This window comes from Pinus tabuliformis, chromosome 1_1, assembly GCF_031772625.1.
Source record: "Pinus tabuliformis cultivar Carrire ecotype Pingquan chromosome 1_1, CPIR1, whole genome shotgun sequence".
Lineage (NCBI taxonomy): Eukaryota > Viridiplantae > Streptophyta > Pinopsida > Pinales > Pinaceae > Pinus > Pinus tabuliformis.
This window is the reverse complement of record NC_142297.1, coordinates 899,506,566-899,578,654: the sequence shown is the minus strand read 5'-3', so window position 1 is coordinate 899,578,654 and position 72,089 is coordinate 899,506,566. Positions and strand designations below refer to the sequence as shown.

The 72,089-nt window shown below is 37.5% G+C and overlaps 1 protein-coding gene and 1 pseudogene across 1 annotated transcript; one reads left to right on the top strand and one right to left on the bottom strand.

Annotated features, from left to right (window-relative positions):
• Positions 1 to 21,102: 21,102 nt before the first annotated feature.
• LOC149217309 (protein ALTERED PHOSPHATE STARVATION RESPONSE 1-like) lies at positions 21,103 to 27,243 on the bottom strand. The gene is made up of 4 exons (XM_089392971.1): positions 25,000 to 27,243; positions 23,826 to 24,013; positions 23,106 to 23,329; positions 21,103 to 22,094 (listed from the first exon to the last, which is right to left on the bottom strand). The coding sequence occupies exons 1-4, from the start codon at positions 25,913 to 25,915 to the stop codon at positions 21,323 to 21,325; spliced, it is 2,100 nt and encodes a 699-aa protein (XP_089249097.1). The 5' UTR covers positions 25,916 to 27,243; the 3' UTR covers positions 21,103 to 21,322.
• A 4,179-nt stretch (positions 27,244 to 31,422) lies between these two features.
• On the top strand, positions 31,423 to 61,483 carry LOC149217308 (ATP-dependent zinc metalloprotease FTSH 2, chloroplastic-like; annotated as a pseudogene).
• The last annotated feature ends 10,606 nt before the right edge of the window (positions 61,484 to 72,089 follow it).

Here is a 72,089-nt window from a genome sequence, read left to right as displayed (position 1 = left end):
TATATAAGAGCTCGACCTCATTTGAAGTGACAATAAAATCAAGTTTGATACAACTCAAGAAAGACAAGTATAGCCAACGAAGAAGATAAAAAAACAAAAGAAAACTAAATCGAAATTTTGGAGCATTGTTTTAGGGCTAAATCTCTCACACGTGCGAAAGGAATTAGGGCATATCTGAGTTGTAGCAAGACCAAATTGCAGTTTCATCAAGGAGTCGAACATAGTGTCAAGAAACATCAATATTGAAGGCTGAATCATTAAGGAAAGGGAAGCTCACCAAGCGAAGGAGAAAAGAGACCTATTCCACCATATTCCGACCACACTTGCCAGCCAGGGTTTTTGCAGGAAGGTCGATAATTACAGTCAGAAATTGCAAGTCCGAAATTATGGTCAAAGGAGAAGTCACAGTTGTTGTGAAGCAAGTTTGACCTGGGTTGACTTTTTGAGAAGCAAGCACATCAAGGTTAAGTTTGACTTGGTCTTGGAGGGGTCTTTGACAAGGGTCTTAGGTCTTGGAATTTGTCATTTGAAGATTCTATAAGAAGAGAATAATTCTTGTGGGTTTTCCTCTCAACAGGAGAGGTTTTGGCTCTGACTAGCAACCTATACTTTGTGTCCTCTTGTTTCATTGATATTCATAGTTTGGTAGTTGTTTAATGATAAGAACATAATAATAATCAAGTAAAAGAAGAAGATAACTAAAAGCACATCAAGTTAAGTAAAAGAACATCACAAGCAATTATCATAGTAAGAGAAATCACTCTAATCTAATTGCCCTAGATTTCTCAACATGGTATCAAAGCTAATGTGGCAAGACAAAGAAGAGGCAACTTGATGATCACTCAAATAAAGAAGGATACATAAGGGCCAAGCATTAGAAGAGCATCGAGGAGGACTAGTCAACACATCACAAAAACTTAATCAAGGAAGAACTCTTGGAAGAAGAAGAAGACCTCAAGGACCCTACCATCACTCAAAGAAAGGACTCTACACACTTGAAGCACTCTCGGAAGTCTCCACATTCTACAATCTTCAAAGAAATCACAAAGATCACTTCGTCATCAAAATGACATAGATCTCCCTCTTATTGAAGAAAGGGTCTCATCTCAAACATCATTGAAGAAGTTTATCTTCTCTTATCTTGAATAAGGAGCATTGTCATCTTTGAAGGAGGACAACATCATCAAAGAATAATCTAGTTGAAGATGCCATCAAGGAGGTATCTTCAATTGACAAGTAAGTACTTTATATTATATGTCTCAACCTACATACCAAATGACTTCTTTCTGTACGGAAAACAATAAACTTGCCGGGACATCGAATTACCTTACATGGAAGAAGAAAATATATTTAATTCTTATGGAGAATGAAGTTATCAAATATGTCAAGGGCTCATTAATCAAACCTCTAGAAGAGAAATCTCAAGCACTATTAAAGTACATGAAAGGATAAATAAGGCTCAAGGATGCTCATAGAGTCAATCAATGATTCTCTCATCCCTTATGTAGCAAAATTGAAGACATCTAAAGAGATCTATGACAAATTGGTGGAGTTGTTTTCTGTAAGCATTGCAGGAGAAATCATATCTTTAAGAACCAAACTATACAAAATGAAAGTCTCATGGGAAGAAGGGGTAGCTTCATATCTCATGAATGTATCTCAAATTAAAGACTAACTACAAGAACTCGGAGAAACAATGTCTGATCTAGAGATGACCACCCTAGTACTAAATGCATTACCAAATGAATGGGGGAACTTTGTATCAAGCATATATGGGAAAAATGAAGCCACTCCATTTAGCGATCTATGGTCATTATGCAAGATTCAAGAAACTAGATTGAAGGCAAATAATGATGTGGGATTAAGTAAACACGCTCAAGAATTTGCAGCTATGGCAAGGAAGAAAGGGAAGTCTTGAAAAATATTTCAAAAGAAAATTGTCATATCTAAGATTCAATGTTATGAATGTAATGAATATGTGCATTTCAAAAGGAATTGTCCTAAACTCAAAAAGGACAACAGAAAGAGAAAGGAAAGAAATGAAGCCCATGTCACCAAAGAAGTAAAAGAACCAAAGAAGGAAGAAGTGATAGACCACCATTATTAGAAGGTCTTTCACACACTTAACTTATTTTTCAAGTGCAAGTAGGAAGCATCACAAGTATGATATAATGCATTATAGTAGAGATTGAGATGACATCATCATAGAGTCATGGAAGGATAATCAAAGTATAATTTTATATGGTTGAAGCAGTCATAGTACATGATAGAAAGGAAGTAGCTCATGGCACCTTCATTGATCCAAGGGATTAGTAAAGTGCTAAAAAATGAAAGTGTTCAAAAGTGCTCGAAACTAGTGCCAAAATGTAGATCTTGCTGTCCTGAATCCAACGCAACTTGAATCGCTCAAAACCGATATTGTATGCTCTAGATATCACGTTTTGATCGTTTTCCTAAAGAGGGAAAATTTTTGCAAGTTGAAGTGCAAGACTGCTAACTGGGCAGTCTGTATGATGACTCAACAGGCTGACTGTGTAGGTTGACTATGTACTTTGGGCCAATGGCAGGCTTCCAAGTGGTTATACGTGATTGGTTGAGAATTGTTGAAATTTGATTGGTTGTGGTATATTTTATGTGGACCTATGAAATGGCGCCACGTGGCACCCCAGGATTGACTAAAATTTTGTTAAAGGTTGAACTGGCCTCCACGAGGTTTGAACACGAGACCTCTTTCCAATCAACGCAGCACTCTACCAACGCGCTGCCAGTGGGACTTAACCACTATAGTCCTCAATTGTTATTTGAAGTTTCAATGTTGATCCATTGGGGAATGGGGTCGGGGCTAAGCCCCTGGCCCCCGTCACGTCGCACCCACAGAACTGTAGGCGGAGGAGCTGAGGGCTCGGGGATTAGCCCTGGCATAAGGTCATAACACCGGGCACATAACCAAGGCGGAGTCAGAGATTAACACTCAGAGTAAGTCAGGGGTGGGATTCAGGCTCCAGCCCCAGGTTTTGTGACAGTGGAATCGTGGCTCGGTATTCGGGAGCTATGCAAAAGGGGGTAGGCGATTAGCCCCAACCCCCTGGCGCATGGTCCCATGTGGCCTTGATTTTCCGCCAAAGGGGTCATTGCACATTTAAACAGATTGACAATTTGCACCCGAAACGACGGGAATCTCATCGACACCGGGCGAAAATGTCGCTCGACTGTTCTTGGAAAGGCAGAATTATTAGAACAGTTAGCAAGGGAGTCCAGTTTGTAGAGCAGTTAGCAGCAAAACTTCTCTAGAGCATAACTTTCTCTGTTTTTGGCCAAATTGAGCCCAACAAGAGCCCATCTTAGGGTTTTTGGGTATTCTGGAGCCATTGGAGACATTATTTTTACATTATGAGCATTGTAAATCCATGAAATCACATATTTGAGCACTTAATGAAAGAGGCCCAACATTGGAAGTTGGACCAGGAGATGTAGCCCAAGAGGGGTGAACTCCTTTATCATTTTGTTGTCTTGTGTTGTTGTGTATGGTATATTTGTCTCTATTTTTATGCTGCAAACTGAGTTTAAAAACCATTAATTTATGTACTTTTGCAAATTGATCCATTGCCTAAAAAACATAAAAATTTACTTGCAAATTTTCCATAAACCTTCAAGTTTGTAATACAGATCATTCATTGGAAGCATAAAAGGGCAACCAAATTAAGCAAATTATATGGTTGGAAAAAGTCATCTAAAAAAATAGAAAATAGCAATTTGTCACACCTCATCATTAGGAAAGAAGCATTTGCAGAATAAGGATCATCAAGATCCTCCATTGGAATATTTGTTAAAAGATTCACCTCTACTTAGAAGAGGTAAGTGTCTCACAAATAGTCTACATTACACCTTGAGTGGAATTTCGTAGTTTAGAAGAATGATGGTATGATGACAAAGATGCGCAACAGGTCAAGTTGGTTGAAGTATTTTCATCTTCAAGCTAGGAAAAAGAAGTTGCCAGAAGGAAGTTTAGATGACCAAAATAAAGAAGAGGTATGTGTATATATATATATATATATATATATATATATTTGACGAATAAAGTCATGCCGTCATATAGTTGCAGATATAATGGTTGAGTTCTCTATCTCATGAGCATAATGAAATACGAAGAAACTCTTCCATTAGAATGATACATGAAGCCATTGTAGAATTTCCTGTACATTCACAAGCTCATGCAATTTACCAAAGCACAGGACAAGAATCTACTTCTACTTTCAACCAATGAAAGCGAATAGATCAATGTAAACAATATGAACAAGAAGAAGACAAATCATTGGCACATAACACAATAATTTTTCCCGGGGGAAGCCACTACTCAAAACCCTACCTATCTGTGTTGCATTAAATCATAAATATGAGTGAAGATACAAAACTTGTTCTCACTAGAACAATTCCACACAAGTATGCTCAAATCTCTACTTCGCAAGGCCATTATTAGCCAACACTTAGCCAATTTCCACTGCCTGCCAAGCCTCTATTTCCTTGCGTAATTCATTGGATGAATAGTCCGTATTTAAAGGGAATTCATGCTTCCAAAACTGGGCAATCCAAACATAGGTCCTTCTCTGATTGCATCTATGATATTTACAACTCAGTAAATCATACGACTGATAGTACATTGTCCCTGCACTCTAGTCTCAACTGGGTCTTTCTTTGAACTGACATACATGAATTTCTCATGAGGGAATCATTAGTTAACTGGAGTAACACTTGTGGATGCTCCAGTGCACCAACTCACTGTTAGTCCTCTATTAGTTCCACAAACAATTAGAACTAATTTAACTGACCATAACTCAATAAACTGAGTTAATCTATTTACAACTCAAGTAAACTCATCCTGGACCCCTAAAATTTAGGATAATATATTCATGACTACAGAAAGACTTCCAACTCGAAATCCCTAAGCTAATTAAGTTAATTAAGCTTAATTAACTATTTACAAGTTGCTATGAGAATAAAATTCGATTTTAATTCACAGTTTAATTCAAGGACAAATTAAATTGGAATTTCTTGTTGCCATTTCTCAATGCTCTCTCTCAACAAGAAAGAGATTATTTGCTACCATGATCTTGTCTCTATGAAACTCGAATTTACATCTTGACAGTGCCTTTTGTCAAAATGTCAACATCTTGCTCTTCCATGGGAATATACTCTAACAACATGATCCGCCTCAATACACAATCTCTAAGATGATGATATCAAATATCAATGTGCTTAGACCTATCATGAAAAACTAGATTTTCAGAGAGTTTTATACAACTCTGATTATCACAGTGAATCACTGTCGGATCCATCTACTGACCAAATAGACCAACCAAGGTCTTCCTCATCTAGATGACCTCACATGCTGCCTGACTTGCATCCATGTACTTTGCCTTTACCGAACTAGGTGCAATTAATCTCTGTTTCCTGCTATACCAAGAAACTATGGCTAATCCAATACTGAAAATCCCTCCTGATGTGCTTTTCTAGTCGGATGGACTCCCCGCCCAATCTGCATCCGTGAAGCCTTGAAGCTTCACTCCCTTTGTCCACCTGTACCATAATACGTACTGAGTAGTTCCCTTAAGGTATCTCAATACATGCTTTGCGGCCTTCCAATACCGCTTGGTAGGCCTAACCATCGCTTGACTCAGCTGGTTAACTACATAGCATAAATTTGGTCATGTGTTCACCAAGTACGTGAGTGAACCCACAAGCTACCTGTAAACATTAACTTCCACTAGCTCTCTCGAAGTAGCATCCTCCTTCCAGTTACTAGCTAGAGGAGTGTCCATAGACTTGCAACTCTCCATGTGGAACCTCCTGAGTATCCCATTGGCATACTTGTCTTAAGACACAAACAACTCACCATCACCCTGCCATACTTCCATGCCCATAAAGTAATGCATGAGGCCTAAGTCCTTCATCTCAAACTCTCTTGCAACGCCCTCCTTACAAGATTTGATCAATTAATCATCACCTGTCAGTATGAGATCATCAACACAAAGTACAATGATCAACAATTTACCTTCCACCACTATGTGGTACAAGTTCGCATCTGCTTCACTCTTTGTGAAGCCCAACCCGTGAAGTAGTTGTATATCTTGGTGTACCAAGCATGAGGTGCTTGCTTCAACCCATACAACGCTCTCTTGAGTCGACACACATGCGACTCACAGTCAAAGGTTTCAAAACCTTCAGGCTGCTTTATGTACACCTCTTCCTCAATCGTGCCATTAAGGAAGGTTGTCTTTACATCCATCTGATGTATCTTCCACCCCATCTACACTGATAGTGCCAATATAGATCTGATCGACGAGTACCTTGCAACAAGAGCAAAGGTCTCATCATAGTCAATCCCCTCTACCTGTGAAAATCCACGGGCCACAAATCTAGCCTTATGCTTCTCCACACTACCATCTGCAGCTTTCTTTACCTTATAAAGCCAATGGGAGCTCACCACGAACTTATCCTCCAGTCTCGGGACCACATCCCAAACACTGTTACGAACTATGGAGTCATACTCCTCCACCATGGCATCAACCCAAACTGGCTGTTGCACTATCTCCTCAAATAAAGATGGCTCTATCACAACACATCCACTAATAAGACCCATGTATACAGTGTACCTATCAGGTGACCTCCTATGTTTGCACTGTGATGTGGGTGTTCCCACATTCTCTCTAGCATCCAACAACAATCTATCTGCCTCTTTGGTGTGCTTTCTCATTTATGGAAGACTCTGCTTGAGTGGATGTCTCCACTCCCGGATCCTCTACATGTGGCTGATTCACATCAACCTGAGGCTCCTCAACCTTAGGAGCTAAAAGCTCATCAACTTCATGTAGTTGAAGCTCCCTCTCAAGGGAAACTCGCATGGCCTTCTCCTCATCGAATCTGACATTCTTGCAAACCATTGTCATCCTGTTGGTTGGAAAGTACACCCAATAGTTGTGAGGTGTATCAGTGTACCCCACAAATATCCCCAACTTTGTTGTCGGCTCAAGCTTCTTCCATGCATCTTTGGTCACATGGAAATATACCGATGACCCAAAAATCCTGAAGTGACCAACATCTAGCCTCTTATCAGAATAAGCCTCCTCTGGTGTCTTCATCCCAAGTATCTAATGCAGGCTACGGTTCTGAACATAAACCGATGTGTTGTCTGCCTTAGCCCACAAGTGTAGTGGTAGGCCCTGATCATGCAACATTGCCCTTGTTGCCCCTACTATGCTTATGTTCTTGCTCTCGACAACCCCATTCTACTGAGGGTTATGGGGTGTCGTCAACCCCCGTTTAATCCATTCCGCTGCACAAAAGTTCTTAAACTCGTTGGAGACATACCCACCACCATTATCACTCCGTAGATATCTAACCTTCTTGCCTGACTCTTTCTCCACCACTGCTTTAAATTCATAAAACTTTGTGAAGATTTGATCATTTTTCAGCATGAAAAATATCCATCATTTTCAAGAAAATCATCAACGAATATAACAAAATACCTGTGTTTGGCCGTGGATACTGTTGAGAATGGTCCACACACATCTGAATGGACTCACTCTAGAATAGCATATGCTCAATTGTCTCTGTCATGAAAGGAAGACTTGGTGTATTTACCCAAAGTACACCCCTTGCATGTATCAACTTTCTTTAGTGTACCTTTGGGAAAATCAGTGGAGATCTGTTGCATGATCTTCAAAGCCTCGTGATGAAAGTGGCCCAATCGCCTGTGCCACAACTTGCCAACTTCTCGGATTTGCACCATCTCTGTTTTCATGCTCAACGCAACGCAATCCTCTACCTCCAGCATATAGAGATTCTTCACTCGAATCCCTATCTTCTTTACCTGACGCGTGGCTATGTGTCGAAGAAAAGCCTTTCCTTTCGAGAAGATCACATCATAGACTCTATCCTCAAGCATGGCAACATATACCAAGTTCTTCTTTAGCCTGGGAACATACATAACATTCTTCAAGGTGAGGAGCCCCATGCTCCCTCTAAAAAGTAATCGTGCCCAATCTAGTAGCACTATACCTCCCGTCGTCACCCATCTCGATATGCATCTGGAGATCTTTCTCCTCCAGGTCATTGAATAACTCCTTGTCGCCAGTCATGTGGAATGAAGCTCCACTGTCTAAGTACCATACACTTCCCATCATTGATGACACCATGCATGCAATGAGGGAAAAGTCCAATTCGAATTGAGAGGCCAAAGCCTCACCCACCGCTCCTCCTGAGGACTTCTTCTTGGACTTCTTGAGTGGACAATTTGTAGAAAAATGGCCCAGCTCATGACAATGAAAGCATTTCACTTTCGTCATGTCTTTCTTCTTGCCTCCATGACAAGAATATGATTTGGAATGGGAAGCTTTCCCTTTCCCCTTCTTCACCTTAATCGTTAAGGCATAGTTCTCTTCATCATCAGTCTTTGATGAAGAGCCATCCCTGGTGTTCCTCTTGATCTCCTCCTGCATCAAATCCGACCATAGTCGTTCCCAATCTGATAGCTTCTCCCGACCATTGACAGAGTCCTGATAACTATGCCAACTCTTTGGGAGTCCCAGAAGAGAAAGACTCACCATATCATCCTCGACAATCGTGATTCCAACACTTCCAAGTTCATCACGACATTGAGTGAACTTGGTCAAGTATTTTGGAATAGTCTCGCCTTTCTCCATTTTGATTTTTCGCAGCTTGTCCTTCAGTGCCAATTTCCTTTGGTCATTTTTGTTTTGATATAAGTTTGTCAATGCTTTCCACATAGCATACAGAGTTTCCTTGCCATGGAGACTCGAGACAATGTCATCTCAAACTCCCTCAAGGATTATCCGCCTCACCTTCGCCACACACTTGAATCTTCCATTCTGCCAGATTTTGTGCATCCAATGTTGTTGGCTTAGGAATGTCTTGGTCAACGAATTCCTTCAAGCCATTATCCTCTAACACAACCTCCATTTTGTCCCTCTGGGCTATATAATTCGAGCCGCAAACCGTAGAACGCCATCTGCCGCTCCTGAAGTATGTATTGCAAATTCGAATTTCACCTGTAACCGAGAACTCAAAACTTCAAAATCTCCTCTAGTATATTGTCTTCAACTCCGATACCATGTAGAATTTCCTATAGATTCACAAGCTCATGCAATTTACTAAAGCACAAGACAAGAATCTACTTCTACTTTCAACTAGCGGAAGCCAATAGATTGATGAAAACAATATGAACAAGAAGAAGACAAATCAATGGCACATAACACAATAAGTTTTCTTGGGGAAAGCCACTGCTCAAAACCCTGCCTATTTGTATTGCATTAAATCAGAAATATGAGTGAAGATACAAAGCTTGTTCTCACTAGAACAATTCCGCACAAGTATGCTCAACTCTCTACCTCACAAGCCCACTATTAGCCAACACTTAACCAATTTCCACTGCCTGCCAAGCCCCTATTTCCTTGCACAATTCCTAGGATGAATAGTCCGTATTTAAAGGGAATTCATGCTTCCAAAACTGTGTAATCCAAACATAGGCCATTCTCTGATTGCATACATGATATTTACAACTCAGTAAATCATACATTTGATAGTACATTATCCCTGCATTCGAGTCTCAACTGGGTCTTTTCTGAACTTACACGCATGAGTTTCTCATGTGGGAATCTTCAGTTAACTAGAGTAACAATTGTGGATGCACTAGTGCACCAACTAACTGTTAGTCCTCTATTAGTTCCACAAACAGTTAGAACTAATTTAATTGACCGTAACTCAGTAAACTGAGTTTATCTAATTACAACTCAAATAAACTCATCCTGGGCCCCTAAAATTTAGGAAGAACATATACATGACTACAAAAAGACTTCCAACTCAAAATTCCTAAGCTAATTAAGTTAATTAAACTTAATTAACTATTTACAAGTTGCTATGAGAATAGAATTCGATTTTAATTCACACTTTAATTCAAAGACAAATTAAACTGAAATTTCTTGTTGTCATTTCTCAACAGGCATGTAGACAAAGTGCCTTGAAGTCTTCTACATATTGACAAGATGAAATCGACATGATATCACCTCATGAAGATTATGAGGTGGTTGGCATCTATGGTTCCTATGATGAAGGAACAATGTATAGAAGATATTGACATAGCAATATGTGAAGAAAGTGAAAGATGCATCTATAGTCAGGTAAAATAAGATAAGTAGTCAACATCTGATAACAAGAAAGATTAACTATGCCATCTTCATGGTGAAGGTATGAAGACCTTGATAAAGTATGAGGGAAGAAAAATAATCTTGGTAATGAATGTCTTGGAAATGGATTCATACATGTGCAAGATGTTGATGTTGCAAGAAGCAAATGTCATGACAAAGGGCTACCATAAAAAGGTACTATTGATTTGATGTTCATTTTTTATTTTTGAGAAAGCATCTGGTTGGATTGAAACATGGATATCGAAAGAGGGTTGTAGAAAGTCACCTACAACTAGTACTCATGAGATTAAATGGAAGTTGATGACTTGGAAGAGGTAGTTGTATAAAGGATAGACAAATGTAGACAAGGTCACTTTCTAATGAAGAGAAGGATTACATGACTATTGGTTCAACACTGTTTTTTTGAAGGGAAGTAATGGAGAAGATGGTCGATGCCCTACAAAGAAGTGATGAAGAAGAAGGCTCCATGATAAAGAAGTTGAAGTTCATCCATGACATGATGATGCCCAAAGAAGGAGCCCTACAAGTAGTGGATAGTACTATCATCTCCACAGAATAGCAGATAGCTGTTGTTGGTAACAAGTCCCTAGTTAAGAGGAAGTTTGGGTATATTCCTTTTATAAGAATGAGTAGATCCTCCCTAGTTAAGAGGGAGAGATAGATACATCATTTTTTTCTTCATGTTATGAAGAAAGAATGGAGGATTGGGTAAGCATCTGAGACTGATACAAATACTCTTTGAGGATGAAGTAGGGCATCCAATAGGTAAGAGAAGTGAAAGAGGAAATTCCATGAGGATGTGTAAATCCAAGATGGGAATGATCATAAAAGAACATACCTTGTGAACATCCAGATGGGGTATGTACCTTGATAGATAATGATGAAGGTGTTTATAAATCATTGGTCTCCCCAACATTGTGCTCTAATCTTGTGGAGAGATAGAGTTGTTAGTCAAAGCCTTGTTATACGACAATGTTGGTTGATATGATAAGATGCACTGGTATAAGCTAATAAGATGGCTTACCAATCCGACTTTTATGATAATTCTTCAGTATGAGAATGTCCAAGTACCTTATATGTATTATGAATACCTCTCTAGTTAAGAGGGAGTGTTAAAGTATGTAACTAGGTTCGGTCTTCATAAATATGAAATGTACTCTTAATTCGTGTATATTATAAAAAGAAAGAAAAATTATTATTATTATTTTTATAGCATGGGTTTCATGCTCAGGGTCAATTTATTTACAAGTCAAGCACCCATTGTGTGCTTCCAAGGTTTGTCATGAAGTCAAGAAGTCAATTGAGTCATTGTCATATATGAAAGACCCCATTGGGCACTTTGTATCATGTAAAATAAATTTATTTAGAGTCAAAAGAGTCAAATTTCCTCCAAGACCAAGTCAGCCTAAGCGAAGACAAGTTGACGTCATGGAGGGCTACTCGACTTCCACAATAAGTCTATATATAAGAGCTCGACCTCATTTGAAGTGAGAATAAAATCAAGTTCGATACAACTCAAGAAAGCCTAAGTATAGCCAACGCAGAAGAGGAAAAAAACAAAAAGAAAGCCAAATCGAAATTTTGGAGGACTGTTTTAGGGCTAAATCTCCCACGTGCGAAAGGAATTAGGGCATATCTGAGTTGCAACAAGACCAAATTGCAATCTCATCAAGGAGTCAAATATAATGTCAAGAAGCATCAAGACTGAAGGCCGAATGATCAAGGAAAGGGAAGTTCACCAAGCAAAGGAGAAAAGAGACCTATTCCACCATATTCCTACCACACGTGCGAGCTAGGGTTTCTACAAGAAGACCGAGAATTACAATAAGAAATTGCAGGTCCGAAATTATTGTCAAGGGAGAAGTTGCAACTGTTGTCAAATAAGTTTGACTTGGGTTGACTTTGTGAGAAGCAAGCTCATCAATGAGAAGTTTGACCTGGTATTGGAGGGGTTTTTGACAAGGGTCTTAGGTCTTGGAATTTGTTATTTGAAGATTCTATAAGAAAATAAGAATTCTTATGGGTTTTTCTCACAAGAGGAGAGGTTTTGGCCTTGGCTAGCAGTGTTTTGTGTCATCTTGTCTCATTGATTTTCATTGTTTGATAGTTGTTTGATGATAAGAACATAATTGTTGGGTTGTGTTATATTTTTTCCACGACTAACCTACGTAATGAACCGGGGGGTTAGAGGGGGGGCGGAGCCCCCTTCTACGAGGTCCGGAAAAGCGCCCCGAGAAATTTTTTTTTTGGACCCTATATTAGGTTGGGCGAACCTACCTATGGTTTTCGATCCATGGTTTTGGACGCGATGGTTTTCGGTTCATGGTATTGGATGTTTCGGCATGTATAAATATGTATTGTAACATTGAAAAGAAAATAATGAAAAATCAAGCTGGTAGTCCCGGTTTTGGGATCCAGTGGGAAAATATCTGTGTATATGTGTTTTATGTGTTATGCTTTCGCATTGTTTATTTTCTGTGTTTTAGAATTCGTATGCAGGTAATTTCTGTACGGGGTTAAAACCTACATTTGGTATCAGAGTTGTTTTGGCTTCAAGGGGACGCCTTTGTTGCTGAGGGGTTTCGCTCGGGCCTGTGGTAAACCCTGTTCAGTGGGAGATTTGCGATATCGATTCTAGTGGTAAAAGAACATGGCGAGCAGTGGAAAGATAGAGATCGAGAAATTTAATGGTCAGAGTTTTGAGTTGTGAAACTCAAGATGGAAAATCTGTTGGTGGATAAAGAACAGGGGATCACGGTAGATCCGGGTACTAAACCAACAGGAGTGACCAATGAAGAATGGAAGAAGTTGGATTGGAAGGCAAAGAGCACAATACGATTGTGTATCTCAGATTCAATATTGTTGAATGTATTAGGGGAAGTTACGGCGAAGGCTTTGTGAGACAAGTTAGGGGCTTTGTACCAATCTAAGTCTCTGATGGATAAATTGTTCCTGTGAAAAAAGTTGTATAACCTGAGGATGAAAGATAGAGACTCGGTGACAAAGTATCTGAATGCGTTTAATACTGTGGTAAGTCAGTTATCGTCTGTTGATATCAAAATTTCAGATGAAGATAAGTGCATTAGTTTGTTGTGTTCTCTACCAGATTCGTGGAATAGTCTGCTTATTGCAATAAATAGCAATGCAACTGCCTTGCAGTTTAATGAAATAGTTTTATCCTTGCTGACGGAGGAGATGAGACGGAAAAATATGGAGAGCCAAAATGGCGATGCCTTGTCTGTTCGAGGATGGTCCTAGAACAGAAACAAAAATATGTCATCGAGTGGGAGATCTAAATCTCCAGGAAACCCTGTAAAGGTGGTGTGCTGGAAATGCTGAAAGGAAGGGCACAAAAAAAGGGACTGTAAATCTAAAGTTTCTGACAAAGGAAAGGGATCTGATGATGCTCCTTTTGCAGAGGCGAAAACCACCTCAGAGGAAGGTGGGGATGTGTACTTGTCTTCTTCAAGTACACATGTAGATCATGAAGCATGATTGATTGACTCAGGTGCGTTCTTTCACTTCACTCCCCATAGAGAGTGGTTCTGCGAGTATGAGAAATATGATGGTGGTGATGTCTTCTTAGGGGATGATAGGAAGGCTAGAATCATTGGTCGCGGAAAGTAAAGTTGAAGTTGCAAGGTGGAAGGGTTAGAACACTTCCGGGTGTTCTACATATTCTTGCATTGGACAGAAATCTGATTTCTGTAAGCACGTTGGATGATGCAGGTGTAAAAACAGTGTTTGAGAAGGATACCTGCAAGATGGTTCAAGGAGCACTGGTATTGATGCAGGGAGTTCGGACTGGAACTTTGTACAAGCTGCAAGGTAGCACTATTGTTGAAGGGTGCAACAGTTCTGTGGTTTCTGAAAGTGGAGCAGAAAATCTAGTGGTCTCTGGAGAGAAGACCATGCTGTGGCATCAAAGGCTTAGACATATTGGAGAGAAGGGCCTTTGAATACTTCATGGTAAAGGTATGGTAGAAGGTATGAGTAATAGCTCTCTAAATTTTGATTTCTGTGAAAATTTTGTATGTGGGAAGCAGAATTGGGTGAGTTTCCCCTCTGGTGGTAAGAGGGCGAAACAGATATTAGAGCTTGTGCACAGTGATTTATTTGGACCTGTGAAGGTTCCATCACTAGGTAAGTCTGTGTACTATGTACCATTTATAGATGACTTCTCAAGGAATACATGAATATATTTCCTTAAGAAGAAATCTGAAGTTTTTGACAGGTTTAAAGAGTTTAAGGCTCTGGTGGAAAACTAGACAGAGAAGAAGATAAAGGTGTTGAGGACAGATAACGGTAGAGAGTTTTGCAGTAAGAAATTTGAAGAATTCTGTAAGAAGTGTGGTATAGCACGGCAAAAGACTACTCCATATACACTTTAGCAAAATGGAGTTGCAGAAAGAATGAACAAGACGTTATGGAAAGGGCAAGAAGCATGCTCAGTGGTGCCAGGTTAGGACATGAATTCTGGGCAGAGGCGGTGGAGACAGCATGTTACCTAGTCAATAGATCACCTTCATCAGCGTTGGAGGATAAGACTCCACAAGAGGTATGGACTGGTAAGAAACCCTCTCTTTCACATCTGAGAGTATTTGGATGTGATGCATATGTACATGTTCCAAAGGAGAAACGAACCAAGTTGGATAGTAAATCTGAAAAGTGCATCTTTATTGGGTATAAGGATGGTTTAAAGGGTTATAAGCTTTGGAATCAAGCGACAAGGAAGGTTGTGTACAGTCGAGATGTGGTGTTCAAAGAGGTGAACGATGTTATTAAACATGAAGTCCAACCAAAGGAACCTGAGAAGATAGAGTTTGAGCTAAAGGAGGAAGAATCAGACTTTATAGCAGAGGAGGAATCAAAAAATGAAGAGCCACAAACTCCAGGTGTAAGAAGATCAATTCGAGAAAGAAGACAGCCAGAAATGTATAGTCCATCTGCTTTCTGTTCAAATTTTGCTAAATCTATTACTGATGATGATCCCAGAACTGTGAAGGAAGTAGTAGATTCAGAGGATGGAAAACTCTGGAAAGAGATCATGGTTGATGAAATGGCATCTATGCACAAAAATGAGGCTTGGGATTTGGTCGAGTTGCAGGCTGGAAGAAAACCCATTGACAACAAATCGGTGTTCAAGAAGAAGACAAATGAAGAAAGAAAGGTGGAGAAATACAAAGCTCAGTTGATAGCAAAAGGTTATTCCCAGGTGCCGAGAATTGATTTTGGTGATATTTTTTCCCCTGTTGCCAAGGTAACTTCTATTAGATTACTTTTATTTGTTGTTGCTGCTTTTGATTTTGAGGTAGAACAGATGGATGTGAAGAAAACATTTCTTCACGGGGATCTGGAAGAGGAGATCTACATGAAGCAACCTGAAGGCTTTGCGGTGAAGGGTAAGAAAGAACTGGTATGCAAGTTAAAGAAGTCTCTGCATGGGTTAAAACAATCACCAAGGATGTGGTATCAGAAATTTGATACATTTATACGGAGACTTGGCTTCACCATAAGCAAAGCAGATCACTGTGTGTATTTTAAATTAATTGGTGATCGTGTTATTTATCTGGTCTTGTATGTGGATGATATGTTGCTCGTTGTAAATGACAGAAATTATCCAAGATTTGAAGACCCAATTGTCCTCCAAATTCGACATGAAAGATCTTGGTGCTGCAAACTATATTTTGGGCATGGAAATTAAAAGAGATCGGGTTAAGAGGAAGCTATGGTTAAACCAAAGGAAGTATGTCAAGACAACACTGCAGAGGTTTAATATGCAGGATAGTAAACCGGTGAAGGTTCCTATTCCTGTAGGTGTAAAGCTATCTGCTGAACAATGTCCCAAGACACAAGAAGAGGAAGAGGATATGTCCCGTGTTCCATATGCAAGTGCAGTCGGTAGTTTGATGTATGCAATGGTCTGTATTAAACCAGACATTACACATGCAGTGGGAGTATTGAGCAAGTTTATGTCAAAACCAGAGAAGGAGCATTGGATAGCAATGAAGCGGGTTTTCAGGTATTTGCGTGGCATTAGTGATTATGGTTTGTGCTACCAAGGAAGACTAGCATTGGACAGAGTTTTGAATATCCGTGGCTTTGTTGATGCAGACTGTGTTGGAGATTTGAATCAGAGAAGATTTACATGTGGGTATGTGTTTAACCTATTTGGAGGATCAGTCAGTTGGATGAGTAAAAAACAATCTGTAGTGGCACTATCAACTATAGAGGCAAAATACATGGTAGCCACTCATGCAAGCAAGGAAGCAGTTTGGTTGCAGAGATTGTGTTCAAGTATTAGGTTAGTACAGGGAGCTATAAGGATACACTGTGACAACAAAAGTGCAATTTTCTTAGCAAAGAACCATGCTTATCATTCAAAGACAAAGCACATTGATGTTCAATATCACTTTGTGAGGGATATGATAGAAGAGAAAAAGGTGTTGCTGGTAAAGGTGGACACTTTGAAGAATACTGCAGATGCATTGACAAAATATGTGAGCTCTGAGAAGTTCTCCTGGTGTAGAGAAACAATGGGCGTTTCAGGGCTAGAAAAATGAGTAAGCTCTCTTGTGGCCCCCTGTGGAAAGAAAACAACAAGTGGGAGAATGTTGGGTTGTGTTATAGTCTTTCCACGAGTAACCTACGTAGTGAACCAGAGGGTTAGAGGGGGGGCAAAGCCCCCCTTCGTTGCGCCGATTACGCAGCGGGGGGGTCACAGGGGGGTTTGAGGGGGGCAGGTAGACCCCTCTACGGGATCCCCTGGGAAATTTTTTTTTTTGACCCTATATTAGTTTGGGCAAACCTACCTATGGTTTTCGGTCCATGGTTTTGGACGCGATGGTTTTCGGCCCATGGTATTAGATGCTTCAACATGTACAAATATGTATTGTAACATTGAAAAGAAAATAATGAAAAATCAAACTGGTAGTTCTAGTTTTGGGATCCAGTGGGAAAATCTCTGTGTATATGTGTTTTATGTGTTATGCTCTCGATTTGTTTATTTTCTGTGTTTTAGAATGTGTATGTAGGTAATTTCTGTACGGGGTTAAACCTACAATAATAACAATCAAGTAAAAGAAGAAGATAACTACAAGTACATCAAGTTAAGTGAAAGAACATCACAAGCAATTATCATAATAAGAGAAATCACCTTAATTTAGCTGCTCTAGATTTCTCAACAAACTTTGATAATTAATAATTTGCGAATATCATGTCTCCTTTGAAAAAGACATCCTCATATAAGCATCAAGAAATTTATACTAAATAACCAATAGTACTTACAGTTTTTTCCAAGGGCCCTACATGGTCATAGAGTGAATAAAAAACCAATACACAATACCATGAAATTTGTCATGACTTGCATAGACCATTAGGGAAATTTTGAGGTTTAAAATGGGCCTCCTAAGAAAAATGTACAACCAAAATAAACATTATAAGAACCAATAAGATTCAAGATGATGATGTGACCCATGGGGGATGATTCGCCATTTTTGGAGTAAAATAGTAAAAATATTAAAAAATAGAAAACTATTTTTTCAACTCGTATTTTCAACTTATCTCCCTAAGGTTTTACTCAAATTTCGAGCGGAGTATTCATTGGATACCAAAATTTAATTCGTCATCCAAGGAGTGCTCATGTTGCATACTTTTGATGGACTCTGCTACACGAAATATGAGAAATACACGAAAAAACGTGATTGCTCCCTAAGGTTTTATTCAAATTTCAAGCGAAGTATTCGTTGGATACCAAAATTTAATTCGTCATCCAAGGAGTATTCATGTTGCATACTTTTGATGGACTCTGCTACATGAAATATGAGAAATACACGAAAAAACATAATTGCAATCACGTTTTTTCGTGTAGCAGAGTCCATAAAAAATATGCAACATGGGTGCTCCTTAGATGAAGAATCAAATTCTATATCCAACGAGTGTTGCCACTCGAAATTTGAGTAAACCCATAGAGAGATAAGTTGAAAATACAAATTGAAAAATAACTTTTCCTTTTTTCCCTCTAAAATTTGATGATATAATCTAATCTTATTTTATAATTTCCACTATTATTTTATAATTTCCTTAAAAAGCTCATTTTAGACCTCAAAATTCGCTTAACGCATATATAAAGCATCACATGAACATAATTACAAACAATTTAAACTATTTTATAAAAACTTCAAAATTAATCCCAAAAAACTAATAAACCACCATAAAATTACGGTCTCATAACTTATATAAACATGTATGAAGCATCCCATGAACATGGCTACAACAATTTAGACTATTTTTTAAATCACTACAACCTATAAAAACATCTTCTTTAGCCTTCATGTAAGACATGAACGAATTATTTCATAAACTTCTTCAAGTTACATATGAATTAAATATTTCATAAACACCTTAAGTTAGGAGAGGTTATGTGATAATTTTATAAATTTAATTTATAAGTAGTTGATATAAAGATCGATTTATTTATTTTTTGAATTATAATTATAGTGAATCTTATGGTGGTTCATATTATGAGTTTTTTTTTAATCTTATTTTTTTAATAAATATTTATTATTTAAAAAAAATCAATAATTCTATTTGTTTTTTATTGATAATAAGATTTTATTTAGTTAAGGCGCTCTATAAACAAAGGTCACCGGTTCTAGTCTCGCCGATACTAAAAAATCCAGCATGGTTTCCACTGGTGCGGCTCAGGCCGGGTGTGATCCCGGGTGACTTTGACGGCTTAGATGCCCCTGAGTCGTGGCCTCTCAGCGATAAGGTAAGCGTGATTTTTAAGATTCACCCACTTATCAACCAAAAAAAAAAAATTTAAAAATATAATAAATAAATATTTTTTTAATAATATATATATATATATATCAAAATAATTAATGTTTATCTCATTTCATTATAATTAACCAAATAAATATTAAAAATAAATGTTATTAAATATATATTTACAATCATTTTTTTTAAATACACAAAAATATAAACTCAAAAATAATAAAAAAAAAATATACATAATATAAACTTAAAAGTAGTAATTTGTAATAAAATAAAATGCAAGTTTTTTCTTATCTATTTTGAAAATCCAAATCACTAAAAAAAACATAATAACATCTAAAAGTCCAAATCACTAAAAAGCATAATAACATCTAATTTCTAATCAACAATTTAGTATTAATTATTTGAGTTTTAATTTTAATATTTATATAGAACACTGTGTTAATTTATCAAATTTATAATATTTAAATCAAAGTATTTTTTTTTAAAGTTTGGTAGAACTACATTTTCATTATGACCAATATATCTTTTGAATTGAGATAGCAAATTGAATTAATATTTAGTATTAAAATTTTATAAATTTTAATATTTTAGTAATATTTTATAAATTTATGTATATCTATTAAAAATATAATAATATTTAAATTCTAATAAACAATTTAGTAGAGATTATTTAGTTCTATTTTTAGTATTAAAATTTAATATATTTTAATATTTAAATAATATATTATAGATTTATATATAATAATATAAAAATTTAAGTTTTGAGGGTTAATTTAATTGGTTAAATTTTTCTTATTAAGCATTAATAAGTTATGGGATTAATTTTATTAGAAACTTCCTAATTTGTCACTAAATTTGTTCAAATTCTCAGAAAAATAAGTATATATATATATGTATATAGGTATATAAAATCAATTTGGTAAGATGAAATCCTTTCGGAAATATAAAAATCTATTGATAATCAGATAGTGTGATAAACCATTCTCTAACGTATCATTTTTATATTTAAAAAGTTATATAATAAAACCTATATTTTTTTTTTTTTTTCTATGTTAAGACTAAACTAAGTACCCACGGGGAATTGAACCGGTGACCTATCGCAAGGAGTGCCTTAACAGCGCACCCATTCACCATCAATCCAAAGCCCCATGGGCAATAAAACCTATATTTTTAAGTAATATATTAAAAAAATATTATAATAATATATAAATTTAATAATGATTATATAAAAAGTTTTATAATTTATTTATAATAACAAGAATGGGAGAAGATGATATTGCATCATTCAAGTACTTGTGTGGCAAAACTAATTTCCAAATTGAGAAAACTTATATGGTAGCTGTAGGTTTTGGTAGGAGCTAACCAGCATGCTATAGGGCATTAAATGCTTGGTTATATGTAGAGTGGATAACCGCGCACGGAGACTAGATAAAAAATGGTTCATGTGATTCCATGTGAGTGAATACACTCTTGAATAGTAAATGCAAGCTACAGAAATCTGCAAGCACTGAGGCATGCTATACAGAGATATGCATCAATTACTCATGGGCTATGAAGTAAATCGGATCAGTCAATCATGAACTGGTGTTAAGAAGATTGGTCAATGGACATCGACTGGAGTCGAAAAATTCCTGGGAAACAATCGTATGATGTTTAGGCACTTTTCGAATCTATGGCTTGTGATGGGTTGGCGTCTCTGCCAGCTTTCCTTTTTCAGGTAGTGGTGGCCATGGCAAGAGCGATAGATAGAGGCAGACGAGAGCAACCAACTATGGAGCTACTGTTACAGATATGATCCAATTGTTTTTGTTTATTTATGCTTCTGATGGTTTTGCTTTTTTTTGTGTAATGGCTCGTAACAGGTCTACTAACTGCGAAATTTTAACTTCCTTTTTCATCACAGGAATTCCCAAGATGTCTCAAAATTAACACTCCTAATGACCCCAAAAGTAGATCATACCATGGGACCCCAGGTTACCGTTTGAGAACACTTAAGCAAACTGGGAAACAGAGCAAATTGTAGCTGCAATAGCCATAAGAAAGGAACACATATTTCTTAGAATGTGCAACAGAAGGGTTCAAGGGGAAACTTTCTAACCACTACACCAACACAATTGTTAGATTGAGCAGAATACAATCTGTACATATTTTAAGGCCTCATCATGCCACTGATATATACAAGAAGACCACTAGTGTACTTAGCTTTAGAAAGTAGCCCAAAATCGGCCCTTGACTATGCTCTTTGAAATAAGATCAGATTCCATAACTTGAGTCTCCTGAAATCTTACCATCGTTGTCCTCTCCTGTAGTGAAGCAACCAACTAGGTCAACCTTCTGATAAATGAATTATTGTTGAAAGACTTGGTCTGGTTATGCACAGTTTCAAATGCTTGCATGCAAACACTAGAGAAGCCAGTCATGGCCTGAAATACATTTGGAAGCCCTGTCTGCAAATTGTTCAAGGTCATTGCCCTGCTGACTGCAATGGCTTTCAAATGCTTGGACTTCTCTTCTTCAACTCTCCTTCCCAAAGCCTCTGTTTTAGCCTTTTTCCGCGCCAAAAGGTCTGTTCCTCTGCTGTCTGGTGGAGCATAAGGATCATAGTACTTGGTTTCCATATTGCGCAGTGAAGTCAACTTCTTCTCTAGTTCTTTTGAGAGGCTTTCGCACTTCCTTGCTTGCTTTAACTCTTCTGCTTGCTGTACTACTATGGCATGCATAACTGTCATAAAACTTTTGATGCCGCCACAAGCTGATTGATCTGGCAGCCTGTCTAGAGCTAGCTGCCACTCTTCACACAATGTGTACAGAGGCTGGTGATGTTCCATTATTCCCTCTGCATCATACTTAAACTGATTCAGACTTAACCTTAGCCATCCACTGAGAGCCCGCATATAATCTCTCTGGCTCTTTATCATTCTACAAAAACTGTCATACCAAGTAGTCACCTGAGCTTCCAATTGAATGGTTGCCTGCTGATGATAACTACTTGTGGCCTCTGCGCTTGCCAGATTGTCCAAATGCCTCACCTGTTGGACAATATGATTTTGGACCTGGTGGCATTCATACATGGCCCTCCACATCTGCATTAGCCTGCATTCAACAGAGTTAAATCAGTGTCCGACCCTAGCCTAATATTATCTGTCTGGCTAAGAACAGCTTAGCAGTTGACACCTGCTGGTGATGACAGTTGAATGATAATCCAAAGTCCTAACATAGCTATAAATCTACTGGGAAGATTGCATCTAACAAAACCTACTTATAAATTCAGAGAGAGCACGATCACAAGACAAAACCTACTTATAAATTCAGAGAGAGCACGATCACAAGACAATCGGTATGGTTTTTGTTAAAAATTGGTGTAATTTTTATGACTGAATTCGTCATTGGATCAATCTCCGTGATGAATTTCACCATGGATCAGTTGAAAGTTCAGTCATCTAGTTGGATCAGATCACCAACTTCAAATTAGAGTGGGCTGAATTCCTATTCATCCAAGCTTACAGAGATCAGTATCAATGAACTTATTCTGACTTACAAATGAAACACATGAATTATTCCCTTAAGTTTATGGTACTTATCTGAGAACTTATTTTCTAGAAAGTAATGGAGAGTACAACCAAAATGCAATGCAAGACTGAAAACTTGTATTGTAGCAATGGTTGAAAAGCAAATTTCGGTCTGAACACCCTAATAGAATCTATCATTATAACACTGATTTTGATTAGCAAGGGCACTACTACATGACGGCTAGCAGAAATAACTCCACATATTGAAATTCATGAGTTGGGTGAACAGTTTTCTAATAGGTATTGTAAACATTTCTTTCTTCTTTCTAAGTATTCTGATTGACAAAGTCCCCCGAAACATAGTCAGTGTTCCTGTTGCCGCAAATTTGGTCATTTTTCCCCAAATAGTGTAGTCACTATTCCTCTTGCACAAATCTATATTAGATGTTTACTTTTGTTTGAATTGTGGAGCTATATGAACCCCAATTCCACAATAATAATACAAATTATACAAATTGAACAGCTAGAGATTATATAACGAAAAAAGTAGTTTCACATCACCTTGCAAAAGGCAAAAAAGGTGGCAGTGTTTTACCCTTTAGATAGCTCCACGAGTTGAGGATAGAGTTCATCTTCTCTCAATTTCAGAATTGCTGCAGAAGTTGTATCAACTGCCTGGAATGCAACCATTATCTGAGACTGCAGTCTCTTTATAGCTGCTTTAGTCTTCTCAATCTTCAGTTCATCTTCTCCCTTCAATTCCTGCTTCCTCAACAGTACCACTTTCTTATCATGCTCTCTCTTTGTAGATTCCCTACACTGCACACGACAAGGATAAAAATCAATATGATAGACTGAAAGATCTCCATAGTAGGAAGGCCTATGCTATATGTTCAGCAGTCCTCAAGAATTGATCTTATATGCAAGTTTAAAGGTCGTGTCAACAGTCAACTGGTCATTTTTTTATGGTAAAGAGAGGTGTGGCTAAGACATGGTTGCCCCTCATGCATGGCAAACATTATGCATCGAGCAGTGCAGCAGTAAATGTAAATAATGTGGGGACATATACTGTCTAAAAACCTCTGAAAAAGATGCTTTTTGAGAGGGTAATTAAAAAGTACCCAGCAGTGTTAAAAGAAATATTGGGATATAAATTATGGGAACTTATTCAGATTCAGACAATATATATCCCAACATTTATTGCATTTATTTCTACATGTATCGGTACTTTTCAGTTACCCTCTTCCATAGTCTGTTCTGTTTTATAGATAGTTTTACAAATTTATATCACAAAATAAAAAATGGGAGAACATACCCTGACTTCGTCATAAAGCTTCTTCTCCCATGCATAAAGCCTTTCTAGTGTAGAACAATGGCTTCCGTGTATGCTGCGTTCATTTTTGTTCATAGAAATACCATCCCTGCTTACCACCATAGGTGATTTTGAAGGCCAACCCCAGGAAGATAAAGCACTGAACACCTTTGCAGAATGGTGACCGCCCTCTACACCCACAAATCAAAAAACAAAAACAGATGGTCAACAATATTTTCAAGCATATGCATCTATTGTGCAAGCAAATTTCCAAATCTCTGAACATTTGGATGGAGCCTTAATCAAGAGCATAGGATAAACAGCCAACAATTACCCCCCTTTCCGTCAACAGATTCAGGGGATTTTGGCAAAAATCATGGTTTCGTTCATAGTTCCACCACTCTAAGAGGTTTGCGCAGCTCTAAGTGTACCCAGAAGCGATGAAGAACTTGCATCACACGGATGGTGGAATGAAACCATGAATTCTCATGTTTATAGGGTTTTCCATGTGTTTGAGTAACCCAGAAGGACAAAATGACTTTTAATCGTATTGGATGAATCGATGGAACCATGAATTTGCATGGTTTCAGCAAGCTCAAGGGGTTTCAGTGTGTCTAAGTGAGCACAGAAGTATAGAAAAACTTGGATCGGGCAGGATGATCTGGGGAAATCATGAATTGTCATGGATCCAACCTACCACAAGGACTTTTCCGTGACCCAGAAGCACAGTAAGAATTTGAATCCCGCTGGATGGATCGATGGAACCATGAATGGTTGCACCATGACCGACGGGTTCTCCCGGTCTTTGAATGGAACTGGAAGGTCTGAGTGGACTCAAAATCCATTAAAATCTTGAATCCAGTTGGATGCGTTGGATGGGTCAATGGAATCTTTATTTTTTTCATGGGTCCACCATGGTCAAAGAAGTTTTCTGTTTCTGTGAGACTTGAGTGGACATAGAAGTACAGAAAAACTTGAATCTCCTTGCATGGATGGATGAAATCATAAATTTCTGTCCCGCCAAATTTGACACCAGCTTGCCGGAAAAGGGTTTTTTCTTTTTTCAGCTGCTTATCCAGAATGCAATCCAAATGGGATTCAACCAACCATAATAACTACAATAAAATTAACACTAAAACTACAACGTGTGATTGATTGAGAGAGTTAAATAAATTACTCATGGGTTCGCCAATGGCGGCCTGGAAGTGGGTCTCTAAAAGTCTGGATACCTCATTACCAGCTGCACAAGCCTTCAGAAAGTATTCATCCAGCTCTCGGACCACTGCTCCGAGATCCTTCCGGATCCTTGAAATAACCATCGCCAAATCGGAGTCTTTGGTATACCAGCTACTGACCATAGAGGAGTTATCATCCGTCTGTGGCTCTGGAGACTTGGCATTCTCATGATGAACTCTCTCGCGCTCATATTCAAGATCCGTGGTAGTGGTGACAGTGGTGGTGGTATCTTCCCACTCCTGTGCCTGCGCCTCTGCCTCTGCCTCTGCCTCCCATTCCTGCACGCGCCTACGCTCCTCCTGCGAAACGCTAAACCTCATCGGCGCCGCTGGTGTCGTCATTGCCCTCCTTTGCTGATCAACAGGGGGCGAAGAAGCCCGGAACGGGTCCCAGAACTCCCATGCCGAAGCCTGAGCGGGTGGTGGTGGCGGCGGCGGCGGCGTGTTCGAATGCTGGGTGCTCGTCCAGCCCCCGGCGCCGGCCTCCTCACCGCCTTTTGAAGTCGTGCCGCTGCTATAAGACGAATCGTTGGACCGAACGGTTCGATATGGGCTCATCTCGGGCGGAGGCGGAGGCGGCGGCGGCAGAGTCCGAGGCATACTCGGGTAATGCCGATACTGGTGCTGCTGCTGCTGGCGGCAGGGCGTTGCCAGCGATGACGATGCCGACATTTCCATGGATTCTCCTTCTGCAAATTGACGCAGCGCTGCTCCAGTATTCCGCAATGCCTGTAAATAAAAGCCATGAGCAGCTGCAAACTCATGCCTCGACCTAACCGCATGCTTCATACATTGTCTACGCGACTTGCATCTTGCTACCAGCTCTTCATTCTCCACTCTGGAAGTAGCACAGCCCATCTCGGCTACACTACTTTCTGTCAATCCAATCAAACTTGGGTCTTCAGTTGTGGTAAACTTACAGGTCTAAGCAATGCACTGAAACTGAAACTTGGACTGCTAAATTCACAAGCCTATACACCATTGTCCTGAAACAGAACTTGGAATAGTTATGAGTAGCAGCATTGTCCTGAAAATAGAAATAGTTATGAGTAACTGTGGAATCCATACAAAAGTACTCTGATAACTGAACATGGACTAGCTGTGGCTGTGGATGTTCTTATGCTAGTTGCAACAGACTCCAAAACCTTATACAAGAATGGGTTGAGAATCTAACTTGGGCTAGTTGTGAATAACACTCAAACTCAAGAAAAATCTCTAAAAATCTTAGGCTAGTGGTGCGAAACTCTGAAACCTATACAGAATCCATGCAGAAATGTTCTGAGAATCAAATTTACAAAAGTGCTCTGAGAATTGAACATGGACTAGCTGTGCCTGTGGGTGTTCTTATGCTAGCTGCAACAGACTCCAAAACCTTATACAAGAATGGGTTGAGAATCTAACTTGGGCTAGTTGTGAGGAACACTCAATCTCAAAAAGGGTAATACTCAAACTCAAGAAAAATCTCTGAAAAACTTGGGCTAGTTGTGAGTAACACTCAAACTCAAAAAGAGTAACACTTAAACTCAAGAAAATCTCTGAAAATCCACTAGCCACTCGCAACTCAAAAATGGTTATACTCAAACTCAAGAAAATCTCTGAAAAATCTTGGGCTAGTGGAGGGCAACTCCAAAACCTATACAGAACCCATGCAGAAATGTTCTGAGAATCAAATTTGAGCCAGATAGAACAAACATGGAAACACTAGAATCGCACTTGGGTAAACCAATGGACAAATGCTCTGAGAATGAAAACAGTTCTTGGATTAGTTGCGAGCTGAGAATCGAACTTAGGCTAGTTACAGTGATCTAAATGTTGAACCCAAAACTCTCCCCGATCTACAGCTGGACCACAGTCCAACTGACTATTTCGTCTGTATTCAAGAGCTGGGTCATGATTTTAGGCCCACAGACGAACTATAAGCAGCGATCACATGCTTGCAGAGCCGAGCTGAACGAATGTCACTCCACAGAGCCGTTCTATCCATTCACTGCGCCATTAAAATGAGTCTGTAACGGCCCACAACACAGAACAACAGATCCGTGGAATTCTAAATCCCTGGCAGCCTATCATTAAAACCATGAATCCAGAGACGGGGTCTCCTTCTCGTGTGTGTATAGAAATCCGAGAGCAGCAGGGTGCTACTGCTCGAAGACTGCGCCGTCTCTAATTTGACCGGGAAATAATAATAAAAGGGGCAAAGCGGGGAATATGGTGGCCGTAGTTCTGTTGTGGCTGTGGAACAGATAAAGCGATGTAACGCAAGGCAATCGTAGTTGTCGCATTCAGTGAAAACGCCAGGCCGTCAGATCTGTGCAGGGGGAGGTGGGCCAGGCCGCCGATGCTGTCTGGGGCCGTACCCGTTCCCCCATGTTCATGAGCTTTTGCCGTGAAACAGAACACGTTATGGTTTCTTGCTGTCTGCCGGGGAGGGAAAAAATATTTTATCTCTAGTAATTCCATTTTAGGTTTTAATATAATTTTCCATGTATTATCTGTGTGTCTTATTCTAAATCCCAGAGGAGCCCACATCGCTGGCATAATGCCATTGTACTAAGAGCGAGCAATCAATTTGCAGACCGATTAATGTAAGGGAAATCAATATGCACCGATTTATGGCAGTGTATGCAATGCAGCTTATGACACCTAGCTATTCTGACAGTTACATGTAATTTGCAAGCAATTTGCCATAAAAAGCTATGTCAAGACAAACACTGCACTGCATATATTTATGGCTTTTCACTAGTTTAATTAGTGTTTTTTGGGGTAAAACAAATGGTAAGTTCTTCCCTTGGTCATCGTTTCAAGTAGGGCTCGACTCGAGACGAAGACATCCCAGTGCGATCAACCATCATCTTATTCCTATGAGGCATTAGGTGCAGTTGTCGCATCCCATAGACTGTAGCTATGGGATCGCCCTCCCATCACACCTCTCATGTCTTCTGCCTCTCTCCTCTTGCCTTTTCAATAGCTCCTCTATTTCGGTGGGTCTAGTCCTCTCTCATGGTCGAGCTTGCTTGCGCATCCTTAAGAGAGGGAAAATAACTCAATCTAACCTTTAGGGGGCATGAGAGTCACTGTATTGCCGATCTTAAGGGGAAGGGAGAATAACTCCTTAAAGTCTTGAGAGGGCATGGGAGTCACTATCCCTTCTATCCTTGAGGTAGGGGAAGGATTGGCACTCCAACAAACCTTGATGGGTCTTTGGAGTCAAAAACCTTCCTTCTTCTTATCTAGGGTCCCTCAATTGCTCTTTCAGTTGGCCTGCGTTGTCGGTATGGGTGGCATTTCTTATATTATTATACGTTAACACAACGAAATTAGTCTATTTATTGGCCTCACGATTTATACCTCAATAGCGTGGCGGCCTTTTAGTCGAGCATTCGTTACCTCTCCCATAGGTCGAGAGTTCGACAGGCTCACGATGGCGGCCTTAGCAGTCGAGCCCCTCTTCTTAACAATCGAGCGTGCTTATGCACCCTGTCGGTCCTCACCCTGCCGGGGGCATGATGGCGGCCCGTTGGTCGAGAGTTCGACAGGCTCACGATGGCGGCCTTATCAGTTGAGCGTGCTTTCCTTGATGCTTATTGGGTGGCCCCTCTCAAATAAGTAACTAAAAAGCCTGCTTACGGATCCTCTCCCTATGGTCGAGCACCTAAAGGTCCTTTGTTATATGATTTTTGGGCTAAATGTAGCAGTTTAATGAGTGATTTTTGGGGTTTTAAGGTAAACTTTTGGTTCGATTTTGTTTGAAATTTAGTTAGATCTTTATGGCAGATTTTTGGGTTGCTTTTTTATAAAATTCCATTGGATTTTATGGTATACATATGCAAGGATTTTTATGGTATATATATGTAGGGGTAGATTAGGAGGGATTTTTAGAATTTTTTAAGAGTTAATTTTGTTTAAAATTTAATTGTTTTTTATTATTATTTAAGGGTTTCAGAATTTTTTTAAGAGTGTTAAATTTATTTTGTTTTCAAAAATGTAATTTATATAATTAAATATTATGCTTTCATGAAGAATCATATTGTTGAATTTCAATGAAAAAGATTAAAAAATCATCTAGGTAAATTAAATCTTGTTCAACTCTTGCATGGTAAACTAAACTAATCTTGTTTAACTCTTGCATGGTAAACTAAACCTCGTCTAACTCTTGCATGTTTTGGAGTTTTGGTCTACATCCCACAAAACAATTTTGTGTCAAATCAGATTCTTTTGTTATTTAAAATAGTTATTTAAATGCATGAATGAATTCAACCCCTACACAACCTATGTGACAAGAGTTAACATATCAAATTTGTGTTTCCAACCAATTCCTATAAAATTTGGAACAAATTTGACTAATACAATAAATAAATAAATAAATAAAACTCTAAGACTTAAAATAAATAAAATATAGCTATAAAAATAGTTTTTTTAATGTATGAATGGATTCAACCCCTAAGAAAACCCCTATGGAACAAGATTTAACATATCAAATTTGTGTTTCCAACAAATTCCTACTAAATTTGAAACAAATTTGACTAATACACCTAAAAAAACACCTCTAAAACTTAAAATATAACTATGATAATGTATGCCACATGTATAAAATACAATTTATACTTTGGCAATATGTACATTTCATCTCATATAGTTTCTACATTGTTCCTATGTAAGCTTAATGACAATGTATGCTATGCAATTGCATGTGATGCCCTGCATACACTACATAAATGTCACATGGATCATTGTCCTTCATACAATAACATATTATATCCTATTTTGTATATTTTCATAAAAGTTGCATAGCTCCATGGATGTGGTTTGTCTTATAGTAAAAGATAAAAAAAATACCATAAAGTAGAAGCAAGGAATAAAGAAATAGAGAATATAATGTTAATAATAAAGAAATAGAGAATTGTAAGATGGGAACATAATATAATGTTAATAATAATGAGTTAAATGTATGATTCTAAACATTTCATTTTTTTTGGTAAAGAGTCATTGATTTAATTGACATTTTTCATCTATAATTCTTATTTATTTTATTAGACAAGGTCAAATTTGTAAATTCCATTTTCAAGAGACCAAACATTTTTTTGGCACGTAAAGGTGGCGAAGTTTGTTCACATAACTTTTCATTATGATCTTTTCGTTGAGATTTTTCTAGTAAATTATAGTGTACCTTAAACAAAGTTTATATGTGAGAATTATGCTCTTGACAAGTTGATCAATGCTTTGACCATTGCAATACTAATGGATGCTATGACAATACCCATTACTATAACATGTGGAGCTATTTTTTCAAGGATATTCTACAGGGTTGGAAAACCCTAATTCTAATATGAAGTTAGGGCATGCCATATCCCTAACCCTAACCCCAACAATAGTAAGGACATGTTAAATGTTGCACTGTAATGGAAGACAAGGTTTCCATTCTTATTGTAATGATTATGGTTCCATCATTAAGCAAAGCAAATGAGTGGATATCAAAATAGAATAGTAGAAGAAGATTCCCTTATAGGTTCCACTTGTAGGGTGCAATATTTATTGCAACTCCATAGTGAGTCAATCCTCTTTGTATCTGGAATTGTAAATTTGAGAATATAAGAGAGGCATGATCCTCTTTTCTTGTTAGGTTTCCCACTTTGGGTTTGGAAGGGTACAACTTATGTTCATTAGGTTCACAAAGTACTCATTTCAACGTAATGACTTTTCTCAATGAGTTGTCATATAACATTACATGTTAATAAGGGGTAACTAGTGTGTGGTAAAGCATAATATCACTAATTTTGTAGTGCCATTTTCAAGTTATGTTCTGATGAATGTCTAGTGGACTACACAATGGGGGAAAATGAGGGCATGACATTGAAATAGATAGTAGTAACAAAATAGATGGGTGAACGCCACAAGGCATGAGAGTGAACTCAATGGTGATGCAAAGGATGACAAAAACGAAATAACTAGCTCTAATGTCATAATATTGATGAGTCATGAAGCTTGAGAATGAAATAGATGACGATGCAAATGATGTTGATCACATGGATAATGACCAAGACATAATGATGAGAACAAGGCACGAGAATAGATGAGATGATAATGATGGATGAGAACCATATAAAGGATCGTGATGCATGAGAAAAAAATAGATGACAAGCAAACTTAGTATTGATAAGCCACATATCATGAAAAAAAAAAAGAGAACAATGCATGAAATTGAAACAGAGGGAAACACTAGTAATAATGGGGCACAAGGCATGATAATGATATAGAAGGCAATAGATGATGGCAAGAACAAGATAAATGGTAGGCTATGTTATTGAGGAACCACAAGGCGCAAGAATAAAACAAATGGCAATGCAAATGATGCAATCACATAAGCAATGACCGCAAGGCATAGGAATAAAACAAATGGTGGTGTAGATGATGACAACCACATAGACAATGACCACAAGGTAGGATGGAGATCACATAGTGTTGAAGATAATGGAGAATATCCTAGAATAGGTAGAGTTGGTTCACATAACCTCAGGATAAGAATTAGTTTCTATTTCTTAGGATGTTGTTCTAACTTCCCTAAAACCATGTTTTCTATTTAATGTGTAATGTGCATAAACAATGTAGAGCGTTCTGCAGAGCTAGACTCTCCTGGTTCAGACTCTCTTTCGTAGAGTTGACCAGTGGGTTTTTAATTCTTTAATACAAACATTGCCATTTTTATCATGGTATCAGAGCGTCAGGGCTGAGGAACCTGTACGCTGGCTAGTGGGTGTCACTGAACAGGAATCATCGCTGTTTTGAGGAGCATAACTGCGACGAAACCGAAATCGTCGCAGGTTAAGAGGAGTATCACTGCGACGAGTGCACTGTAGATCCTTTGCGCACATTTTTATTTTTGGCCGTCGCAGATATTCCGTGTACAGCTACGACGACGTCGCAGATAAGTCATGTACATCTGCGATGATCGTGTAAATCATAAAAGCTGCGTGGGGAAGCCAAGAACAAGGCTGTAGCTAACAACAAAAGGTTCTCTAGAGGCTGTGAAGGAAGCCATGGTGATCAGTGGGTGTGTTGCGAGATCAAACAACATTGAAGATCAATGATCTATCTTTGTCACAGATCTGGGGTAAATCTAACATCTTCTTTTACCTATCGAATTCTTTTTTCTAAATCGCCAAGATGAATAACAATATGTTTGAAGCATGCTTGAATGAGCATAACAAGCTCGATGGTTCCAATTATGCAAATTGGAAATTCAAGATGCAGACTCTACTAGACGTGTAGAGTGCTTGGACGATTGCGAATGGGGATGAGCCGAAGCCCGCGGCTGGATCAACATCGATCCTAGATTGGGAGAAGCGAGAAGGTAAAGCAAGGACGTTGTTGAAGATGTCAGTGAAAGACTGCATCATACCACACATTAGAGAATGTAAGACAACTAACGAGATCTGGGGAATTCTGAAGGAGTTGTATGAGATCAGGAATTCAAATCGTCTTCTGTTCCTCAAGAGTAAGATCCTATCCCTGAAGATGGAGGAGAATGAAACAATTGCTTCATTCGTAGCAAGGATCAAAGATCTGAAGAACAAATTGGCAGACATTGGTCATACAGTTGACGATACAGATCTTGTAACAATTACCATGAATGGTGTCACTGATGATTACCAAATGTTCATCACTGGGATAAATGCCAGAGAGAAGATCCCGAAATTTGAAGAGCTGATAGGAATACTGATGCAGGAAGAAGAAAGAAGATCGACTCTGAAGCCCCAGAGTGTCGATCTTGCATTGATGGCGAAGAAAAACTTCTTCAAAGGGAAAGGAAGTCCACAACAGCAAAATGGAGCAAACTCACACAAAATACCAAATCAGACCCAAGGTATGCATCCGAATAGAAACTACTCTAAAACTAAATGTTTTTATTGCAGAAAACTGGGTCATATTTCCAGGGAGTGCAGGAAGAAGAAATATCATGAAGAACAACAGAAGCAGAAAAGACATGCAGGTCATCTCGCGAATGACAATCATGTGCAAAATTTCAGATTGTTCATGGCAGATCGTGATGAGAATGTTGATGCAGACATCTGGTATGTAGATTCAGGAGCGTCAACACACATGACAGGGAACAAGCATTGGTTCGAAGATTTTAAAGAAATCAACGAAGGAGCACAGATTTACCTAGGTGATGATAGAAGTCATCAAATAAAAGGGTGTGGGAAAGTTTCTGTCATTCTACCTAATGGTAATATCAAACAAATTCATAATGTTATGTATGTGCCTGGTGTAACAAAGAACATGATTTCTGTATCCATGATTACAGATCAAGATCTGAAAGTTGAATTCTTTAAATCTAACTGTTATATTAAAGATCTGATAGATGGCATGAAGATAATTGCTACAGGAATCTGAATAGGAGGATTGTACAAGTTGGATGTAAGACTTGCACCAGTTCGAGCATTGACAACAATGAGCCTGACTATAGAAGAGCTATGGCATCAGAGATTTGGCCACATCAACTACAATGATTTGTTGTTACTACAAAAGAAGGAAATGGTAAGAGATCTTCCTATGCTAAAGCAAGTACATAATGATTGTGATGCCTGTACATTAGGAAAAATGCATAGAGAAGAATTCCCTGTTTGAGTAGAAAAGAAATAGAGGGATATACTTGAATTAGTGCACACAAACCTTTGTGGACCCATGCAGACAAAATCATTAGGAGGTGCACTGTATTTTCTACTATTTATTGATGACTGTACGAAGTTTTCTTGGGTTTATTTCTTAAGTAAGAAGAGCCATACATTCGAATAATTTAAGCAGTTTAAAAATATGATTGAAAGACAAACATGGAAACATATAAAAATTCTCCATTTTGATCAAGGGGGAGAATACAAGAAGAATGAGCTTATCAGGTATTGTAAAGATCATGGAATTTTGCAGCAATTCACAGTACCCCATACTCCACAGCAGAATGGAGTAACAAAAAGAAAGAACAAAACACTGGTGGAATGTGCTAGAAGTATGTTGAAAGGTAAGAATCTTTCAAATGGTTTTTGGGCTGAAGCAATGAATACTGTAGTTTATTTGAAAAATAAGAGTCCTACAAAAAGTCTTGAGTCTAAAACTCCTTATGAAGCATTATATGGATTTAAGCCTGCAGTAAAACACTTAAGAATATTTGGATCTAAAGCATTTTCCCACATTCCAAAGGAAGATAGAAGAAAATTAGATTCAAAAGCCATCAGATGTACCTTTATAGGGTATTGTTCACAGTATAAAGCTTACAGATTATTTAATCCCTCTACTCACAAGATTTTTGTTAGTAGAGATGTCAAATTCCATGAGCAGGATCATGAAGAATCTGATGAGCACAATGAGGAATGGGACATTCCATACTTGGTGGAAGAAGAAGCAAAGAACAATCAAGGTCAGCAGCAGACAAAGGTAGAGGATGAACAACAACAGCAACAACAACAACAACAATAGCAACAACAGCAACAGCAGCAACAACAACAACAGCAGCAGCAGGAAGAAAAATAAAATGATGATCAAATAAGGTTTGAAGCCACCCCACCACTCAGGAGATCAGGTAGGAAAGCTCAATTGCCTGCAAGATATAGGGAAAATGCTTTTATAACTAGTATGATGAATGTGGTTGAACCTTCTAGTTATAAAGAAGCAAATGAATGTAGTGAATGGAAAATAGCCATGGAACAGGAATATGATTCAATAATCAGAAATAACACTTGGGAATTGGTTGAACTTCCTAGAGGAAAACAAACCATAGGTTGTAAATGGTTATATAAACCGAAGATTAATGCAGATGGAACCATAGAAAAACTAAAAGCTAGGTTGGTTGCAAAGGGGTACTCACAAAAAGAAGGGATAGACTATGAAGAAACCTTCGCCCCTGTAGCTAAATTGAATACTATCAGAATGTTAATTGCTTTAGCTACTAAGAAACGATGGATGATACACCAACTAGATGTAAAGTCTGCATTTTTTAATGGAGAACTAAAAGAAGAGGTTTATCTAGAGCAACCGGAAGGGTTTGTCTAGAAAGGAAAAGAACATTTAGTCTGTAGATTGAAGAAAGCACTTTATGGACTAAAACAAGCTCCCAGGTCTTGGTATGAAAAGATTGATTCATTTTTTCTGCAAGCTGGCTATAATAGAAGTAAAAATGACCCTAATCTTTACACCATGAAAGATGAACAAGGGCGCGTAGTGTTGATTTCGTTGTATGTAGATGATTTGATCATTACAGGTGATGCTACATATCTAATCGATGAAATCAAGCAACAGATGTCACAGGTGTTTGAAATGAAACACCTCGGTGAACTCAGATACTGTTTAGGTCTTGAGATTTGGAGAGATTCAGGTCAAACATTTTTGTCCCAAGCAAAGTATGTCAAAGGCCTGTTAGAAAAGTTTAGGATGGATCAGTGTAAGCCTGCAGCAGTACCATTGCAGCAGAACATCAAATTGCAGTGTGAGGATGGCTCAAAAGCGGTGGATGCAACACTTTACAGACAGCTGGTTGGGAGTCTAATCTACCTAACCACCACCAGACCTGATTTGGCTTATGCAGTCAGTGTGCTAAGTCAATTTATGTCTAAGCCACTTGAAAGCCATTGGAATGCAGCGAAAAGTGTTTTGAGGTATCTACAAGGTACTGTAGATTACAGTATTATTTACACTAACTCCTCTGATGTTAGATTGGCAGGATTTGCAGATTCAGATTGGGCTGGAAATGTAGATGATCGCAAATCTATAATAGGTTATGCATTCAACATTGGATCCGGGGTGATCACATGGAGCAGCAAGAAGCAGAACACAGTCTCCTTGTCCTCAGTGGAAGCAGAGTATCAAGCCATGTGTGCAGCAACGTGTGAGGCAGTTTGGTTGCGGAGACTTCTCCAGGATGTTGGGGAAGAATAGATAGACGCAACAATAATCAGATGCGACAATCAGAGTTCAATCAAACTTGCCAATAATCTGGTGTTTCACAAAAACACTAAACATATTGATACACAATTCCACTTTGTCAGGGAGAAAGTGCAATCCAAAGAAATCCATTTGGAATATTGTAATACATGTGATAATGTTGCAGAAATTTTCACTAAGCCTCTTGGAAAAGTTAAGTTTCAAATGTTTAGGGAGATGTTAGGCATATTTGTGAACCCATTCTCCATTAAGGGGGAGTGTTGAAGATAATGGAGAATATCCTAGAATAGGTAGAGTTGGTTCATGTAACCTCAGGATAGGAATTAGTTTCTATTTCTTAGGATGTTGTTCTAACTTCCCTAAAACCATGTTTTCTATTTAATGTGTAATGTGCATGAACAATGTAGAGCGTTCTGCAGAGCCAGACTCTCCTGGTTCAAACTCTCTTTTGTAGAGTTGACTAGTGGGTTTTTAATTCTTTAATACAAACATTGCCATTTTTATCACATAGTAACAACCATAAGGGTGGCATGAGAAAAAAATAAAGGATGGTGATGCATGAGAAAAAAATAAATGGGTGGTGATGCATCCCAGTGAAACAAATGATAAGTCATCTTATAAACACTAAGTTGTTAGCATGTTGTAAGGCTTGAGAACAAAATAAATGATAATGTTAGTGATGGTGATCATATAGATAATGACCATAAGGCATTATGGTAATCACATTGAGAATACCCATAACATGACATGAGAACCAACTGCAATGCAAGTTGGAGTTGATAAAGTAACCATTGTAAAGGAGCATCATAACAAAAAAGAGGATGGTGATGCATGAGAAAAAAATAAACGAGTGATAACATGTAAGAATAAAATAGATAGCAAGTGATGTTAGTATTGACATGTCACAAAACGGGTATGAAACATATGGCAATGTGGCAATGTTAGTGTTGCACCGAGAGATGCTGTCATATTGATTCACACCCAAACAACTCAGAAATCGCTAAAATATTTGGTGTGGCTCATGCTTTATAAAACATTCATGTCTCATAATTGGTATTTGTTTATATAAAAAGGAATTTTCAAAGCACTTTTATGTCATTTGACATTTTGCACTTTGACCTATATATAGAGATGTATTTCATTGTCTTTTTTTGTATTCCTTGATGTGTGTAGAAATTTTTTCCGAGAATGCCTAATAATAATAATTTTAACTATCAAATTTCACGTTTTATACACCCAACACATAAAATTAAAATAATTATCAATATAAAATTTCAAAAATATATCATTTTAACGACTTACAAAAATTTTAATGTAACGTAATCACAAATAAACAACCAATAAAACATAAAACACATATTATCAATCTTGCGAGTATTAGTGAGGTGTTAACCTACTTCTAAAAAGAATTTCTATCTATATTCATGAAAACTTAACATGTCATCGTGGAAAATTTTAAGGATAGAAATTTATCTTAAATTTTAGAAGCCTTGGCAAATAGTCCCTAACATGCAAATTATAAAATGTTTGGTGACATTTTTGATAAAAATATTCAAATTTATAATGATTTTATATAATCTTTGTAAAAAATTTCACGGAAAATCATTTTATACTATAAAATTTAGGCGAATTATTTGAAATTGACGAATATTTTTTTTGGAAAGTGTAGAAAATTAACCCACTTTAACCCTTGAAATTTTCTTTACATGTCATTCTGTCACCCTAATCACTTTGTTAGTTTAGTTTAAGATAGCCAACAAATTTTTTATTAAATATTCATTATTTTTTTACTTAAAAAATAATAATATGATATCAATCTAGAGATTTGTACTTTAAAACCAAATACTATCATGTTAGTACCAAAAGAGTACAATCATATTATGAGTAATGTTTATAGTTTTTAACTACGTACCCCTAACTATAACAAGGACAAGAGAAGAAGAAGGAAAATTGTCAAACATTTACAGTTGAAAAACAACCATATCACATCAACTTTAACTTTGGTAATTTAATTTACACCCTAAAGCCAATTTCTTTTCTATTTTGTTTGGCTTCGGATTCTGTTTTGGGTTTAGCCTCGGGTCCCTTGGGCACTGTTGGAATATGCATACTGAGCCCCACTCCAAATCTCCAGGTTTTGGCAGTTGCATAGAGAACATCAAGGGCCCTACCAACTTGCCCCCCTATCAATATTGTTGAATATTAGTATTTTTCGTGTATTGTGGAGCACGCATGGTTTCCAATAGTGGCTGCGCGCCTGCGCTAAAAGTAGCTGGTTGTTGTCTGTCTTTTGGTTTTCAGAATATTCATCTTGTTTCGCGTTATGTTTTGTTAATGAAAGGCTGTAAATTTTACTATTGGCGGTACTTATGAAATCACGTGAATATTATATTTTCTCACTTTTAGTTTAGATTCGTGCTGATCCACGGATATAATAAGGGTTAAAACAAAATAATTTGCGTGCGTCCTTTTTGTTTCTAAAATATTGATGATGAGCCTCGTGAGTGATTTATTTATAACTTCTGGAAGGTGAAAAATCTTTTACAACTGACGGTTGACAGTTTACTACAATGGTAAACTTAAAACCCTGCAAAAGCATCATTGTATTTTAATATTTTGTTGGTGGTTTATTAAAAAAATTTGGAGGATTTTTTTTTTTTTTTTAAATTTGTTTATAATCTGGTAGGGATTTGTTGCAATCATAAGTTTGAGTGGTGAACTCTCCACAATCACAGTGCTTTATAAATTTTTGAGGGTACTAAATTTAAATTTATATATGCAGTCAAAAACGAGGATTTTTTTATTTATTTTTTATTTGTTTATAATCTGGTAGGGATTTGTTGCAATCATAAGTTTGAGTGGTGAACTCTCCACAATCACAGTGCTTTATAAATTTTTGAGGGTACTAAATTTAAATTTATATATGCAGTCAAAAACTAATTTAAACAACAAAAATCAAGATTTAACCGACACCAAATTGGTGTATGAGACCCCCTTGTTTGTGGGACAAGGGACCCACCTCCGCGCAGTGATTTGACTGCTAAGTCTACGAAGGCATACATACTCTACACCCCTCTGGTTTTGAACCTGTGACCTCTTAGGAGGAAATACATGCTCTTAACCATTAGGCCCACTCAAGCTGTATATATATATATTAATTTTGTAAATTTTAAAAAGACAAATTTTCACTAAATTTATATATGCAGTCAAAAACCAATTTAAACAACAAAGATCAAGATTTAACGGATTATATTTTTTAAACTCCAAAACATATAATAGTTAAACGAAACTTAAAAATAGACTTAGATTTATATATATATATATATAGCTTAAAAATGGATTTAGATTCATATATATATATATATAATTTACTATATATATATATATATAATTTACCATATATATATATATATATTAATTTTGTAAATTTTAAAAAGACAAATTTTTTACTAAATTTATATATGCAGTCAAAAACCAATTTAAACAACAAAGATCAAGATTTAACCGATTATATTTTTTAAACTCCAAAACATATAATAGTTAAATAAAGCTTAAAAATAGACTTAGATTCATATATATATATATATATATATATATATATATATATATATATATATATATATATTAATTGTGTAAATTTTAAAAAGACAAATTTTTAACCTTTTTCAGAGTATTAAATCTATATATGTATTAGAAAACCAATTTTAAAATCAAGATTTAACCATTTTTTTTTTGCCACCAAAATCTCCAAAATATATGATGGTTAGACAAAGCCATTAATTTTTTTTCAATATTAATTATTTTTGTAAGTTTTAAAAAGACAATTTCTTAACTAAATATAAGAATTTGAAATATTTCTTTCCTTAAAACTAATGAAGATTTCAATTGAAATAATGATTATCAAATAACCATTATTTGTATTTGATGGAGGCATGATAGATATGGAGTTAAATGGATATAGGTAGGTTGGGCCAAGAGGTGCATTCTATAGCCGAGATGTGTGATTCCTTCTGCGGTAAATGTGGAGTTGACACATATTCTTTCAAAATTTTAAAAATTAAATATTAGGTCGGCTATAAGTATCTAAAATACAATTAATTGCTTAAGAGGTGCTCTACAACTCAGTGTAAGAGAGATGTGTGTAATGTAAGTAAGTCTGTCAACATTTGTGTAAGAGGTGCTCTTACAATACAACTCAGTATAAGGGAGATTCTTACAGCTCAGTATAAGGGAGATAAGTAAGTTTGTCAACATTTGTGTAAGAGGTGCTCTACAATACAACTCATTATAAGGGAGATGTGTATAATGTAAGTAAGTTTGTCAATATTTATTAAATATCAGGAAAAATATATATAAGCAAAAAAAACAAAAAAAAATGTAAATTATAATGTAAAATGTAATGCAAAATGTAAAACTTAAAATTGATATAAATTTTAAATTTAATTAATAAGCAAGTAAAAATTAATACTTACAATAATCTTAAGATTTGTAACTATGCATATTCACCCCACTTTATCATGCATATTATTAACTTGTAAAGATTTGTAACTATGCATATTCACCCCACTTTACCATGGATATTATTAACTTGTAAATAGGCTTTGTTACAACACCATGGGCCAATACCATGGCTTATCAGATGCCCAAAAACCATATTTAAATTTAATTAATAAGCACATAAAAACTTAATACTTATAATAAAATTACAATATAACAAGATTTTTAACCATGGATAATCCCAACTTTACCATGAATATTGTTAATTTGTAAATATGCTTTGTTACAATATACTAGATACCCAAAAACCATAACTCATTTCACAATCAAAATAATTTAATTTTATAACATTTTTTTAATTAAATCTAAAATAAAAAAGCTTATAATTACTTTTGAGATATATTTAAACCCTCTATCCTCACAATTACTAAAAATATTTCATAGATATTCCACAGAGAGAGAGAAGGAGAGAGGGAGGGAGAGGGAGATGGAGTTGAAGGGGGAGAGAGAGGGAGGAAAGAACAAAGACATAGAGAGATAGAGGTGGAGAGAGAGAGGGAGTGATGAGGAAGAGATGTAGAGAGATTGATGGAAAGAGGAGAGGAGGGAAGAGAGAGAAGGAGAGGAGAGGGAGAGGGAGAGAAGGGGTAGAGAGAGAGAGAGAGAGATGGGGGGGAGGAGAGACAAAGGGAGGTGGGACAAAAAGGAAAAAAGAGGAAGGAAGAGAGAGAGGACTTGAGAGAGATATAATCCGAGTGAGTGAGGGAGAGAGGAGAACGAGAGGGAAGAGAGAGAGGTTACTTTTAGATGTAAAGTATATCTTGGAAATCAAAACACTATTAAGAGGGGGTTGAATCAATAGTGTAGGAATTTTACCAAATTAAAACTTTCTTTTACTTTGTGTACATCATTAAATACTTTAGAAATAACTTAAATAACCATAACATAGATTAATGTCAACAATCACAATGGAACACACAAGAACAAGTAACTTTCAGAATTGCTCTTCAATTCATTCATAGGGCAAGCTACAACTTGTTGTTACAATTTCTCTAGCTACAACTAGTAGGAAGCTACAACTAAATGGAGCTACAACCCCAACTATTCTCCAACACCCATTGGAAGGAGCACCAACCCCTAATCAACAAGCTACAACTTGCTTTAGACACTCATTGTTCCATCTTTCATCCATTTTCATACTAGGATCAATGACTACCTTCTGCTTTCAAAAACAATTAAATCTCAATCACCACTTCAGAAAACAATTTCACCATATCAACACCTCGCTGCACCAAAAGCTCTGTCTCCTAAAAAATTGTGTAAATTTTGCTTGATCAACCCTTCTTTTATAGTTTTTTCTTTTGCTAAGTTTGGCTTCTTGTATTTCTACATGCGTCAATATTTTGTTGCCTTTGTGATGTTCGGATTAGTCCTATGACTGTGTTAGATATTGATCTATTGTTTTGGGCTCAATCTCCAAGTCAACCTGTGGTTTTTTTGCTTATTTCAGTTGACCTAGAGCTTTTATAGGATTTAGTAGTGTGCTTTCTATTTTTAGCTACAGTTTAATTTGGCTTAACTGCCAAAACTGCTGTCAAAATTGTTTATTCCACATTTTTGCCTATAAACCCCCTTTTTTCTCGGCCCCCTTACCTATTTTGCAACCATAGAACCGGTCTCCGCGACCATGACTTAATACTTTGGGCGCTAAGCCCTTTTGAGCCCTACTCGGGTCAATTCTTTGTATAAATGGCTTTGTGTCGTTGGTCACGCTACTACGCGAATCAACAAGGAGCTGGCGCTTAGCCACTCCAAGAGCCTTCACGATTATATCCTCCACCCCCCGGTTCCTACCTATGACATACGGCCTAGTGCAGGTGCTTCGCCCATAGCCCCCAACATCCCGACTTCATTTATGTGTCCCTTTACTTACCCTTTGGGGTCATACCTCTAGGTTGATGTGTCTATGGGGACCACCCGACACCTTTATGATTGGTTGCTGCTCTGTTAGCCTGCCATCGTGTCTCGACAAACTCCTCTCGACGCTTTCCCTTTACACCTTTTTATTAACTGCAAGAGTCATACCTCTGGGATGACATCACACTTACCACGTGTCGACCTAAGAGTGGTGAGACATGTCACCCAGATATGGGTGCCCAAAAATCCTGAATTCGCCTTCCACATGGCCATGTTGATGTCATTCGAGCCAATCATCTTTTGCCACTTGTCCTCATTAGAGAGGAGACATAAACTCTACAAGGCCTTGTTTTGTGACCATTTTCCTTTATAATTTTATTTTTACAAAAACCACCAAGTTCAATCCCTTTCCACGACACCACTGCTGAGCAGATTGTGGTTTTAGGAGAGTGCCCCCATAATGGATCTCCATCGTTGATCTACGTGATCGGTGGTGTGGGAAACCACTCCCTGTGACCACAGAGACCTCTGTCTATGGTGTTGTTTGGAAGCTGCCACATAGCCCAACACTTACCTTCAATGCTTAGCCTTTGCATTCTCCTATCGGGCCAACGCTCTTCCACACTCTACTTTGTCTATTCCTCCAGGCTCTCATCTCCAGGGTCACCCTTAGTGGGATGAGATGGCAGAGTAGGCTTCCGCCTATTTTCGATTGGATGACTACCTCTCTATCGTGTCCCAACAATTACCTCCCGATCCATCCTTTTGTGTGCCAAACAGATTGTGCTGGGGTGAACCTACCGAGCTAACACAATCGGGTGGGCTTCACTAGCTCAACTATGTCCTCATGCTACAACTTTGTGCCATATTTGAAGTCTCTGGGGTAAGTTTGTTGGGAAAACCTGTCAGGTGGGCCATTAGGAGAATTTTAAGGTCTAAAATGGGTCTCCTAAGGAAATTATAAAATAATAGCAGAAATAATAAAACAAGATTACATTACATCATCAAAATTTAGAGGGAACAAAGGAAAAACTATCTTTCAACTTATCTCCCTATGGGTTTACTCAAATTTCGAGTGGCAACACTCGTTGGATGCATAATTTGATTCCTCATCCAAGGAGTACCCATGTTACATATTTTTGATGGACCCTACTACACGAAAAATAAGAACTAGGGGTGACTAGAACAGAACTAGGGAATCTCTTGGAGGATTTTAAAAACTGATATATTAAATAATATCAATTTACAACTCGATACTTTGAGTTTTAGGAAGAAAAAGGAAGAATAGCACACTTCCCTTGCTATTTTCTACCCCAAATGTTAGAAGAAACACACTAGGAAATGCTACCCACTGGATAACATCGCCATTTACTCCATCTATGTAGAAGATCAATCTACAAATAGTTGTACCTATTTGCTTGGAATTAAAGAAGTGTACCACGTGGATGAGATAACAATGAAGCAATTGTATTCATTAGCAACCAAGAATCCGTGGCAACCTAGGCCTCAAGGTACGTCTTTTGATCCTGCTGCTATGATTTTTTCATAGTTTTCTAACTCACAATATGCACCGTGGAATGTCACTGCACCATGGAAAATGTGGCCACATCATTCATTTTAGAACCAAACTTGGCAGCAAGGTTGGCAAGGATTAGGTTATGGACCTACACCCCCACATATTTATCCATCACAACCTCAGTATCCTCCAAAATATCAACTAATCTTGCAAAGCTACTAGATGAAAAGACCTACTCAACAACAACCTCCGAATACTGAACTACATTTTCCTTCCACCTAACCTTATAGACAAAACCAACTGGCTATTCAACCTGTCACTAACCCAAATAATAAAGCAATCCAACTTGTTTTGCAAGTTGAATTGCAGTACTTCCCAACCTATGTTATTACTCTTAATTGTAAGATATTCTTTTATGATCAGGGTAGGTGCTGCTAAATATCGATCCCATTATTGAAGAAGAGAGAGAGGAAGAAGCCCCTGCCTTCGTAGAAGGAACAAGTAGTTTGAGAACCCATAAAAAAATGATAAGTCCTCAAAGAAACCTTATCCTAAGAGGATGAATGAGAATGAATCAATGAAACCCCATGAGTATGATGTGATCAATGAATTAAGCAACATCTGTGTTAATATTCCCTTGCTGCAAGCTATTTGCGATATACCCATCTATGTGAAAATGGTGAGAGAACTGTGTTTGAAGAAACCAGGGAGGAAACGAAAAGATCCACCGAATATTCATCTTGTTGGGGAATGTGTTGCTGCAATTACTGGAAATAATTTAGCAAAGAAATATACTAATCTTGGGAATCCGATTGTTTCAGTGCATATAAATGGACTATGTATTCCTAATACTTTGATTGACCTTAGAGTGATTGTTAACATCATGACTGCACATTCCATGAAACTGTTTGAATTAACTGATGTTCATCCTACCCCATCAAACCTTGAACTGGAATATAGGTGAATAGTTAATTCAGAAGGAGTTTTAGATGATGTAATTGTTTCCCTCGATTTGTGGGAATATCTAGTGGAATTCATGGTTCTGAAAACTAAATCAACAACTGTAGGGCATCCAATAATCCTTGGGAGACTGTGGCTTGCTACGACAGACACATTTATAGGATGCACGTCCGATAATATGTTCATTTCCCATAAAGGAGCTGTAAAAAAATTACTTTGTACCTTCCTAGAGAAGTCTCTCACGAAATTGTAGGAAGTCCCTTGGTTTGATGATTCAACAAGTGATGCATAAGTGGTTAACTTATGTGTATGATTGATCAGGTATAGAATTTCTAGGAGTGTTATGAAGAAATTCAACTTAATTATTTTTTATGTAATTCAGATTCTTATGGTTCTAAAGGTCTTCCATTAGAGGAGGTTTTAAAAAGTGATGTACAAGAAACGAATGATCTAACCATTTCGTCTTCATTATGCAATGTTATTGAAGCTCTATAACAAGAGAGAGAACCATGTTGTATTTTTGTGGAAGTAAGTCTTGGTCAATTTTTGAATATTAGTGGTGAACTTACTAATGAAGAGCAAAAGGAAATGATACAAGTTCTACATGAATAAATAAATGCCTTCACATGGGATTATTGGGACATGAAGGGGATCGAGCTTATGGTATGTTCTAATCATATTTATATGTAGGCCGATGCTCGCCCTGTCCGACAACCTTAGAGGTAGATGAATCCAACACTCAAGGAGGTAGTGAAAGAACAATTACAAAAGCTCCTAAATACAAGCTTAGCTTTTGTCCCCAAATATTTACAAAAATTACATGTGTGTGTAGAATTCTGTGAGTTGAAAAAATCTACTATGAAGGATTATTTCCCCCTTTTGTTTATAGATCAAGTCCTAGACATTCTAGTTAGAAAGAAATATTTCTTGTTCTTGGATAGGTTTAGTGGGTATAAAACTTTTGGTTTGTGTAATGCCCCAACCACCTTTCAAAGAGGAGTATTGGGAATTTTTGCAGATTCGATTCATGATTGCGTGGAAGTGTATATGGATGATTTTACTGTTTATGGGGATTCCTTCAAAGAAGCTTTGGAAAACTTTAAAAAAGTATTAATTAGATGCCAGGAAGTACACCTCGCCTTGAGTAATATAAAATGTCGGATGATGCTAACTAAGGGTGTAGTGTTTGGTCATGTTGTTTTTGTTGTAGGTATTGAGGTTGTTCCCACTAAGATCAAGGTCTTATCTCAGTTACCAATCCCTACAACAAATAAAGAGGTGAGAAGTTTCCTTGTTTTTGCAAGGTATTATCGACACTTTATTGAAGGCTTTACAAATATTAATACGCTTTGTTGAAATTGTTGTCTAAAGATGCTTCTTTCTTATGGACTGACCAATGCCAACATGCATTTAAAACTCTGAAAGAAAAAATATTAGTAGCCCTCGTTTTGAGAGGGCCCAATTAGGCTTTACCTTTTCAAATTTCCACAGAAGCCTTAGAATCTACTTTGGGAGTTGACATTGGGAAAAAAATGACCTGTGTTACTATGCCATTTATTACACTAGTAAAAATTTAATCCCTACTGAATTGAATTATACTGTGATAGAGAAGGAGTTTCTCATGGTGGTAAATTTTATATAGAAGTTCATGCATTATATTACAGGTTGTGAGGTTTTCATCTACATGGAACATGCATCTATCCAATACCTTATAAACATGTCAATAACTAGCAACCAAATCACAACAAGGATTTTGTTACTATAATAATTTAATGTTACAATTATAAATTCACATGGTAAATATAATTTAGTTGTTGATTTATTTTCTAGGTCGCAACATGAGGAAAATAATGTTCCTGTAAATGTATATTTTATGGATGAACAATTATTTGTAGTTTCTACTCACCTGCCTTGGTTGCAGATATTGCAAATTACATAGCTACAAGAAAACTACCACCGAAGTTGCCTACTCATGAGAAGCACAAAATTATAAATAGAAGCCCCTATTATTATTGGATTAATGATATTTATTTTATACAGGTGTTGATATTATCATTAGAAGGTGCATGTTGGGTTGTGTTATATTCTTTCCACGACTAGCCCATGTAGTTAACCAGGGGGTTAGAGGGGGAGCGAAGGCCCCCCCTTCGTTGCACCGATTGTGCAGTGGGGGGTCACGGGGGGCGGAAACCCCCCTCTACAAGATCCGAGTCAGCGCCCCGGGGAAGTTTTTTTTTTGACCCTATATTAGGTTGGGTGGACCTACCTATGGTTTTGTGCATGGTTTTCACACATGGTTTTGGATGCGATGGTTTTTAGTCCATGGTTTTGGACGCGATGGTTTTCGGTCCATGGTATTGGATGCTTCGGCATGTATAAATATGTATTGTAACATTGAAAGGAACATAATGAAAAATCAAGCTGGTAGTCCCAGTGTTGGGATCCAGGGGAAAATCTTTATGTATATGTGTTTTATGTGTTATGCTCTCGCATTGTTTATTTTATGTGTTTTAGAATTCGTATGCAGGTAATTTCTATATGGGGTTAAAACCTACATTTGGTATCAGAGCTGTTTTGGCTTCAAAGGGACGCATTTGTTGCTGAGGGGTTTCTCTCGGGCTTGTGGTAGACCCTGTTCAGTGGGAGATCTGCAGGATCAGTTCTGGTTGTGAAAGAAGATGGCGAGCAGTGGAAATAAAGAGATCGAGAAATTTAATGGTCAGAGTTTTTAGTTGTGGAAAATAAAGATGGAGGATTTGTTGGTGGATAAAGATCAGTGGATCACGATAGATACCGGTAATAAACCAACGGGAGTATCCGATGAAGAATGGAAGAAGTTGGATCGGAAGGAAAAGAGCACAATATGATTGTGTGTCTCGGATTCAGTATTGATGAATGTATCAAGGGAAGCTATGATGAAGGCTTTGTGGGATAAGTTAAGGACTTTGTACCAATCTAAGTCTCTAGTGAACAAACTGTTCCTACGGAAAAAGCTGTATAACCTGAGGATGAAAGATGGAGACTCGGTGACAGAGCATCTGAACACATTTAATACTGTGGTAAGTCAGTTATTATCTGTTGATATTAAAATTTCAGATGAAGATAAGTGCATTAGTTTGTTGTGTTCTCTACCAGATTCGCGGGATAGTCTGGTCATTGCAATAGGTAGCAATGTAACTACCTTACAGTTTGATGAAATAGTCTCATCCTTGTTGATAGAGGAGATGAGACGGAAAAATATGGAGAGCCAGAATGGTGATGCCTTGTCTGTACGAGGACGGTCCCAGAACAAAAACAAAAATAAGTCATCGAGTGGGAGATCTAAATCTAGAGGGAGATCTAAATCTCCAGGGAAACCTATAAAGGTGGTTTGCTGGAAATGTAGAAAGGAAGGGCACTACAAAAGGGACTGTAAATCTAAAGCTCCTGACAAAGGAAAGGGATCTGATGATGCTCCTTTTGCAGAGGCGAAAACCATCTCAGATGAAGGTGGGGATGTGTACTTGGCTTCTTCAAGTACACATGTAGATCATGAGGCATGGTTGATTGACTTAGTTGCATCCTTTCACTTCACTCCCCATAGAGAGTGGTTCTGCGAGTATGAGAAATACGATGGTGGTGATGTCTTCTTAGGGGATGATAGGAAGGCTAGAATCGTTGTTCGTGGAAAAGTAAAGTTGAAGTTACAAGGTGGAAGGGTTAGAACATTTCCAGGTGTTCTGCATATTCCTGCATTGGCCAGAAATCTGATTTCTGTAAGCAAGATGGATGATGCATGTGTAAAAATAGTGTTTGATAAGGATACCTACAAGATGGTTCGAGGAGCACTGGTATTGATGCGGGAAGTTTAGATTGGAACTTTATACAAGCTGCAAGGTAGCACTGTTGTTGATGGGTGCAACAGTTCTGTGGTTTCTGAAATTGGAGCAGAAAATATAGTGGTCTCTGAAGAGAAGACCATGCTGTGGCATCAAAGGCTTGGACATGTTGGAGAGAAGGGCCTTCGAATACTTCATGTTAGAGGTATGGTAGAAGGTATGAGTAATAACTCTCTGGATTTTGATTTCTACGAAAATTGTGTATATGGGAAGCAGAATCGGGTAAGTTTCCCCTCTGGTGGTAAGAGGGCGAAACAGATTTTAGAGCTTGTGCACAGTGATGTGTTTGGACCTGTGAAGGTTCCATCATTGGGTAAGTCTGTGTACTATGTATCATTTATAGATGACTTCTCAAGGAATACATGGATATATTTCCTTAAGAAGAAATCTAAAGTCTTTGACAGGTTTAAAGAATTTAAGGCTCTCGTGGAAAACTAGACAGAGAAGAAGATAAAGGTGTTGAGGTCAGATAACGATGGAGAGTTTTGCAGCAAGGAATTTGAATAATTCTATAAGAAGTGTGGTATAGAACGACAGAAGACTACTCCATACACACCTGAGAAAAATGGAATTGCAGAAAGAATGAACAAGACGTTGATGGAAAGGGAAAGAAGCATGCTCAGTGGTGTCGGGTTAGGACAAGAATTCTGGGCAGAGGTGGTGGAGACATCATGTTACCTAGTCAACAGATCACCTTCATCAGCATTGGAGGATAAGACTCCACAAGAGGTATGGACTGGTAAGAAACCCTCCCTTTCACATCTGAGGGTATTTGGATGTGATGCATATGTACATGTTCTAAAGGAGAAAAGAACCAAGTTGGATAATAAATCTAAAAAGTGCCTTTTTATTGGGTATAAGGATGGCTTAAAGGGTTATAAGCTTTGGAACCCATTAACAAGGAAGGTTGTGTACAACCGAGATGTGGTGTTCAGAGAGGTGAAAGATGTTATTAAACATGAAGTCCAACCAAAGGAACCTGAGAAGATAGAGTTTGAGATTAAGGAGGAAGAATCAAACTCTACAGCAGAGGAGGAATCAAAAGATGAAGAGCCACAAGCTTCGGGTGTGAGAAGATCAGTTCGAGAAAGAAGGCAGCCAGAAGGGTATAGTCCATATGCTTTCTGTTCAAATTTTGCTTTATCTATTACTGATGATGATCCCAGAACTATGAAGGAAGTAGTAGATTCAGAGGATGGCAAACTCTGGAAAGAGGCCATGGTTGATGAAATGGCATCTTTGCACAAAAATGAGGCTTGGGATCTGGTGGAGTTACTGGCTGGAAGGAAACCCATTGGTAGCAAATGGGTGTTCAAGAAGAAGACAAATGCAGAAGGAAAGGTGGAGAAATACAAAGCTCAGTTGGTAGCGAAAGGTTATTCTCAAGTACCAGGAATTGATTTTGGTGATATTTTTTCTCCTGTTGCCAAGGTAGCTTCTATTAGATTACTTTTATCTATTGCTGCTGCTTTTTTATTTTGAGGTAGAACAGATGGATATGAAGACAACATTTCTTCACGAGGATCTGGAAGAGGAGATCTACATGAAGCAACCTCAAGGTTTTGCGGTGAAGGGTAAGAAAGAACTGGTATGCAAGTTAAAGAAGTCTATGTATGGGTTAAAACAATCACCAAGGATGTGGTATCATAAATTTGATACATTTATAAGGGGACTTGGCTTCACTAGAAGAAAAGCATATCACTATGTGTATTTTAAATTAATTGGTGACCGTGTTATTTATCTGGTCTTATATGTGGATGATATGTTGCTGGTTGGAAATGACAAAGAAATTATCCAGGATTTGAAGACCCAATTGTCCTCCAAATTCGACATGAAAGATCTTGGTGCTACAAACTATACTTTGGGCATGGAAATTAAAAGAGATTGGGCAAAGAGGAAGCTCTGGTTAAACCAGAGGAAGTATGTCGAGACAATACTGCAGAGGATTAATATGCAGGATAATAAATCGGTGAAGGTTCCTATTCTTGTAGGTGTAAAGTTATTTGTCGAACAGTGTCCCAAGACACAAGAAGAGGAAGATGACATGTTCCGTGTTCCATATGCAAGTGCAGTTGGTAGTTTGATGTATGCGATGGTCTGTACTAGACTAGACATTACACATGCAGTGGGAGTATTGAGCAGGTTTATGTCAAAACCAGGGAAGGAGCACTGGATAGCAGTGAAGTGGTTTTTCAGGTATTTGCATGGCACTAGTGATTATGGTTTGTGCTACCAAGGAAGACCAGGATTGGACAGAATGTTGGATATTCGTGGCTTTGATGATGCAGACTGGGCTGGAGATCTGGATCAGAGAAGATCTACAAGTGGGTATGTGTTTAACCTATTTGGAGGTGTCGTCAGTTGGATGAGTAAGAAACAATCTGTAGTGGCACTATCAACTATAGAGGCAGAATACATGGCAGCCACTCATACAAGAAAGGAAGGAGTTTGGTTGCAGAGATTATGTTCAAGTATGGGGTTAGTACAGGGAGCTATAAGGATAGAATGTGACAGCCAAAGTGCAATTTTCTTGGCAAAGAACCATGCTTACCATTTAAAGACAAAGCACATTGTTGTTCAGCATCACTTTGTGAGGGATATGATAGAAGACAAAAAGGTGTTGCTGGTAAAGGTGGACATTTTGAAGAATACTGCAGACGCATTGACAAAATCCATGAGCTCTGAGAAGTTCTCTTGGTGTAGAGAAACAATCGGTGTTGCATGGCTGGGTAAATGACTAAGCTCTCCCATGGAAAGAAAACAACAAGTGGGAGAATGTTGGGTTGTGTTATATTCTTTCCACGACTAGCCCACGTAGTTAACCCGAGGGTTAGAGAGGGGGCAGAGCCCCCCCTTCGCTGCGCCGATTGTGTAGTGGGGGGGTGGCAGTCCCCCCTGTCTGGGGGGTTTGAGGGGGGCGGGTAGCCCCCCTCTATGTGGTCCGGGGCAGCGCCCTGGGGAAATTTTTTTTGGACCCTATATTAGGTTGGGCGAACCTACCTATGGTTTTGTGCATGGCTTTCACACATGGTTTTGGACGTGATGGTTTTTGGTCCATGTTTTTGGACGCGATGGTTTTCGGTCCGTGTTTTTGGACGTGATGGTTTTCGGTCCATGGTATTGGATGCTTCGACATGTATAAATATGTATTGTAACATTGAAAGGAACATAATGAAAAATCAAGCTGGTAGTCCTGGTTTTAGGATCCAGGGGAAATCTTTGTGTATATGTGTTTTATGTGTTATTCTCTCACATTGTTTATTTTCTGTGTTTTAGAATTCGTATGCAGGTAATTTCTATATGGGGTTAAAACGTACAGTGCATTCACGAGGATGAATTACCAAATATTCTAAAATCTTGCCACAATGAGCCTTGTGGTGGTCGTTTTTTTCAAATAAATGCAATGCCTATAAAGTATTGCAAGATAGGTATTATTGGCCCAATTTGTTCAAAGGCACAAAGAAATATGTGCACCAATGTGATAGCTTCTAGAGGACGGGGAGGCTAGTTGAAGCAGACAAAATTCTATTATAGCCATAAATATTGGTCGAATGATTTGAGAGGTGGGACCTGGACTTTGTAGGTCCAATCAAACCAATGTCGTAAAAAAAGAAATACATTCTGGTGTGCATGGATTATGTTACGAAATGGGTTGAGGCTAAGGCGTTAGCTTGAGAAAATGAACAAGCAATTGAAAATTTTCTATACGAGGTGATTTTTACCAAGTTTGATGTACCGAGGGAGATCGTTACGAACCAAGGAACATAATTCACATCCAAATATATTAAGGCTATTATGGAGCAGTATCATATCCGACATCGAATTTCAACCCTGTACTATCCGCAAGCGAACATGCAAGTAGAGTCCACCAACAAAGTATTGGAGGCCATCCTCACCAAGATGGTTTAAATTCACCATAAGGACTCAAAGGATTGGTTAATTGAAGCTCTCTAGGCCTATAGGACAACGTGGAGAAGTACTACAAGATGCACACCGTACAAGTTAGTTTACGGGAAATAGGTCCTTTTACCGATTAAATTCCAAATTCATACCTCTCGAACCGCTGCTCAGTCTGGATGGGAGTTAAGTGAGGCACAAGAACAAATATTGTTACATCTGAATCAACTGGATGAAATTAGGAAATACATGATCCAACATAATGTGTTGGTGGAAAAGCACATAAAGAAATGACACAATAAGTTTATTCGACAAAAATAGTTCTAACAGGGGGATTGAGTTCTCCTTTTTGATTTGAGATTTAAGGATTTTAAAGGGAAATTCACAACTCGTTGGCTGGGACCATATGAAGTAGACACTATTTTTGAGAGTGGATCAGTTCAAATCAAGACCATTAATGATCAACATACATCTTTTCTTGTGAATGGGCACAAGCTGAAGTTCTACCAGAAGCCGATGTCTAAGGCAAAATTTGTAGCATAAATTTGTAAAGACAATGGGATGGAGGTAGTAAAGCAGTGACATTCTCTTCTTGCCTCTATTTCCTCGTCTTAATTCTTTTCTTCTTAAAATAAATGGTTAAAAAATAAAACAATGGGACCTAATTGTGTAAACCACCTTGTGGCATGGTTAGGTTGATAAGTTGTTGTTATTTTCTTTTCTAACCATAAATCTTCAAAGATTTTGTTTGTTCTCGAATTAGTTTATGGGGGATTCCCTAATGACCTCCTTCTAACAGTCTTTTTCCCATCGACCTTAGCATATTATCTGGGCTAAAAGACTAGAGACTATTTGCATTACCTTGAGGCTTGCAGACATTAGTGGCAGGTTCTCTTATTGGTGAGAAGTGGGAATATATCAATGTCTCTTAGTTACCAAATCTTGCAAGTGACTCGACTTCAACACATTTATTCGTACCTCACAATATGTATTGGGGTACCTTAGATCTCATTAACATTAAAGGTGAGTAGCCTCACATTGGTTAATGATATACATCAATGACCGGTAATCTGATGACTCTCTCATATGCTCAACTTCAACACCTTCATTCGCATGATGAGAGATTGTACCAAAGATGGATGAAGTATAAAAGACTTTTGATTTTTCTTTTGATGCAAAAAATATTGGATTCGAGAATGGTTTTAATAGTTACCAGATTTCACTGTAGAATCATAAATCATTTCCCTACTTGAAGGAACAAGAGTCTATTGTGCACAAGATATCAAAAGCATTAGGAAGTGAAGAACAAAATCAAAGAACCAAAACGACATAAGGAATATACTTGGAAACCATCTGTTAGAGTTTTCTTCTAGAGGCGCAGTGGTTACCGAATTAGAGGCTCTTCGTGACAGCTTTAACCCTCCTATAACCATGTGAAAACATGAAATTAGAAGTGGTGTCCGCTCTAGTAACTATTGAGCACCTACTGGAAAGATGGAATTTTTTTCCCGCTCATAGTAATAGTTAGTATTTTACGATAATCTAGGCACGACTTTTTTGGTAAGTGTGACTCCTTTGGGAATGATGGTAAGTTGTTTTTCGATTTAATATATGTTTGGTTGGTAAAGAATACGATCATGATATTAATCACTATACTCGCAACCTTTCATATCCCCTCTGCCACCACCTTATCCAATCATCATGCATTACATATGTGTGATCATGCCATGTAGTAATATGATTCGAAACTAGTTTTATTTGTGCAATTCTTATCATAACTTGCCATAATAGAAATGATATTGTTTTTCTTCTGATAATTCATGACCCTTCTCGCTAGCTTCACACTGAGACAAGAGAATTGGGATTTCATCACTCTCCCAACATTACAAGAAAAATGCTGAAACCTCCCATTCCTCATTTCGATCAGAGCGATATATAATTTTTGAATGAGTATTCGTAGGGATGTATATGTTTCGAGGAGGCAAGTTGGTTGTCACTTTGTGAAAAATTTCAAGGTCATAATTTTAAAGTTACCAGGGTCTTCACGGAGAACTTTAATAGAATGGTAGCTCGATTCAATTAGTTGGAAATTTTTGTTTCCAAAGATTCAATTTCACACTATACAAACCTTCCACGTACAAGGGGAATGTTGGCTCAAAAATACCTTGAAGGAGTTTGATTACAACCAATTCTTAATACCTAAACAATATAATTCGAATTGGAGCAAGGGGATCCCTCGTGCATGGGTTAAATAGGAGCAGCATGAGATACTATTCTTGGTTCATAATTATATTACCTGTGAGGGTAGGTATGCTGTAACCTTCCGATATCATTTGAGGTTCTTGCTATGTTTCAAAGAGAAGCAAAAAATGAATCTTCCATTTTATTTATTAAGGAGTCTATCCAAAATGGATAAAAATGTCTAGGCTTATCCTGAACATGCAAAAAATAACATGCTTCATCATGGGCTTCTTAAAATCTTAGTGGAAGTTGAGTTGAGGAAACAGGGCAAAACATGGGACATTTTTCCTTTCTCGGGATTGTTTGGTCAGGGGACTCTCTCATCCGCTGTGAAGAAAGGGAAAGAATCTAGGTCTAAAAGGAAGTGTAGAAGTGCCGAAGATGAATGTTCCTATGAAGAATTTATTCTGGGTGAAAGTGAACAAGGTTTTGGTGAGGCCGAGCAAACCCCTATTTCTAAAAAACCTAAAATTTCATCAGACAAAGAGACCCTAGTTGGCCAGGAAGAGGAACCATTTAATAAGAGGGAAAACACCCCAGTTAGCAAAAAAAAGGAATGTATGGTTGTGGAAAGGAGGAGATTTATTGATAAAAAGAAGAAACTCTCACTCAAGGCAAAATGAATTTTAGTGGAGACAGAAAAAAGGTCGTAGAAATAGGGTTCTCAGAAAAAGAGAAAGGGTACAACCTCTGCAGCAAAAAGAAAGAAAAGTCAAGGAACAAATAAGAAGATAGGATCGAGCGAATATTCAGATGAGGTGGCGGAGATAAAGGTTTTTCCTCATTGACCGCATACACATTCATTGGATCGTCAAAGTGTGAGTGTAGAGGGATCATCAAGACCTACAACCACTCCCTTAAGCACTGTTGTAGGACCAAATCCTGTTAATGAACCTGTGGACACTGTGGATGAACCAAAGACAACTACATTAAGTCTAGCTGTAGACCTAGTTTTGGACGAGTGCGTGGTGTCTCAGGTACTATGCAAATTTTTTGATCATAGTTTATTTAATTTTCCCTATTCGAATTTAAAAGAGAACGATGTTGAAATTTTGGTTACAAAATCCAAGTCTATGTGGGATGTTGAACTTAAGGTGGAAACTGACCTTAAGTAAGATGATTTTGGGTGTGAATATGCTGATAATGTTCCAATGGCTAATCTTTCTGAAATTAAATTACACCTGAAATTGAAATAGAGGAAAAGATATCGGTGTCAGGAATCCCTAGAGTTGAAGTGAAGACTAGTAATGACCTAAGAAATGAGGAAATTGATAAGATGAAAAAATTAGCATTAGAGATATATGCTTATAAGAAAGACGTCGAAATACTGCTTGGGGAATCAGTGGAAATTCAGATACCGTTGCAGTTCAATCAAACGTAATTAGTGAAAGAAGAAAAAGAATTAGTTGTTTTTGAGGGTAAAGAAGAGAAATTGCCAGAAGAGTCTAAGGGAGTAGTGGAATTACAAGAAGCACAACAAACCATTGAAACTGAAGACTTGGTAATGACAAAGGTGGTGGAAGATAAACCTATTTCGAGTAAGCGGTCTAAAACAAAAAAACTTCGACACCAGATAAAAAAGTTCAAAGATCAATGTGCCCAGTTAAAATTAGAAAACCAGGCTTTGATGAAGGATAATGCATGCCTAAAGCATTAGAGGAAATTTTAGCCTAAAAGTTCCCATGAAATTTTCACGTACATAATATGTAAACCAATAAAAATCCTTTAAATTCAAAAAGAGGTACATGTAAATATTTTGGAGGGAAAATTAAAAAAACTGTTGTTTTCAATTGTATTTTTGGCTTATCTCCTTTTATGTTTACTGAAATTTCAAGTGTAGACACTTGTTGGATGTAGAATTGAATTCCACATCCAACGAGTACCCATTATGCATACTTTTGAGAAGACCCACATTGAAAAAATTGAAGATGTATTAAAAATACATGTTAAACAAACTTTTTTACTATATCTTCAATTTTTATCAATATGAGTCTTCCCAAAAGTATGCATAATGGGTACTCGTTGGATGCGAAATTTAATTTCGCATAGAACGAGTGTCTACACTTCAAATTTGAGTAAACCTATAAGGAGATAAGCCAAAAATACAATTAAAAAAAAGTAGTTTTCTTCTTTTCCCTCTAAAATTTATAAATCTTATTTTATTATTTTCCTATTAGTTTATTCTTTTTCCTTAGGAGGCCACTTTTAGGCCGAAATTTCCTCTAATGAAACTTCAAGTTCAGCTAGTTGTTCAAAACTAGATTTTGGGTAAGCAAGAGGAATCATAGTAGGCTAAGTGCGAACACATGATGCATCGATATAAATGAATGAAGTTGAAGTATTCATAGGCCAAACAAGAAGGAGGTCAGGAAAAGCTCGATCTTCTGGTTCAAGCAGCTGAGGGTTCTATGCACAAGGACGTGTAATAGTCTGGGCATGGGGGAGATGACGAGTCTGAAATTCAACCTGCCAGAGTACCTCCCAGACATCCTCTGATACCCAATTACCTCCATTTCGTCTTACATTCCCTTACACACTGCTGCTTTTAGCCATCTTCGAGTATTAAGGTGGTTATACATCGTTATTAAGCATTATTTTCACTAAATCGATCTATATTTTAAGTGAAATTGGCTATCTAACTCTTTTGTGACATTGCAGTTTCTTTGCCCAAGCTACAGGAAGGATGACAACTGACTACCAGAACATAGAGACCCTGTGCTTCAAGCTCCAGTTACCTAAAGCAGTCATCGCTAGAGTTATCGGAAGGAGGAATGAATAGAATAATCAGAGTCAACCTAGATATCTTTGCCAACAACCTATCCATCTAGAAGTTCTTTTGATCTTCATGTAATCTTTTAAGTATTTAAATATTCTTATCTAAGAAGATCATTTTATATGTATATTTTGTTAGCTGGGCAGTTGCATCCTAGATTGTAATTTTGGAAAGTTTAGCAACATAGTTAGAACTGTTTGTAATGCTTGTCGACCTAAACTTTAGTGCTTATAGACTATATATATTTGTGAGACTAGCCAAACAAGGTTAGCTGTAGTTATATTTTTGAATTGTTGTTGCGGCCATATTTGCCATTCCAAAACTCTATTTTATCTATATATATATATATATATATATATATATATATATATATATATATATTATTCTTATTATTTATTTATTTATATTTTATTTTATTATTTATTTAATTTAATTAATTAATTAATTTTTATTTTTTATTATTTATTTATCTATTTATTTATTTATATTTATATTTATATATATATTTTTTATTTATTTTATCTCTCTCTCTCTCTCTCTCTCTCTCTCTCTCTCTCTCTCTCTATATATATATATATATATATATATATATATTTTATTTATTTATTATTATTATTTTTTAATTTTTTAATTTTAATTTTTTGAAGATTCTTCGGCGAAAATCACATAGAGAAACTTTTGTCGACGCGTTTCGAACCAACCAGTGTGGTTTTATTATTATTATTATTATTATTATTATTTATTTATTTATTTTTATTTTTAATTTTATTATTTATTATTTATTATTTTATTTTGTTTTTTTTTTCCACATGGCTTAATAAATATATCAAAACACTGTTGTTGGTTTACTTCGTGTTGTAAAATCTCTTTTTGCTTGTAGTACTCCCAGTCAGGGAGGGTCCCCTGAGCTGGGATGCACTCGTCGTATTGTATCGGTGTGATTGTGTGAAGTAATGTGAGTTTATTTTACAATATTATTTATATGTTTAAATTCATAGATCAATTCTCTTCTGTATTGATTGAAGACTTGCATTTTTATGCGTGATTCTGCATCTACAAGTTGAATTGAATTGTTGAATAGGATAAGGGCCATTGTGTGTGAAAGAATCACAACTCGTGGATCCAACAGAGGTTGCGAGTGTAACCTTAGGAATCGAACTGAGATTCTTCGATTAGTCGGATGACTTTTTAGCTAACATTGTGTGATCTTTTAAATTAGTTGTTTCAATTACTAGGTTGATTACCTATTCCTTTGGTGTTCGTGAACTAATTTTTCTGTATTTAAATCTTTAATCTTTTCATGTGACACGTGAGGAATGAGTGTATGTTTTTTTTGCAATAGAATAATGTTAGAATGATGTTACCTTTGATTCATAGTTAACCAATTAGATCTAGTTCTGCATACATTTTGTGGGTGCCTCATCAGTTTACGTTCCCCTGGTTAACAATTTAATTTACAAAAATTTAAGCAATTAAATTTCCTATCACTAAGGGTAACCCACATTGCAACTTCCTTCCTAGATCAAATCCAGTTGATTCTAGTAGACCATTTCTAGGGTGTTTTCCTCTAAATTCTTCATCAGATTGCAACGACGATAATAATAATGAGCCTTCAAGGTACATGATTATGACTGTTCCACAAACAAAGTACTATGTTGGAAGTTTAGTCATTTTCAATAATAACAATATTTCTATAATTTCTACATGTCTAGATCTCTGTGTATCTAATTGCTCCTATAAATTATATTTATGGGGTTTCTGAAATGAAACCCTATTGTTGGACACTAGGAAACCTTCTTTTTGGAGGTTTGCAAGATCCCAATTACACATTTTTCATGAAAGTCATCCTCATTAATAATAGTGGAATGGAATCCTCAAATGGACACCTCTCTGACATTTGAAACATCAATCCCATCTGAAGATACTTCTAGGAACTATTCTTTGTGTTATATTTCTGGTGTGCATGTTTAGCATTTTTTGTAGTAGAAACATATTTATTATGAAGAATAGATGAATCTTGGATGATTACATTTTTGTTCCTGGGACTCCTATGAATTTTCCCTTCATGGATATGCAAATTGCAACAAACAACTTCAAAGAGAGGCTTGGAAGTAGTATGAAAGTCTAACAATTTATCTGCAGAATATAAGGATTTTGATTTTGAAATTTGTTTCTACTAATGGGAGACCACTTTGGAAAGTGGTTTCAAATCTGTATACAAGGGTTCACTCTCAGATGGAACTTTGATTGTTGTGAAAAATTTGGAGAGATTGCTGCCACAAGGAGAGAGGGAATTTAAAACAGAGGTGACAATGATTGGTGCCATTCACCATAGGAATTTAGTCCACCTCTGTGGATATTGCTCTGAGGGATTACAAAGGTGAGTGTTTGTTTCACATTCCTTTTGATTTTTGACATCTTCATCTTAGCAAAGAAGAGGCTAGAATCTCAAATTACATGTTAAGGTATGTTAGGATGCCTTACATACTTGCAAGATAACGAATGCTTTTTCTTTTTTTTTGTTGGTGGTATGTGTAAAGAGAGTGTTTTATTACCATAAGCATATGGATATTTAATATGTTGGTTTGTAGTGCTGGATTGAGATTAGTTCTAGTGTTTTTCTATTTTGTTTGAAATGTTATTTGGCTTTGGTCTAAGGTGATTTTGCATGAATTTAGAGAGAAAAATATAGACTTTGCAACACACAATGTTCAAGAGGACTCAAGATCAATACTACTGAATTTAATTGGAAATTAAGTGTTTCCTCTCATCCTTGTTGGAGGTTTTTTTTTTCTTATCCAGGAGATCTTCGGGAGGAATTGGAGGACTTGGAGGTTTTGGATTTTCCCTTTCCTTTGGTCAATCTAAGGCAAAATTCCAGATGGAACCAAATACTGGAGTGACATTTGATGATGTGGTAGGTGTTGATGGGGAAAAACATGCTTTCATAGAAGTGGTTGAGTTCCTGAAGAAACCAGAGAGGTTTACTGTAGTTGGAGCTCATATTCCTAAAATATTTCTTCTTGTGGGTTCACTAGGGACTAGGAAGACTTTGCTAGCCAAGGGAATTACAGGGGAAGCTGGTGTACCCTTCTTCTCTATCTTAGGATCTAATTTTGTTGAGACGTTTGTTGGTATTGGAGCATCTAGAGTGCATGACCTATTCAAAAAAGAAAATAAAAATTCCCCTTGCATTATTTTCATGGATGAAATTGATGCAGTTGGTAGCAAAAGAGGAACTAGAATAGGTGGAGGAAATGATGAGCAAGAACAAACCTCGAATCAACTTTTTACCGAAATGGATGGTTTTGAAGGGAACACTAATATCATTTTGATTGTTGCAACCAACATGGCTAATATACTTGATGCTGATTTATTGCACTTGGGGCGTTTTGATCGACAAGTATTTTAACAATTTTTAAGAGCTAACCTATATTTTTTTTGCAATTGGGTGGTTTTTGAATTTGTTGCCATTATTGAATATATGTTTTTTTTTGCAGGTATCTATGGACATACTAGATGTTAAAGGGAGGAAAAAGATTTTGAAAGTGCATGGTAGTAATAAGAAGTTTGATTGTGATGTTTCACTAGGAGTCATTGCAATGAGAACCCTGGGCTTCAGTGGAGAAGATCTTGCAAACTTATTGAATGAAGATGCTATTCTAGTTGGACGATGGGGGAAGACAACAATATATGCCAAGGAAATAAATGACTTTATAGACAAGATTGTTGCTAGAATGGAGGGGATGGTAATGACAGATGGGAAAAATAAAAGTCTTGTTGCATATCACAAAGTTGGTTATGCTATTTGTGGGTAAAAAGAAAGTCAACATTTCTTAATTTTTACTTTGTAACTAGGATATCTACAAACAATTTTTTTGTTCATGGCCAATTTCTATTGAAGTATTGCAATATTCTCTTTCTCATGGTCCTTGGTTGTCATGGAATTTTCTTCAGAGTTTTTCTTTGAAATTGCATTTAGTTTCCAATAGTAAATATACCATTCATAAAATAATTTTCTTTCCAAACTCATAGTATGCTTTCAAAAAGTTTTTTAACTCACGTTAATGGTTTCTCTGAGTCACTAAATCAAGCATATCTTTGTGCTCTATTGAGATGAATTTTATGAAATGAGTGGCTTTGTTTCTCTCTGGACTTTAATATCTTTCTTTATGCGAGACTAAACCACTTGTCTTTTACAAATTTCCATCACTCTTTCATTTCAAGCTTTTCAATTTAGAACCTATGCCAAACATATGGAGACAACTTAGAGCCGTGTAAAGCATAATGTTGGGAGAAGCTGAGATAATCTTGAAATATAGAAGTGATATAATTGATACAATATTGGATACACCCTTTATTATTTGAAACAAATAGGTACTTGAGGGTTAAAAGTATCATTTTTTTGCTTCAAAATTATAATAGAAATGTTTCAAGATGTTCCAAACATGCAGTACAAATTTCTGTAAACAATGTCAAATAAGGTTTCAAAGAAATCTCCTTGCATAATTGATTTTAAAATATAACTACATACATAGGTGCAACATTTCATTGGTTTGCAAATTTTGGATAGTTTTTACATGTTTATGATGCATTCATAGATACTTGTATGATTGTATTAGTGAAAGAAGATATTGACCATACCATAGATTCATTCACTTTGAGGCTCTAGTTAGGGTAAGAAGCCAAAATATATAGGAAGTAATAGATAATACCGACTACTCTTGCATAATTCATAATCTTGTTGTTATTTAGTGTTGTATCAATTTCACTTATGTGTAGTGACAAATTTTGAGCCCATTGTTTGTGTGTGATGATTGTAGGTTCAATATGTACAATTAGATTTCTATCGTTCTAAGTATTTCCATTTCGTAGCTATTTTATCAGCTGCTATTTTTGATAAATAAAACTAGAAAAATGTGAAAATATACCAATTCTTTGTTTGTGCCATTGCCTTCATTATAGCTAGTCAGTGAGATGAGATATTAATAAGAGAGTTATTTTTCATTCAACTAGTTGCATAACAATTATGTTTAATATGTAGCCAATAACTTATATGTTTTCTTGATACTTGAACTGTAAATTCATGTTGTTACCCATTTGTGGAGAAACTGCTTATTAGTTAGTTACATTGTCAGCCAAAGTAACCTAATGTTTCTTGCGTATAATATGTCACTATGCAGTACACAAGTGTTAACCTTGAAGATGTGTAATGTGTCAATAGCATTATGAGTTATTGATTCTGTGACATATTCTTTTGATCTCTTAGATTGGAATTAACATTCTTTTATGTAATGTATTGCGTATATGGTGACTGTGTTTGGGATGTATGAGATTGGGCCATGGTCACTAATTGATCTTGCATAGAGTGGTGATGTCATCATGAGAATTATGTCAAGAAATTTGATGTCTGAAAATCTTGAAGATAATGCAATGATCAAATCTCTCTCTAGCCAAGCTTATGAGGTTGCACTTGGTCACATTCACAACAATCATGCAACAATTGACAAGATTGCTGAGGTTATTTTGGAGAAAGAAACAATGATAGGTGATGATTTTTAGGCTATTCTTCCAGAGTATATAGAGATACCCATTGAAAACAGGGTTCCTATAGCAGCAATATCACCAATGCCTGTCTAAATTTCAGATAGACTGGTGAAAATTGTATTATTGTATATGTTAAATTATATGTCTGTAAATGTAACTAAATCAATTTGGAACAAAGATATTTTACTATTTTACAAAATGAGTTCACAGAGGGGTGAATGTCGAAGATATTCCTAGTCATTTAAGAAGGAATACATTTTTCTATTTTTGGGTTATTTTCAGGCATTCCTATGAAATTTAATGAAATGAAGCTGTTAGATTGCCCATCATTTATTTGTTGTTCTGTTTCCATAACTTTTCGTTATTCCCTTTCATTAATGTTTGACATAATAACAAAGCTCAATATGCTTTGTGTGATAATAGTACCTTGGGATGTAATGTTTTGCATACCCAAAACATGGTTCTTTCAATAATAACATTTGGCATAGTTTTTTTTTTTTTTTTTTCCTGAGAAAAGAAACCCATAATTTTATTGATCCAAAGAGGAACAAAGTTACATTTTGCATATGTTGGATGCATTCGAGCATGTAACGCCTCACAATGTAGACCTGCCAAGAAGCCCCAAAGGGATTAACAGAAAAAACCAAATAAACCCAACAAAAATGTTAGCCATATCTTAAACACAAACTAGGCACAAGCCACCCAAATAACACAAAAAAACCCATAGAACCCGTGGAAAAACACCATCACCACAAGAACACATCCACAAATGAAGAAAAAAGGCACAAAATAGGGGTCAAAGCAACAGGGGAGATGCCTCAATCTCACCCCCTCAACTTCCATCTCCATGAAAATATAAAAAGAGGCACAAAGGCCTCCACACATTCCATGGTGACGGGGTACAACCACCCAAGAATCTACAACAACAAGCTCACCACAATTTGCAAATGGGCCACAAGATAAGCCAATAGAAACAAAACCTTAGCCACGACAACGTCGACAAAAGGTCTACAGGTGAAAAAAAAAAGGCAAAGAAGCCCCACAAGGCCGAAAAATTCTCCAAAAACTCCACGAAACTAAACAACCAGGGATTGACAACCACAATGGAAAATAGATGATTCCCTACAAACCAAAACTACCTGCACGAACACTACACTGAGAGAACTTGCAGAGAAATGAGACGCCTGCCCAGAATTAAGAGATAGACCAGAGGAAAACATGTATGGGGAGGCACAAACTAGGGAGCCAGGGTGGCTAGGGTTTCAACTACACTGCTATCCACTCCCTCAAATCCCCATTATAATTTGGCATAGATTTTTGGGTGCGTTCTTATTGAATTCTATCATGGATATTACTAAATAAATTCCTCCCAAGTGCTACAATTGAAATTAAATTTTAGCCCGAAAAAACTTTGATCGTGTTTCGACAAGCAAAGAGAGTGAAGGAATTGAGAGTAAGGGAGACTAGGGTTTGAAACATGGGCGACAAAAGCGAGCTGGTAACTATGGAGGGGCAAGGAGGAGGGAGCTCCACTCCCTCCTATAGTAATGTAGTTTCGAACAAAGGCAGAGGGATGAGTCGGAACAAGCTCCAAAATTCTTCGGAGAATGAGACAAAAATTAATGGTTCCCAAAAGACGGAAGGCAGCAAACCCCAGGAAAAGGAAGGGACCCACGAGGAGGTTTGAAAGGATACGAAAGTTGGAGACAGTGGTCAGAGGACAGAGGGTAGAGCTACAACGGGACCCTGCAAGCCCAAGTCTAATATTAAACCACGGGTGGTCCTGAATGATCCTGCTCTGCAGGTGCACAGAGATCACATGGCAACCTATGCGGTCATATGCAAGTTTATGGGCATTTGGCCCACGGAGAAAGCACTATACACTTGGATAAAAAACACCTGGAAACCAAAAGGAGAGATAAATATACATCTTGGGTCTAAGGGTTTTTTTACCGTGGTATTCACGAACCTGGAGGATAAAGACAAAATTTTCAAAGGAGGACCATACTTCTATGCTGCTGCAGGCCTCTACATGCGACCTTGGACGATGAACTTTGTTCCAGAGTGAGAAACGTTCACATCGGTCCCGGTATGGATTAGATTATATTCCTTACCTTTAGATTACTGGTTGCCGGAATCCTTAAAAGCTATAGGTAACAAATTAGGACATTTTATAAAGATATCAAAGGTGACTCTGCGAGGCAAATACACCTCCTTCGCCCGCATATGTGTAGAAATGGACTTATTGGGAGCACTCTCGGATGAAATCATCCTGGAAGTTTATGATGAGGAATGGGTTTAGGCGGTCGACTATGAACATATCCCATTCAGATGCCGCAAATGTCATGAACATGGGCACCTCTTCAGAGAATGCCCACTCAACAAAAGAGAGGACAACCTGAAAAGAAACATCGGAAAAGACCCTGAAGGATACACCAAAGTGGCAGGCAGGGGGAAAGGAGGGGGGAGAAAACACCAAAAGAAACCTAGTGAGAACAAGCTACCAAGTCACAACAGTTTTGAGATTTTAGAAGAAGAGGGGGAAGAAAATGGGAGGAGTAAGGACTTGGAGAATATTTCAACAGAGAAAGGAAAAGAGGACAGCATGGACATCACACAGGAAAATAATGAACTAAAGGAGGATCCACTAAGCACTATAGGGCTTGGAAGAGACCAGGAGATGACCCCAAGTGAAGGAGGAATGGAGGACCAAGACCTACAAGAGACTCTTGATAGGGAGAACCTTGAACTAGAACAGTTTCTAGAACAGGGAACTGTTGGGCCTCAAAATAGTCCCTATTTTCACTCCATTATTCACCAATATCTTCACATTTTACCTTCATGTCACCTCCATTCCACCTCCATATCATTACATTTACCTCATTATTGGGTTATAACAATGATTTTCCAAATTTTATTAATTCTTAACATTTTTAAGTGAATTTATGGCTAAACTTTAGAAAATAAGATGCTTATACTTATACCTAACAATTAGAATGAGTTTGTTGACATGTGTAGGCACAAAGGAAGCTTCCAGGGCATCTTTATGTGGCCTTGAATGATCAAATTCGAATTTGATAAGATAAGCCTCATGGAAAAGATCATGGAGAAAATCATGGACCTCATGGAGGAGATCATGGAGGATAGGGTTATGTGTCTAGATGGTTGAGAAATGTATGGAACTAAAGAGAGATTAGTGGATCATCATTATGAGTTTGTTATCTCATCTCATTGTATAAATAGGAGTACCTCCTCCATTCCAAGGGGAGGACTCTTAGAGCATTGTATCCAACTTATGATGGAATAGAATAAAGCTTCATTTTACATATATTTTCATTATGTAGTTTTAGATATAAGTTGTACATATATTTCCATTATGTAGTTTTAGATATAAGTTGCCTTAATGTAGTATATGGAATAATTTGTCTTGTTCTTAAGAGAATTGAGCTCACTCTAAAAGGATGAGAGAAACATGTTATTTCATATTAGATCTTATTTCATTTACTTGCTTAGATGTTTGAGGATTTGTTTGTGATTGATGAATGAGTTTTAAATTAGAATCTTATCAGCATATGAGAGAACAACCAAGGGTCTAAGTTAGGCTCTTTCTCCATTTGATTTGCATGATAATTGAAATTCATTCTTTTGCTTTTATGTTTCAAGTATCATATGAGGAGATAACCAAGAGTCTAAGTTAGGCTCTCTCTCCATTGATTTATATGGTAATTGAAATTCATTCTTTTGTGCTTTTATGTTTCAAGTCATTTCATTTCTTATGCTTATGAATGAATCTTAGTTTAGTTTGGATTAGTACATGAGAGGACAATCAAGAGACTAAGTTAGTCTTTCTCTCTCTTTGAATCTGAACAACAATTAAAGTTCATTCGCTTGTCTTCATTTCAAGTTTCTAGTTTTATGTAATTAATGATTTCTCTATGATACTGTAGGGAAGGACAACCAGGACCTCCTTATTTAGGAGCCTCTTCCCTTGCATATTATATTAAATCGTAAATAATTTAGCTAGACATAAAGTTATTTGCCTACTCCTGCATATATTTTGCTGGCATCATCACAAGATTACGAGTTTCCTTGGTTGATAATTTAATGCAACAATTTAAGCCCAATAAATTGCCCAACAGGAACCAAGAAAGGGATTGACTCTCTGCCACAAGAGGAGTTTGATAGAGTGCAACAACTATTCCTCTGAAGGTCCCAATCAAAGGCTGCAGGAGTCAAAAGGAACCATGATAGCCAGGAGAATAAAGGGGTCAAACAAATGGAGATTACATCAGGACACTCCACAAAAAACCCAGGCAAGAAAAGAGGGAGAAGGAGACAGAATGATCTCCTGTCAGAATGTGGGAAACTCCTGATTAATTCAGGTAAGATGAAAGATCTTACCAGTTACTCTTTCACAAACACATCATTATGAAGCTCACAACTTGGAACATTAGGGGGCTAGGTAATAAGAGAAAGCAAAGAAATCTCAGTAACAGAATAAAAGTGGAAAACCCAGACATGGTGTTTATACAGGAAACTAAATGCTCAGTAGACAGGATCAGAGTACTTCACAGCAAATGGCTCAACAAATATGAGTTTCTTGAAGTCAAAGCAAACAACACAGTGGGGGGAATTCTTACCCTATGGAATCCGCAAAAATTTGAAATCATAGATGCAGAAGCATCCAGAAATCACCTTTCAATGGTAATACAACCTTTGGGGGACAAAGAGTGCTACTTGATCACAAATGTCTATGGTCCTCAAATGCTAGAAGACAAACTAAAGCTCCTCACTTCTCTGGAGGAACTAAGAGAGAGACACTCTATTATCCCCTGGATTATGGGAGGGGACTTCAACATGATCAGATCCCTCTCTGAGAAAAAAGGGGGAAGCAGAAGGTTAGGACGAGACTCACTTGCATTCCAGGACTTCCTAGACAACATGAGACTGGTAAGTATGGAAACAATAAATGGCACCTTCACATGGAATAACAGGAGAGGGGGAATCGCCCAAGTTGCCTCGAAATTAGACAGATTCATAATCTCGGAGGATCTCCTTCTTTCCGGTCACACTATGACAACTTGGATCCTTCCTTTTGGAGGCTCGGACCACTGGCCCATCCAGTTGGAAGCTTATTTTATTGGAACCCCGAGAAACAAACCTTTCAGGTTCGAAAATGCATGGCTCACTCACCCTAATTTCATCACTAATATTAGAAATTGGTGGGTGGAAGACATGCCCACCCAGGGCACGAAAATGTTCCTCCTGCATCAGAGACTCAAACATATCAAACATAGGCTCAAAGAATGGAACAAAAATGAGTTTGGAAACATTTTTGAAGCCAAAAGAGAAGTAGAAAGAAAATTACAAGAAACTAATCAAATTCTCATCAAGGAAGGATTCACAGAGGAAAGGAAAATACAGGCGGACTCTCTGCAGCAAGAATGGGACAATAGATGTCAGCAGGAGGAAATCTTCTAGAGACAGAAATCTAGAGTAAATTGGATTAAGGAAGGGGAGAGAAATACCAGATTCTTTCACAAGTCCACCATGAAACACAGGGCTCATAACAGAATCACAAAACTCTTAGATCCGCAAGGGAAAGAGTTAAATACTCACAAAGAAATGGAATCTATTTTGGTGCAACATTTTCAAAGCATAGTAGAGGAAACAATTGCAGACAGATCTCAATTCATTAAGAGCTTCACAAAGAACATTCCAAAATTGGTGACCAGGGAAGATAACTATAATCTCAACAGGCCAGTAATGGAGGAAGAGGTCAATGAAGTAATCAAGGAGATGCGCAATGGGAAAGCTCTAGGCCCGGATGGATTCAATGTAGACTTCTTCAAAACATGCTGGGAAATAGTCAAATATGACATTCTAGATGTGGTGGAGGACTCGAGAAAATCTAAAACAGTTCTTAGAGCGATTAATGAATATTTCATAGCATTAATCCCTAAACAGGAAAACACCATGACACCAGAAAGATTTAGACCCATAGCTTTATGCAATGTGGTGTACAAAATCATTTCCAAAGTTATTGCTAACAGACTCAAACCTCTACTACCATCGCTCGTGTCAGAGGAGCAAACAGGATATGTGGAAGGTAGACAAATTCTCAACAATATCATCCAAGCTCACGAAGTGGTGCACTCTCTCAAGACCAATAAGCAGGCAGGGATGATAATACAGCTGGACATAGCAAAAGCTTATGACAAGCTAAGTTGGCCTTACATAAAGCAAATCCTTAAAGCTTATGGCTTTGACTACAACTGGATAAAGTGGGTCATGGCCCTGGTTACCTCAGCAAGCTGCTCTATCCTTCTCAACGGCTCTCCATCAAGAACCTTCAGGCCTTCAAGGGGCCTTAGGCAAGGCGATCCTCTTTCCCCATTCCTCTTCATTCTCATGATGGAAGGATTGGGCAGAATGATCAACTCTGCCAAGGAGGAAGGAAGAATCAAGGGGCTAAAACTCACTCAGAATGGGGACACATTGACTCATCAACAATTTGTGGATGATACTATGCTGCAGGGTACACCCACTGTCAAGGAAGCCAAAGCCTTCAAACAAATCCTGCATGATTTCGCAATGGCTGCTGGCATAGAGGTAAGCCTCACAAAATCAAAAGTTTTCTTTTTTAATATGGATATTTCCATCCAAAGACATCTCTCTAGAATCCTGGGATTTCAAAGAGAGAATCTTCCCTCTAAATATCTGGGAATGCCTCTCACTGACAAACCTCTGAATAAGGAAGTTTGGGAGTCAGTTACAAATAAACTGAAGGACAAAGTCAATAACTGGACCAACAGATCTTTGAATTTAGCAGGAAGACTAATTCTTACAAAGGTTGTTCTACAAACTATTCCAGTTTTCATGTTCTCAGCCCTTCCTGTCCCAAAAGGAGTTTCACAGCAGATCAGGAATATTCAAAGAAACTTTCTTTGGGGCAAAGGGGAAGAGAAGAAGAAGTGGGCCCTGGTAGCGTGGGAGAAGCTTTGCAAACCCAAAACCCATGGTGGTTTAGGTCTCCATGACCCGGACTGTTATTGGGAAATCTAGTGTCCACTCAGAGTTGCTAGTCCCACTAAGACTGGTAGCTATCTTAGAAACAAACAAACTAAAACTACTTTCGCTTTCCTTTATTAGAAGTAGATAAGAGGGGAACAAAGGACACCAACCTCAGTCTTGCGCTTAGTTCCTTGCTTGGTTCCTCTCCCTTCTGACAGATCCTTGCCACTTTTCCTTTGTCTACCCAGCTTTAAAGAGACCTGTGGAATCAAAGAAGCATAATACTATCGAAGAACAAAGATCTACAATCATAAACAATATAGGACTAGATATATATTGACCACACAAATGCATATATCATCAAACATACAAGAATGTGGAGAAAAACTTGAATAGCTTTATTAATATCAAGAATAGCAAAGAGGATTACAACCAATTGTTTTGAGCCAGCGTCATCCTTCTATCATGAAAGCCCTTCTTCACCTCATGAAAAGCTTAGATCACCCAACACTATGATATTCCACCAAGAAACCAACAACACTTCCTTACAAGATACAAAATTCCAGCCTCTGGATCTCTGGGATGAGGGATCCATATATAGATGATTGCAGGGGGGTGAGTCAGCTTCTGGGATTTTGATTAGTGTCCTCTCTTTGATAGTTCTTGATTCCACTTGGAGATTGATGATCTCTTACTCATCCCTGGGCGAATTCAGAGAGGCAAGTGTCACAGGAGAAGTTTCTGGAAGATTCCATGACGATCCACCTTGCAAACTGTCTCTGCCATTTGTCTACTCTTGCCCATCACACCCTACAGAAGGGCTTTCCAGTATGCATCGCACCCTTTACACTGGGTAGGTGAGATGCATCGCACCCTCTGCACTGGGCAGTCTGTATGGTCTAGCTTTGACCAGTTCTGAGCAGTTTTCTGTGGAGAACTTCTAGGAGATGATGTAATCAGCTGACCTTGTTCCTTTAGGGTGTGAAGCAACACTTTTAGGGACTTAGGAGCCCTTGGTTTATGGACATGTATGATTGGGGTTGCAGTGCCCAAAAATGTCTATAACAATTGCCCCCTAAAGCATGAGGTTGTTAATCTTTTGATGTCAGGTGAAATGCTTTATCACGAGGATCCGAAGTTTTTTCGAGCTGGAAGGCGACCTGTAATACAATACATTATCTCCATAATATTTTTCATGATCTAGCTGAGGCGGGCATTCCCATGCTCAGCTTTATAAATTCATTTTCATGTACATAAGACAGACAACCGTCTGTGTGGCAGACTGATGATTCTGATAGAGCCATCATCCTTTGATTTGGATGATCATTTGTGCAACAATGATGTACATTTGATGTCTTTATTTTCCTGAATATATTGCAGCCCGGATGGATGAAACTAGATCCAGGGTCTTCAAACTCATCCAATATTCACTCGGAGTACAAGTCGATCCATGTGAAAGATGTTCTGGAGTCGAACATGGAAAGACATCGCCTGATTACCAGCTAATGATGCAAGCTGTTAACAGGCGTGAGAGGAATCACCGATAATGATGATGACCCTCAAGGTACTACAGTACAATTCACATGGTGTGAAAAAGGGACTTGGCGTCGAACACCATGCAAAGTCTTTCGGTCGAAGGCCATTGATGTAAATCTATCGCCGGAAGTGAGAAACTTGCCATTGAGGCATGCAAACTTCAAAGTACTGAAAGGGTTGTTCCTAAGTCGACTTCTTGGATAATGAGCTGATTTCGACAAGAAGCGACCCGTCGTAGGAAGGCCTTAATGAATCCCACATCTACAACACAAAACAGAGTAAATGATTTTTGGAGGTGAAAATGATCTAATGATACAGGGTTCAGGG

Coding starts and splice junctions, on each gene's coding strand:
- LOC149217309 (XM_089392971.1), bottom strand. CDS start 25,915: ATGGGCTGTGCTACTTCCAGAGTGGAGAATGAAGAGCTGGTAGCAAGA. Junction 24,014..24,999: donor CGCCATTGGCGAACCCATGA/GTAATTTATTTA, acceptor TTGTGGGTGTAG/AGGGCGGTCACCATTCTGCA. Junction 22,095..23,105: donor CTCGTGGAGCTATCTAAAGG/GTAAAACACTGC, acceptor TGTTGAATGCAG/GCTAATGCAGATGTGGAGGG.